At 47.5% G+C, this 60,706-nt stretch overlaps 2 protein-coding genes across 3 annotated transcripts; both read left to right on the top strand.

Moving 5' to 3' along the window:
• Positions 1 to 1,813: 1,813 nt before the first annotated feature.
• On the top strand, positions 1,814 to 15,128 carry GDF10 (growth differentiation factor 10). 2 transcript variants are annotated; one of them, XM_010383751.2, is made up of 3 exons: positions 1,814 to 2,599; positions 11,409 to 12,334; positions 14,145 to 15,128. In XM_010383751.2, exons 1-3 carry the CDS (start codon positions 2,284 to 2,286, stop codon positions 14,334 to 14,336), a joined length of 1,434 nt encoding a protein of 477 aa, XP_010382053.1. In that variant the 5' UTR covers positions 1,814 to 2,283; the 3' UTR covers positions 14,337 to 15,128. The 2 variants fall into 2 exon arrangements, with proteins under 2 accessions (XP_010382053.1, XP_010382054.1); XM_010383752.2 differs by having other exon boundaries at positions 1,967 to 2,599; positions 11,412 to 12,334.
• Positions 15,129 to 24,266: 9,138 nt separating this feature from the next.
• On the top strand, positions 24,267 to 29,432 carry GDF2 (growth differentiation factor 2). The gene is made up of 2 exons (XM_010383753.2): positions 24,267 to 24,827; positions 26,662 to 29,432. Exons 1-2 carry the CDS (start codon positions 24,482 to 24,484, stop codon positions 27,603 to 27,605), a joined length of 1,290 nt encoding a protein of 429 aa, XP_010382055.1. The 5' UTR covers positions 24,267 to 24,481; the 3' UTR covers positions 27,606 to 29,432.
• Positions 29,433 to 60,706: the final 31,274 nt, after the last annotated feature.

The following is a 60,706-nucleotide window of genomic DNA, read 5'->3' on the forward strand; positions in this document are numbered from 1 at the left end:
AGCAGAGACAAAACTACCCATGAGGAGAGGTTACCCCCAGCTGGTGCAGGTCAGAGGCATTCTGGGGGGGAAGGGGAGAAGAGGACAGAGGGGAAGTGAGGGGCACATGGCGAAGGAGGGAAGTGGGGGTGGGAGTGGGGGAAGGGACCACTGAAAGATGGTCTGATCATTTATAAGGAGAGATTCACTAAGTCCCAGGCTGAGACCCGATCATCTCACCTCCAGGCAAACCATTTTTGAAAACTGGTTCAGAACAAATGGGAGTTATCCTAATGGGAAGGTGAACACACTGTGATGTAGTTTTCAAAATAAATAAAATGCTTTTCTCTGGTTTTCCAAAAGCTACAAGTCTGAAGTTCAGAAGCTCTTAATAGGATGGCCTCTAATTTGACACTGCAAGATTTTAAAAAATTACAAATGGGTCGTGTTTTACACACCAACAGCAGCTTTTTCCAGCAATTTTTCAATTATTGCATTGTGAGCCCTCCAAGAAAAGTAACTATTTTGGCTCACAGAGCCCAAAGTTACCAAGTAGAGGGAACAGCCTGTTCACAAGTTTGCAAATAGTCCTTTGAAATGTAGCATAGACTGTATCTGGAAGCTTTCTGGAAGAACATGGGCTTGACGTGGTCCTTTCCTTCCCTCTCAAGGGTCCTTAAACTTTTTAGGTGGGTCTTGGGCCCCTTTCTAAGTCTAGGGAAGCCAGTGAACCCCTTATTAAAAGAATATTTTTAAATGTATAAAATTAAATATGCAGAGTTACAAAGGAAGAAATTACATTAGAATATAGTTATCAAAAACATTTAAAAACAGTTTTGCAACATAGTAACTATATTCCTTTTTGTTGACTAGCAGTAGGCCTACCTGAAGTCCTAATGAGTAAACATGATATGTTGATAAATCTGCAACCACTCTCACGTGATATGAAAATATCTGTGGATGGTGCCTATTGGTGAAAAAGTCACTAATACCACTGTGGTTGGTTGCTTGCATTTATAACATTAGTTAATGATAAGTTTCAGTTACAGTTAATGAAAATAAACATGTATTTTTTTTCACCATCAAGTTCATAGGAGCCCTTGAATTCTATCAATGCAGAAGTCCTGCTAGAGGCAAGACAAAGATCAGGACCTTCTGCCCCAGGGTTAAGTCGAGGGGCAGTGGGCCAGGGACTCACTACACCCTCACTTCACTGGGAACCCTTCTTAAGAAAGCCACTGCTTTCTCTCCTCCTGCTCTGATGCTTTGGAAATGTTTGTAAAGGCAAATTGAAAGCACGTCTTACCCCTGCAATCCTGAAGGCTACATGTCCAAAGATTAATAAGGGCCTTTGATGTGTTTCTTCAACAACTGGAATTACTGTTGCCAAATAAAGGGCTGGTTAATCAGCTAATTCTGAATTTTAATCAGGATCTTGTTCCAGTTCCCTTGGGTGGCATGAGCTTTGGGGTGAGGGCTTCTCTTTAGGGAGTCAGTCCAGAGAGGATATCTGTTCCCCACACTCTCACATTTTGGACATACGCTGACTCCGAGGCAACTGGGCGCACGTGTATCCCCTCTCTGGTCCTCAGAGGGGAGCTGTCATCTTGCAATCACATAGCCATCGCATGCCATTGCAGGGGCAACCCAGCAGGCAGGGCCCCTCCAACTGCTGCCCAGCCCCCCTCGCAGCCAGGCCAGGCTGCGGCGCCGACACACAGGAGCCGACTGCGGGGCTGGGTCTCGGGCTCTCGGCAGGGGAGCGGGGAGCGCGCTCGCCCACGCCCACGCCCCCCACACTCGCGGGCGCACACCCCGGCGCGCGCACGCTGCTACACACGGGCGCACGCACACCGCAGCCGGGCCGGGGACGGCAGTGTCTGCGGCAGCCCCAGAGGTCCGGGGCGCGCAGCCGGGTCCCCTCTAGGGCGCCGCCGGCCGCCCCGCCCCGCCCCGTCCCGCCCCGCCCCTCGAATCCGCCGGGTCGGGTGCGCAGTGGGCTGCAAACTTTCGCGGCGCGAGTCCGCCGAGGCAGCGCGCCGATTCGGGCTCGGTTTGGCTCTGCGCTGCTCCGGACGGCCGTGACCGTTGTCCGGGGGCTCGGGCCGCCGGTACCCACGGACCACGCGCCCGGTTGCCTGTTCCGCTAAGCCCCTCGCCCCGCGCGGAACCCGGTATCCAGCGCCCTGCTGTCAGGGCTCTCCCGGCGCGCCCTACTGCCGCGAGGTCAGTCCGCAACCTCCGGTGCGCCCGTGCTCGCCTTCCTCCTCCTGGACTTTGGCCCTTTGCTGCCCTCACCACGCCATGGCTCGTGTCCCCACTCGGACCAGCCAGGGCCCCGGACCCCAACTGCTGCCGCTGCTGCCGCTGTTTCTGCTGCTGTTCCGGGACGCGGCCGGCAGCCACAGGGCTCCCGCCTGGTCTGCACTGCCCGCGGCCGCAGACAGCCTGCAGGGGGACAGGGATCCCCAGCGGCCCCCTGGGGACGCGGCCGCCACGCTGGGCTCCGGCGCCCAGGACATGGTCGCTGTCCACATGCACAGGCTCTATGAGAAGTACAGCCGGCGGGGCGCGCGGCCGGGAGGGGGCAACACGGTCCGCAGCTTCAGGGCCAGGCTGGGTAAGTAGAGGGTGCCCCAGGACCCCTTCTCCTAATTCTCCACCTTCCTCACTTTTCTGTCTCCTCACCCGTGCACCTCTACTTTTCCTCTTCTAGTCAACGGGTGTGTGGTTCATTCATTCTTTCACTAATAATTCACTGATCTCTCCATGCCAGGCCCTGAACCTCCAGTGGGGCACCAAGAGTGGCACAGGGTGGCACAGAGGTCCTGCCCCTGGGGTGCTCCCACATTGCTGGACACCGACTACCCCATACACAAGGCTCTAAGCACAGAGTGGAAGAGGGGACATGGGCCAGGGGAGTATCCCTGTGATAGGGTCAATTATGTGGGCACTTTACAAATGAGGAGGGCACAGTCGGTGAACATAGGCAGCCCTGACAGAAGTTCCAGGCACTGGGCCCTGTTAGGAAGCAGGAGCCGCTAGCTGGTGGCAGCCATGGTTCCTGTGTCCAGGGAAGCAGAGTGGACTGAGAAGGGCCTGGGCTGCCCGGGATTGAGGACTTCCACACACTGGCATGAAGCGTTCAGACCACAGGGGTTTAAGGAAGAGCCCAGGGGCTTAGGCAGTGGGAACACTCTGCCTGTCTCCGGCCTTTGGCCCACCTTTCCACTTCCTCAGCCCCTTGGTTGGAGCTGGGCAGAGGGCACTTGCAGAGGCCCATGCTGCCCTGCTCTGAGAGCTCTTCCAGGCTCCTGCCTCAGCAACCTGCCAACCTTTGCAGGCCGTGGGTAGAGAGGGGCTGCAGAGGTGGTGAGAAGACCCTGGTTGTCATGGTGATTACTCCTGGTTGCAGAATAATGTTCCAGAAAATGTGGGTGGGGGTCTCCTGCAGCTCTGTAGAGGATGAGGCCATTCAACAGGAGAAAAATCTGCAGTCTACAGGCTCCCCTCCTGAGGGGGAGGGAAACAAGCCCAGCTGTGGGGCTAGACAGCCTGAGGTCAGATCTGTCACTGGCTGTGTGACTCAAGGTAACATCCATGGTCTCTCATAACCATGGAATGGGGAGCACCTGCCACAAAGAGGCCCCATGCCCTCCTCCTCTATTTAGCAAACTCACCAGGTCAGTGGCCCTGGGCTTCAGGCCAATTGGATCTAACTCCATCCTCACTCATAACTTTCTTGCACTATGTGGGGTCCATTTCTGGAGGAATATTATTAAATTTAGCCACTTAAGAATCATCTGTCATGAATATGACCTTGGGTAAATCACTAAAGCTATATGGACTTGAGTGTATTCATGGATAAAATGGACAAGGCTTGCCAGTATCTCTCCTGTGGGGTTGAAGGAAAGATGAAATGAGGTCATATGTATAAGCTCAGAGCCCAGCACCGGTCAGATTAACTGTTGATGTATGGGATTCCCCTGGGAGCACAAAGAATCATGCTAAGTGTTGTGTGTATTCCTGTGGGTTTAAACTTGACCTTGCCTCTCTATTACCTCAATCCTTGAAGCCTTGTAGTTGAGGAAGCAAGGCCAGCAGGGTCACTGCTGCAACACGAGTGAGCCTGCCCACTGAGCCCACCCACTTGCTGCAGCCAGGCATGGAGATGCCCGCTGTGTCATTCTGTTTTCACAGAAAGGGGGTAGTACAAGTAGCAGTGGAGTTCAGGATATTAATCTCAAAAAGGACCTGAAGACAGTGTCTCAAATCCAGCATTCCCATGTTACAGATAAGGAAACTGAGATTCAGGGGTTGTTCACAGTGGCAGGGGTTGGCACCTCCCATCTACCAAGCCATTGCTGTTCTCACCGTCACTCCCCACACCCTGTCATCTCCATCAGAGCTATGACCAGGGTCTGGGGGGGTAGGGTGAAGCAGAGAAGCCTGGGAAATCAGGATTCTGGTAGTCTGGAGTGTCTGACACATCCCTCTTCTTTGGAAGCCTGAGGCACATTTGGGTGTGAATCCCAGCTGTACCAGCTACCAGTTGTGTGCTGTGGCACAGGTTAGTTTACCTCTCTGAGCATCAGTTTCCTGTAAAGTGAAGTGAAGAAGTGAGGATTAAATGGGCTAAGTAAGTTTTGTGCCTTGCATACAGTGGGGGCCCAGGCAGGTTGCTTGATCCTCCCCTCCCTTGATTCATCTAAGTGTTTCACGCCGAGCCCCTTGCCTGCCCTCAGATGTGCCTGCTTCCTGATCCAGTGACCTGTCTGAGGAGGTATGAGTTTGGGCAGGGACCCTTCTCTCGTACATTATGCCACCCATGTGGGAAACTTCAGCTCTGGTCTGAGAACATGCCAGTCTCAGCCTGCTCCCCAGTGGTGGGTCTCTGCTGCCTCAGTGGGGCAGCACCTCTTCCTGAACAACAAATGCCTCCATCCCCACAGCCTGTGGTACATAACTATACCTCCCCTGCCACCGGACAGCGCAGCTCAGCTGCCAAGTGCTGGCTGTGAGCTGGCCTGGTGGAGTCCAAATCCCAGTTCTGCGATCTGGGCAAGGGACTGAACTTGTCCATGACTCAGTTTTTTTCACTTCTAAAATGGAGCTAGTAATGCTTCCCTCCTTATATAATTTTTTTAATGGAAACTGAGATATGTCAAGTGCTTACACCATTCCTGACACATGTAAGTGTCAATGGTGTATTAACTCTTGCTGTTATTACACCAGCCACCCCTTCATTCCCTCCCTCATTGCTCCCTGAAATGCATTTTGTTCCTTATTAAATCTGCATCGGTGGAGAAAGCCTGTGAGCCTGACCCTAAGGGTTCAGGTTAGACCACCCCTAATTCCCACTGGATGACCTGTGTTTAAATGTAAGCTTTGTCACCTAACAATGTGATACTGAGTTGGTTTTCTTGAACTCTAAAATGAGAATAATACTACATACTCACCAGTCAAAAATGCCAAAATTCAAGTTTATTTCAGTTCCCCAAGTATTTCCTAAACACTTGGTTTGGTGGCAGATGCTATAAGCTCAGGGAACACCACAGATGCCCAGAAAAGCTCGTAAACTAGCAGGGCAGATCAAAGGAAGCAGCAGAATAGGGCAGCGGGTCTAGGAGGTGCCATATAGGAAGGAAGGCAGGGGTGCTGCAGGAGCCCAAGGGCGCACTGACCTGGCAGGGACAGGGCCTCTGGGTGGGACCAGGAAAGCCTTCCCAGAGCAAGCCAGGCCCCAGCCACTTTGAAGGGCAGGTGGGGCTTAGCCAGTTACAGAAGTGAAGCTGTCCACTGTGTTCAGAGACTGCCAGGAGTTTGGTTTTAATGATAACGCAAGGAGAGAAAGGCAGGAGATGGAGGCAGACAAATAGGTTGCAAGCAGGCTGTGGAGAGCCATGAGGATTATGAATTTGTTCCCCCATAGGCAATGGGGCAATATACAATGTGCATGCATGAGGGAGAGAAGGAAGGAGCCAGGGAGAGAGAGAAGAAGGGAGGGGAGAGAGAAAGGAGAGAGGGAGAGAGAGGGAGGAAGAGGAGGGACTGCAGGGGAAAAGAGGGATAAAGGAGAAAAAGTGAGAGATTATAAATAAATGCATGCTTATTGGGGAAAATCTGGAAATTATAGAAGATCACAGTAAAGAACATAAGTCATCCCTAATCACAGCCAGATATAACCAGAATTGTTAGCATGATATTTTGGTAGAATCATTCCAGCCATTTCTGTCTGTCTGTCTATCTATCCATCTATCTATCTATCTCTGCACTATCTATCTATATCTCCACTGTTTTGCCCTTGTATGTAAGATATATATGGATATATGAATATATTTGAGATATATATGTGAGATATATATATATGTGAGATATACGTGGATATATCTTTTATGGATTATATTGTCAGCATGCAGGTAAAACTTGCAGGTATTTCCATTTGCAATTACTTTTTTTCATTACTGGTCATCTTGAGCTTTTCCCCATGCCTGCTGGCCATTTGCAGTTTTTCCTGTGGAAACTACCTCCTTGTATGGGAGTTTCTTTCTCCTACTGATATGCAAAGGTTCTTTACATAGTAAGGATCTTAACCTTTCACCTTTAATAGACAATTTGCTTTTGAGGCATGAGTGTGATGTAAGAGGCAACAAAGTTCTGGGACCACTGTTGTGGTTGAGCTGGAGCCCTGAACGCAGGGTGGAAAGTTGCTGTGTTCAGGATGATTGTGTAGAAACAGGAAGCAGAGCAAACAGGGCCTGGAGATTGGTTAAAAGCAGGAGGGGGAGAGGCAAAAGAGTTATCAGGTTCCTGCTGTAGGGGCTGGAAGGGAAGTGAGGCCTCCCACTGGGCAGGAGGTCAGAGAGCAAGGGTGTGGTGCCCTGAGGGTGGCAGTAGCTCCTGAGGCCACAACTGTTCTGAGCCTCTACTGGGTGCCAGGCACAGTGCTGTTAGTGCGCTCTGCAGAGATGATCTCACAATAACTTTTGGAGGTGCAAATACTCTCTCCAGTGTATGGGTGAGGAAACTGAGGCACAAAGTGCTTCCATGACTTGCCTGAGGCCTCACAGCTAGTAAGGAATGCAAGCAGGAGTTGAACCTCAACCCTAGAGCCTGCATGGAAACGGGCACTAAATACTAAATCCGTGTTAGTTCCCTGCTCTTCTCTGCAGCACCGTCTGGCCCACCGCCCTTTCCCACCGCCCCTTCCTCCAGCTTCTGTTGGCGCGGGCATCGAAGCCCAGCGTTCTCACTGATTGCCCTGGTGGCTGTTTGAGGGGCAATGGGTGAAGGGACAGATGTCCAAAGTGTCTTGGAATCATTTTATATAGGGCAGAGCATCTGAGGGGCTGCTCTTGGCCTGAGAGTTGACCAGCAGTGGGGCTGGACAGACCTTTGGGTGTCCCTTCCTCCAGGACCATCCCTTCCCCCAGTACCATCCCCACTGCCCTCAGGAAGGAGGCTGAGTGCCCAGCAAAGTGGACCTGGTCACACTTCTGAGAATTCCCAAGAGCCACTGAGAGATCAGCTTGTCTAAATAAAGTCAGTCTTTCCCTTCTTAGGGAGTCAGAACTCAAAAATACCAAAATAATGACCTCTGTTTGCAAAACATGCTGCAGTTCACAGCACGTGATCTTTGTCCATTAGCGCTTAGGCAGATCATGAACATATCCAGAACACATGGAGGAGCAAAAGGCATGAGCTTGGGGTCACACAGAGCTGGGTACAAGCCCTGACTCCACCCCTTGCCAGCTGTGTGACTTTAGACAAATTGCATACCCTCTCTGAAGTTTCAGCTCTTTGTCCACAGAATGAATGACCCCTCCCTACTCTCCTCATGGTGAAAATGACGAATCAAGCATGCAGAACACTCCACATAGGACCAAGCACATACACTTGGAGCTCAGAATGTCATAATTAATAAACAATTTTGTTCCAATTTAAAGATGAGAACAATGAGGCTCAAGGGGAAGTCTGGCTAAAGATCTGGCTACCCGCTGTCTCCATTTGGATTTACGTCGTCAGCTGCATCTTTGTAAAGAATTGGGATTTCTTGATTTCTTAAGGCTGTGGTTACTGCACTCTAGGGCAGCATGCCAGGAACCCCCAGTGTTAACTGAAGTTAACAGACTTTTCTCTTGTCCCCACTTGGGCAGGATTTGCACAGACAATCTCATTCAACATGCATCTCTGAGCTCCAACTGTCACCTAAGCCTTATGCTGAGGTCTAGTGGTGCAGTAGTGAATAAAACTGGCAGTGTCCCTGTCCTGTTAAGAGTTTATGTTTTAGGAAGATAAGAGCAATAAATCAGTATACAGCAGGATGCCAGGAAGTGCTCTGAAGGCCAGTGAAGCAGGGGCAGACAGAGTGATGGGGCTGTTGTCCAGCCACGGGAGCCCAGGGGACCCATTGCGGGAGGTTCCATTTGAGCAGATACCTGAAGAGGTTGAGTGGTGCTGGTGGATGGGAAACCATGAAGGTGGAAGGAAGCGTGAGGCACAGTCCTGAGACGAAAGCCACATGTTGGAAGGACAAGAAGGCCAGTGTGACAGGGGCAAAAGGGAGGGATTGGACTGGGGATTGGAGATAAAGTTGCAGAGGTAGGCAGGCCAGATCAAGTAAGGCCTTGCTAAGGTGTTTTTATTTGGGGGCAATGGAGGGCTCCGAGCTTGGGGGTGACCTGTGATGGAATGCACCCAGCACACCAGGGGCCTTGATTGGACAGTGGTCTATAAAACTGTGACATGAGGAGACACTGAAGATGGGCGTCTTTGTCATTACCAGTCTGTCTCCCCTCTAGGCTGAATTCCTCCTGTGCAACTTTGTTATGACCCTGGTCAGCCCAACTTAGCCCAGAGTAGGAGTTTTGCAAATGTTTATTAGGAAAACAAAGAGAAGAAGAGGAAGAAAGAAAGGAAAGGAGGGTGGATAGAAAAGGGGAAAGAGGGGAGGAAAACAGAGAAGGGAGGAAGACAGAGAAGAAAGCAAAGAGAAAAGACATGAATCACAGGGCACCAGCACACATCAAAGGAAATAATGACTTTCCTTTGGAGCTTCTTTGTTATGGCCTGGGCTTGGCTAAACTGAGAGATTTCTGGTTGAGGTCCCTTCTCTGAGCCACAGCCTGGAGCCCCCTGCACTGCGTACATGCAGGCACATCCAGAGAGAGGACCAGCCTGTGGCCCCTCATGCACTGGTGCTGGGGGTGACCCATCTTGTCCCCAGCAGCCCCCAGCAGGGAGGGTCTTCACGGAGCAGGCTGCCCACTGAGAGTTGAGCTCCCTCTGGCAGGAGGCATTCAAGTCACATGGAGGTAGAGCTTATACCCTTTTGCATAACCTCAAAGGTTCCTCCCCACTGTGAAGCTGCTAGCAGAGCAATGGAGGAGTTGAGACTTGAACTAGATCAAAGAAAAGCAAGGTGCTGTGTTGGCTGGGTTGCAGCTCAGGTATTTGGATCAGTGAATGCAAGGTACCCCAGTTGATGGAGGGGAGCTTGCTCTGCCAGCCTTGGTCCTTCAGACTCAAGTGGCAGAAAGCACATTTGGGGGCACCTCCTTTGTGCCTGGCACTTCACTAAGCTGTTTCTGTGATCTTCCAGACAATCCTCTATGTGAGATAGAGGCTGTTGTCCCTGTGAGGCAGATGGGGAAAGCAAGGTTCAGGGCGTGGCCCCACTGAGTCCTGGGAGCTTGGTTCCTAGGGCATTTTCTTAGCTTGGGGGTGGGGTTGCAGCATTATTGGTGAACTTTCACCCCATCCATAGGTCAACCCCAGATGCTGCAGATGCACAGCCACTAGCACCAGAGTGAGCTGTCAGCTGCCACTGACTTCCCAAACTTCCCTGATGGCCAGAGCCCCCTGGAGTGCTGATTAAAATGTGGAAGTCATTGTCATGCAGTCAAGGCTACATGCTTGGGGAAGTGAGGTTCAAATGTGCATATGGACCCTGGGCTGCTGCTTATGTGTGGAGCATGTTGAGGGGCTGCGACACTGTCCTGGCAGGTTTATTGTGAGGATTAAATAAGGTAATGGCTTCAGTGTCACCTGAGCCTTTACTGGCATTTATTTATCAGGCCCTCCATAGATGTGCTTCTCTGTTTCTTCCCGCTCATAGTCCCTTAAGAGTATGTGAACAATCCCAGTTGAATTATGCCTTCTTCCCAACAGAAACAAAGAAGAGAAAGCAGAATATTTCTGCTAAAAAAAAAAAAAAAAAAAAAAAAAATCCCTGCAGATCCTGTAGGTACAGGGGTCAGAGAGGTGTGTCCCCGATCCACGCCCCTGGAGAGCCCAGTGTCCCCCACACACACTTCCCGGGCTTGGGAGCTGTGCTCCTCTCCAGACATTCCCCAGCAGAAGGACACTTGGTTGTCAGGAAATGAAGCAGTGGGAAGGAGAAAGCCCGCCTGACCTCTCTGGTGTCCTGTTAGTGTGCAGCATCCTAGGGAGGCACCAGGAAAGACTCGCCACTCTTCAGAAGCCTAGAGCGGACTTGGCCATTTGAGAACATTAGACAATTCAAACCTGACATGATACTCATGCTGCTGCCAAGGTTGGGGCAGCTTCCTGGAACTGCTGACGCGGCTATGCTGCTCTGGTGCCCTGGGGAACACCTGCTTCCACCAGACAAATAGGAAGGAGTGGCCGGCAGCCCCAGGGAAGGCTGAGTTGGAGCATTCTTGAACCGAGTTGCAGATGTAATGGTTGAGACCTCCCGGTCTTTACCTGGACCTTGGAGATTTAGTCAAGTTGCCTTGTGTAATCCTGATATTGCTCTTTTCTTTTTAAAACAATCTTAAAAGTCCTCAGGCAAAACAAAGAGCAGATGCCTCCATGGCTGTATTTTTGATCCCAGTTTCCCTTAGGAGGTGCTCAAAAAGCATGAGCGTTTATTTCGTCTCTTTTGGAAGAATGTTTGGGTTTAATGTGATGTGTATTTAATGATTGCATTTAAAAACTGATGGCATAAATAGAGGGCTGTGCAAATACAGGAGGGGCTGCCTTGATGCAGGGCATGGACCCAACCCAAGCCGTCCTGAGCACTTAATGAAGGTGTCAGTGACATTTGTTCATTTGTGCATGCAGAGACAGTAGAGGGCAGGGGGAGCGAACAGCAGCTTTGGAGTCCAGCAGGCCTGAGGGCCTCCCTGTCTGCTCCTGTTTCTTTGTTGTTGCTTCTTTTTGTTGTTGTTTGCTATGGGATATTGACAATCTCAACCTTAATTCCTCACCTGTGCACTGAGGATTGCAAAGGGCGCCCTCATCAGTTTAATGTGAGGATTACACGAAATGAGGGAGGCAAAACGTGGGAGGAGGAGGGTCCTGAAAGTGTGGATCTGTGGGCGTTGCTCCTCCAGCCCTGGGTGGGAGACCCTCAGGAGCACTAGCGAGAACTTCACAGCCTGTGGTCTCTCCTTCCCTCACAGAAGTGGTCGACCAGAAGGCCGTGTATTTCTTCAACCTGACTTCCATGCAGGACTCGGAAGAGATCCTTATGGCCACTTTCCACTTCTACTCAGAGCCTCCTCGGTGGCCCCGAGCACTCGAGGTGCTATGCAAGCCGCGGGCCAAGAACGCTTCAGGGCGCTCGCTGCCCCTGGGCCCGCCCGCACGCCAGCACCTGCTCTTCCGCAGCCTCTCGCAGAACACGGCCACACAGGGGCTACTCCGTGGGGCCATGGCCCTGTCGCCCCCGCCGCGCGGCCTGTGGCAGGCCAAGGACATCTCCCCCATCGTCAAGGCGGCCCGCCGGGATGGCGAGCTGCTCCTCTCCGCCCAGCTGGATTCTGAGGAGAGGGACCTGGGGATGCCCCGGCCCAGCCCCTATGCGCCCTACATCCTCGTCTACGCCAACGACCTGGCCATCTCGGAGCCCAATAGCGTGGCGGTGACGTTGCAGAGATATGACCCCTTCCCTGCCGGAGACCCCGAGCCCCACGCAGCCCCCAACAGCTCAGCGGACCCCCGCGTGCGCCGAGCCGCGCAGGCCACAGGGCCCCTCCAGGACAACGAGCTGCCGGGGCTGGATGAGAGGCCGCCGCGCGCCCACGCGCAGCACTTCCACAAGCACCAGCTATGGCCCAGCCCCTTCCGGGCGCTGAAACCCCGGCCAGGACGCAAAGACCGCAGGAAGAAGGGCCAGGAGGTGTTCATGGCCTCCTCGCAGGTGCTGGACTTCGACGAGAAGACAATGCAGAAGGCCCGGAGGAAGCAGTGGGACGAGCCGAGGGTGTGCTCCCGGAGGTACCTGAAGGTGGACTTCGCAGACATCGGCTGGAATGAGTGGATAATCTCACCGAAATTTTTCGATGCTTACTACTGCGCGGGAGCCTGTGAGTTCCCCATGCCTAAGGTAGGGTTTTTTCGGCCTTTTGTCAGATTCTAAGGCTCAGCTCTGCAGTTCCTCAGCCTGCAGGACTTCTGTTTCCCCATCTGCGAAATGGGAATAACAGTACCTCCTATCTATTCCAGGCAGGAAATAGGTAGACATACCTATTTGTGAGTTTGGCTGTGTTTTTTGAAGTATTGACTTGGTTGAGTTGGGACTTTAAAATCAGAACATTCTTTTGAAAAGCAGGAGAATCCATCTCTTTAGAAACGCATCTCCACATAGCAACTATCTGCAGAGGTTGAGTAGATGCTGCTTCCTGTACACAGGGCAGGTCCCAGAAGCTCCATCCTCACCAAGGCTCTCATTTCTGTTCCCAGCCTGGACCCCAGGGTGTGGTGATCTGTGACCAGCACAGTGCTAGCCTCAGCGGCTCTCCCACTGTAGACTCCCTCCTCCTTGCAGCTCCGGGCAGGAATCCACAGGGAATAGGCCTTCACTATGCACGGGGTCTGCAGGACACACAGCACTGGGCTGTTCTGTCTGTTGCGCCAACCTAAGGCTTTCCAGTTCTCACCTTCGCTCCAGCCTGGGCTGTGACTGAGTCCATGCCTGTTCCTGCAGCCTGCCCTGCAGCAGCCTGGCTGTCTGTGATGTCAGCCCTGGGCACTCAGCACATAGTTTCTTCCTGATTAGTTACTCTGCCCAGGGCACGTCATGCCTTTCCCTCCCAGAAAAGAAAGTCAGTGCATAAATCCAATTTGAACTTAAATAAATCAGCCAGCTGGGGAAGTCCAGACCCAGACATGGGGCAGCAGTAATGTGTTTGGGAATTAAGTGGCTTCTCCTCAAAACCGTGGATGTGCAAGAGGGAGGGAGATGCCTGACAGAGAGACAGGACCTGCTTAAAGGGTCTAGCAAAGACCCAGGCAGATGCAAGCCCAGAACCCTGAAGGCTTGCAGCTGGTTGGCCATGTGCTTAACTTATCACCTGGCTTGCTGCCTCCCCACCTTCCAGGACACCAGCCAGAATGTTGCAAATGCAGGTGTCCCTACCCTGCTCCCCTCCCACTACCCCAACACAGGAGGGCTTCCTCCTCAACTGTACTACATATAAAAATCTCTGTTTGGCTGGTGATGCACTGAAGTGGATGACTTGGTTGGTTCATCTTGTCAGAGGTGGGCACAGTTTTCCAGGCCAGCTCACTTTCTAACTGGGAGTCTTGATCAAGTTACTCAGTCATTTTAAGCCTCAGTGTCTTCCCAGTAAAGTCCAGGTAATACCCCATAAAATTGCTAAGCTGACAAAAAACGGGGTGATGCAGGGAGAGCAGCCCCTAGGAAATGTGAGTGTCCAGCCTGTCACACTGCCACGCATATGCCAGGCCTTCCCTTCAGTGGCAAGAGCACGACCTCGTGGGAAGCATGCCTGCCCTCCTCAGACTGCGAGATCAGGGCTGTGCTGGCATCTCGCTGTGTTTTCCCTCTGGGAAGCTTCTGCCTGCTTCCTGGTGCTCTGCGGGGATGTGTGACACTCAGGCGCCCCCATGTGGCCCTGCCGTGTTGGGGACACAGCATGCCTCAGGGAAGCCAATGGGCAGGAAGGCCTGGGGCCTCTTGGAGACCTCAGCCTGGGACTCAGCATACATCTGATTTTAGAGGAATTGTGTGCCCCGCTTGGGATCTCGTCCATTCCTCTAGGTGGATGCCTGTTCTATGGCCTCAGCCGGGGAACAACAGCAGAGCAGTATGGCCTGGGACTGTGAGGACAGCATGGGTGGGTGGATGGGTGAGGGCAGAGCTGAGGTAACCCTACTCCTTTCCTGCCTTGCAGATCGTTCGTCCATCCAACCATGCCACCATCCAGAGCATTGTCAGGGCTGTGGGCATAGTCCCTGGCATCCCAGAGCCCTGCTGTGTTCCCGATAAGATGAACTCCCTCGGGGTCCTCTTCCTGGATGAGAACCGGAATGTGGTTCTGAAGGTGTACCCCAACATGTCCGTGGACACCTGTGCCTGCCGGTGAGACCACTCCAGGGTGGAAAGAAGCCACGCCCAGCAGAGCCGCCTTCTCAGAGCCTTCTGCAGCCAGGACTTAACTTGTGGTGCAGCTGTAGACACAGAGCAGAGCTCATGAGCAACATCACTGGTGCCCAGAGAGAGCTGTCCGCCAGTGCATCATTTGAGGGTCTTTCATTGCTAGTGACTAGCCCCTTAAATGCCAGCCTGAGTCCCTGAAGGAATCTGGGAATTAGCCCTGGCCTGAAAGTGGCCCATCATTCATACCCACTGTTCTGAAGGCTTGAAAAGAAAACATATCCACAACATTGGCTGATGTGATCATCATCTCATGACTGAGCAAGAAGACTATGCAAAGCTCAGAGCGCTCGCTCCCTGCCCACGGAAAGAACTCTATTTAAATGCTCAGTTCAGAACACTTTGGGCCACATAGTCATTTTGGAAAACAGGATAATCGTGGTGTAAATGGGTGTTTCCTTTCAAATTTCACTGCAGAGCTTTTATTCATACGGTATGCACATGTAACCAATGTTGGTTTCTTTTTCTTAATATATGTATTTTATTTTAAAACAAAAAAGGAGGGCGTTGACACCATTCCCCAGAGAGATAGTCATGCTGAGTGTGGGTTGTTTAAACATGCATATTGAAATAACACATATAGTAACGTGGGAATACTAAAAAATAACCAAGATTTTATATTTTTGTAAATTATACTTTCTATACTGTAGATTGTGTATGTTATGTGTTTTTATGGAAAGCTAATAAATTAAAGGTACAGTGGTATCTTGAAAAACTTAATGTCACCCATTTCAAAATCTCACTGACTCCCCATCTGTAAGTACACCATCTGGTGGTTGCTGGGGACTCAGCCTCTTTTAGGGTCACTAGAGTCCCCTAGGCCATCTGCATACTCTCTGGTGTCCATCCCAGGCTCCAGAAACCCAGACTTTCCCATGCCTTCCAGGGGCCTGTCCCACCACTGGTTCCTGCAAACCCAACCTAGGCTGATGTCGAGAATGGACATGGGCCCAGACAGAGACAGTGGCCTCTCGGGGTTTCCCCTCATCCCTAGCCTCAGGGACATTGATAGATTGGGAGGTACCTGGGATGTTTAAAGGAGCATCTATGGTTGCCTGGTCAGAGATCTTTTACTTCTGATAATTCATGGAGCAAGAGATTCAATATAAGTAGGGGTCTCTCCTGAGGTCCAAGGACTCATGAGGAAGTGGATGGGCCATGTGGTCTTCTGCACCTGCTTCTCCTTAGCTTGTGTGTAGAAGGGTCACCCAGCAGCCCTGTTCCCAAATAGCCACCCCAAATTGTTACCTTATGCCCTTCATTTATATTGCCTTACGATGGAGTGCCTGAAGCTGCTTAACCAGCATTTCTGAAAGAGAATCTGGGTCCAATTTGAGACAGGTGTATATATAGCAGTCCCATCAGCTGGGACCTACAGATGACACGGCCCCAAGTCTTAGAGGAGACTGCAAAGCCACAGTGGTTTTCTAAGGGGATGTCCAAGGAAAGAAGCAGCCCTGGTGTCTGTCTTGAGCCTTAGGCTGGACTCTGGACACCAGGATTCCTGTGCGAGGGACGTATCGGGGAAGTGCTCCCAGGAGACATGGGTAAGGGCGGGGTGAAGCAGAAAAGCAGGTTAGGAGCAATCCTGTGGGGAGCTTTGGAGCTTACTTACTCCTCAGGGCAGTGTGGCCTCGAGCAAGGGAGCTGGGTGTTCAGGGCCTCTTGGCTTCCAGCCGCCCTGGGAAGGGAGATGTAAAGTTCCAGTTCCCTGGCCTTCTGCACAGGCAGCCACAGTGATTCCAGGAGCCTAGGTAGCATCCAAAGAGTGGCAACTCCTGGAGGCCAAGTCACTGAAACTGGAGAATGATTAGCCAGAACTGATAGGTGGCGGGATGCGAGGGTGCCAGAGTGGAGTCCTGCAGCTTCTGCTCAGCATCTCCTATGAGGTGCTTCAGGTGTCTCTGGGACACATGCCTGAGCAGCTGCCGTGGGGATCCCCACCTGCTGGGCACATGGCCCTGCCTGCTGACAGAGGTCAGGGGAGGGCTGGGATGGTCCTCCACCCTCACCACCTTATTCTGTTACTCCCACAGGAATTGGACATGGGACCAAATTGTTCCCCTCAAGCTGCTGTAGGTTGCTGGGCTGGCGCAAACTGGCGTGCACTTAGTGCTTGGTTTGCCATGTCTAATTCTTTTTGGAACATGACAAGATATAAGTTAATAGCAAAATAAGTAAAATATTGGGGCTTGATAAAACTCCAAGTCCCTTTCTTCCAAATATTCCATCCCTCATTTTCTTCTCATTCAACTGCCCCCTTTCTATTTTTGCTAAACATGGGCTGTCCCATAGTAGTTTTATCTTACTGTTTCTGGCACTTGCAGTTTCTGGGAGACCTTCTGGATTCCCCCCAGATACCTGCAATGACTCTGAGTCCTCATGTCTGGCTTGCTGGGGTTGGGGAGGGCAGGCTGGGACACTCCCCTGGGTCCAGCCGTAGGCATGGGCTCCAGGCCTGTGCCTGGATGGAAGGTGCTCAGTAGTTGCCATCTTTCCTAGGCATGCCCTGAAGACCTTGGAATGTGAAATGGGGCAGGTCCCAAGTGGGGACATGACATGTCCCAACTCTATGGTAGGAGAAACTGGTATCATTAGTGACCCCTCCCATGTATAGAAGAAGTTATAGGATCTTACTTAGCCTCACAACAACCTTGCAACTTACTGCCCAATTGGAGCTGCAGAAAAACAAGCTCAGGAAGTATAAGTAACATGTCCACTGATGTCTTGCCAAGACCACAGAGAACATTAAGTTTGATGCTCAAGGCCGCCTGATTCAAGGCCTACATGACTGGCACTGACCCTGAACTTCCTGGCCAGTGATCCCCAGTCTACTAGGGTTGTCCCAACAACACTGAGGTTGGGACACAGTAAAGTGAGGTTAAAAAGAAATGTGTTTATGAAATAACTTGTTTTTCCCTTAAAACAAAAAATGTCAACATTACGTTGTCATAAGAGCCCATCATACAGTCTAGATATGGTTTGCTGATGTCACTCAACTGGGCCTGTTTCATTCTGGAGGGAGCGGGGTGGTGGCCCGCAGCTGGGCCCCATCTCTGAATTTACACATCCTCTAGAAGGGCAGGGCCTCTTATAGATTAGTTCATGTGACAAACATAAATAGTACCACTGACAGCTAGAAACTTGAGGGCTGGGAGAAAACTTCAGAAGGCTTCTGATACAACCTTTATACTTGAGAAATGGAGAGACTTGAGTCCTGGTACTACCAGGTGTTTGGCCTGGGGTGTCCCAATAGGTGTCTCTCTATGACTTCATAAAATGTCATCAGAGCAGAAGCTTATAACTCATGCTTTCTCTGTGGCCAGGATGGAGACAAAACTGTGCTGAGGAACTTATGGATGTCTGAGGTGGGAAGGGGAGGGTGAGAGGAGGAGACTCTGGAGGAGGAGGAGGAATGGAGATGACTCCACAGAGGCTGACTTTGAGACCAAGCGGGACGAAAGAGCTGGGCTTGGCTGGTGGAATAAGGACATCACAAAGAGCGTCTGCAGGAGCACATGCCAGGGAGGGCTGAAAGGTAGTTTCAGTGAGAAACTAGGAAGGCAGGCCAGCTGGCCAGCTCTGGCTATGACTTGTGCGCCAAAACACGGACATTAGAGTTCAAAACTATTTCGCTTTACCAAAACCTGGAAACATAAGATCCTTAACAGGTGCTTCTGGGATTTCCATTCCCCTTCTCTCTGCTCCCTGAGATAGTGATGTCCATGCACCCTCTATCTACCCTGCCTCCAGTCCACCTCACTCACGCTCAGCCCAACTCCAAGCCACACTCCTTCAGCATCTCCCAGCAGGTTGTTTGTATGAGCTGGGGATAGGTGGGTCGGATGTAGAAGACACATGTTTATCCAATTACATAGCATTTACTGTGTGCCAAATACCATGCTAGGCGATGTATTCATGTGTTTTCTCTTGGAAGGGTCTTATGAGTTCCCTCTTTTGTCAAAACCACTGTGCAAAATGCCTATCAGAGTTGCCTGGAGAAGTTGACATAGTTGGGCCCCCTAGCATTGTCTCTGATTCAGGTTGAGGCTTTATTTCCATCCAGTTCCCAGGCACTGCTGCTGCTGGCTCCAGGGCCACGCTTTGAGAACAGGATTTTTAGTGATGTCTCCGGGGAGGGAAGGGGTCCCTGATGCTCTGGAGCCATGGTATAACAGAAACTCAGGTGAATCCTTTCTCCCTCCATGAAGGAACGCTGAAGTCAATGTCACCTTTTTGGAGGAATGGGCTTTAAGGATGCTTGAAATAAATGGATGAGTCAAATTTACTTCTCTTGTTCATTGAATTATGCTTCTTCCATAGCAATTGCAGTGATGCCATGATTTCTGTAATCTAAAAGTCCTGAGATTTGTGACCGGAGATTTTGGTTAAAAATAACAACAGCACAGTCATGTGAAACTGTCTGGGTATTGAGAAGAGACAGGAGGACAGGGCCGAGGTGGCAGAACTGGCACCTGACCAGCACCCACCACAGAGCACACCGAGGTGTTCAAAGACATATGCAGAGACAAGCATGGGAGGCCTGCCCTGGAGGAGCCTTGGCTGGCTGTGAAGGCCAGGCAGACTCACTGGGCTGTCAAATTGCTGACAGCAGAGGAGCAGCCCTGGGGCCCTTTAGTGGTTGTTAGATGAATCCAACTGTTTCTTAGAACACAGAGGTTGTGTGGTGTGGGATTCCTAGGCAGGTACTAAAGGGCAGTCAGAACTGACCCTGGTGGAGGACAGTGGGGAGGGACATGAGGTAGTCCTGGTGGAAGAGCACAGCTCACTCTGCAGCTCCACAGAAAGGAAGGGCAGAGCTGTCCCAGGGGTGGGGGAGAGAGAAACAGTCACAGAAAGATCATATACTGACAGGAGCAATACTAATGACTAGTTATTGCATGCTTACCCTGGGCCATATTCCTGTGGAACACCCAGGAATCTGTGGTGCCCTCTGGCCCTCTCCTTAGACTCACAGCACAGTAACAAATGTGATTCTTGAGTATGGCCCTGGACCAGCACCGGTGAGACCTGGCCACTGCTATAACTCCTTGGAGGCTGAAGCCCAGATCCTGTGGTTTGTCTCCTGAAAAAGTGGGGGAAAATATAGTCCAGCCTAAGGAGCAATGCAAATTAGCATTTTTGTTGCTGCTGTTCATTAATTTGCCAAGGATTAGAAAGAAGTATTGGTAACAGTGTGGTAAGATGAGTTCTTAGGCTCAGCTGAGAGTGAATATTTAAAAAGCATTTCTGGAAAGCCGCTTAGCAATGCTTACCAAGAGCTTTGCAAATGTTACGTGTACCTTGACCTAGATATTCCACTTCCAATGACCTGTCCAATAAAATAATACAAAATATACACTATAACAATGTAAGATAATGTGTCTTGCAACATTATCTTAGTAGTCTTAATTGTCCTACCATCGGAAAATATTTGAATAAATTAAGATATGTCCATACCATTGGAAAATGTTTAGTCATTAAAAAATGAAGTTCATGGGCTGGACGCAGTGGCTCATGCCTGTAATCCCAGCACTTTGTGTAGTGGAGGCTGGCAGATCACTTGAGTCCAGGAGTTTGAGACCAAACTGAGCAACGTGACGGAACCCCGTCTCTACAAAAAATATAAAAATTAGGCTGGCGTGGTGGCTCATGCCTGTGGTCCCAGCTACTCAGGAAGCTGAAGTGGAAGGATCACCTGGGACCAGACAGGTCGAGGCTACAGTGAGCCATGATCACGCCACTGCACTCCAGCCTGGGTGACAGAGTGAGATCTCATCTCAAAAAAAAAAAAAAAAATGAAGTTCATGAAAAGTTTTTCATGATGTGGGAAGGTATTTATACAGTCCTTCCCCAGTACCTCCCCCTAGTGCCCAGACCTAGACCCTTCTGGGGTTCATGCCAACCTGACTCTCTCCTTGTGCTGTCTGCGCCACTCCCATCCCAGGGTCCTAAGCCAATCAGGACATTCAGGACATTGCATTCCCCCAGCCACAGTGACTGGCTGGAGTGTTTGCAGATTATCCAATCAGGGTCAGAGAGACACCATGAGACTCCCTAGGACTTCCCGGAAAAGAGGCTTTTGCTCCTCCTTGACCCCACCCAGCCCCCCATGGGAAAGGGATACAGGCCAGCTGCAGTGACTGGCCACCTTGCCAAGACACAGAGAGATGGAGCATGAAGCCAACACAGTGGAAGGCAGGACTGAGAGAGGAGAAAGCATGGCTAGAACTTTGCCTGTCCTGTAGCTCAAGCCATGCTAAAACCAAACCGTTGCCAACCGAGGTTTCATTAGTCAGGTGCAATCCACTTTGCTTAGGCCTGTTTGGATTCTGCTTTTCTGCAGCCTGTGACAAAAGGAATCCAAATGACAACATTTTAAATTTTTTTAATTAAAAATTTTTTTTTCAAAGAGAAGCAAGCCTATATATATCAAACCTTGTATACCTCAAGTGGCTTCGAAAGTAAACCTAAGGCAGAGATTGAAGACACTTTAGTGTACATTTTCTTAAATTTTATGCCAGCCTTTGCTTTATTTAGGTACAGACACATAAGACTACCATAATTCAGATCTTTAGTCTTTGAATAATCATGTGGATGGACCTCCCTGGGAAGTCGGAGAAGAATTAGAAAGTACACAATTTGGAGCACGAGGGGGCAAAGGAGAGATAAATAAGATCTTCTGTGATTCAAGTGAGGCAGCTCCTTCCTGAGACCCAACAATGCAAAGCTATTGATAGCAGAGGGAGGGGTCCTTCTTCAGGAGGGAACACCCAGGGTCTGTTTCCTCCTGGGAAAATCAGAACGAGTTTGAGCCTGGTTCCCTAAGACTCAGAGTTAGGGGGATTTTCTCAGATGGACCAAGGTCCATTTGTATGAAAAGGTAACCAAGTCCCTGAAATCACCACCTGATGAAAGTGGGAGTCCCTCTGGTGACCTAGGCCACCTGTAAGAGCCTAGAAATTTGAGAAAGGGCAGGTTAGAATTGGTGTGTGACCATAGCTGGCCTCTTCTCTCCACCCAGCCACTGGCCACAGAGGCATGCGTGCTGGAGGTGGGTAAGCCCGGCATATGTCTAAGAACACTGTTACCTTGTTGCTTCATGGGGCCCACCCCACAGACCTGGGCTAGAGGGCATCCCAGCAGCTAAGAACAAGCAGTCGTTTAGACATGTAGGACCAGTGCCCAACAGCAAAGCCAGTGTTGTTGAGAAGCAACACCAGGTGGGACCCCTCTCTCCTCCCGCTTCCCAGCGTGAAGAAGCTGGACTAACACCTTCACACCCCATCTCCTTTGGACTGAATTGACACATGGGGCACTTGGACAATTCAGGAAAGGAGAAGACCAGACTTCCTGATAATATGGATCAGGAAACCTCAAGCAATCCATTTAAAACAATAAAAGAGATGTGAACATATTGATCCCTTGAGTTTGTGAGGCAAATCATTTCAGACATACACTGGCGTGTTGCATTGCACAGCTCCAGGGAAAGCCATCCATGTCAGAGTTTGTGTGACCAGCACCCACAGGCAGCTGTGATGACCCTGGATGTAGTCAGATCCATAGTCCTTCATCTGAGACCCCCAAATAAAAAACCATCTGAGAACCTAAAGTTTCTTTTAATTCCTTTTCTGGGAAAACTTGACCTGAATGGACATTTGTGTCTTTATTTGTTTCACTGCAGAAATATTCATGTGTGTCATTATAAGGTGTCGTCTCTGACCCCTTTGGGAATGTTATTGCATATACACAATACAAAATCCCCCAAATCTGAAACTATCGAAGTCGCAACACACTCTTGGCCACAAGGGTTTCAGATATAGGATTGTGGAGCGGATGTGTCTCAAAATGCTAACCATGAGCATCACTGGATAATTAAACTGTAGTTGGCCGGGCGCGGTGGCTCAAGCCTGTAATCCCAGCACTTTGGGAGGCCGAGACGGGTGGATCACGAGGTCAGGAGATCGAGACCATCCTGGCTAACACGGTGAAACCCCGTCTCTACTAAAAAAAATACAAAAAATCTAGCCGGGCGAAGTGGCGGGCGCCTGTAGTCCCAGCTACTCCGGAGGCTGAGGCAGGAGAATGGCGTAAACCCGGGAGGCGGAGCTTGCAGTGAGCTGAGATCTGGCCACTGCACTCCAGCCCAGGCGACAGAGCGAGACTCCGTCTAAAAAAAAAAAAAAAAAAAAAAAAAATTAAACTGTAGGTTATTTATTTTCTCTTTAATAATGTTTTCCATTTCCCAAGTTTTCTGCACTATAGACTACTGTTATAATCGGGAAAAAATGTCACATTTGAAAAATAACATCAGGTAGCAGCCCCTTGCTCCTACCGGAGCACATCCAGGCCCCTAGGCTATCCCTCTGCTCAGCCTCTCGTGTGTGAAAAGCTCCTGGTCAGACCATAATGCAGGCGTCTGCCGTGTCCTTACTCCTTCCGGACCACACCCCACTCTGCATTTGCAGCTCCATTTCTTGGGCATGGCACCCATTTATTCATCTTTTCTCTGCCCCATGGAATTCTTGCACTGAGCTGGATCAAAGCCCAGTACACTTCCAGTCCTCTTCCCAAGCAGCATTTCTGAAGCAGCACGCTTCCCATCTTCCCCTGGTCCATGTCATCGAAGGACGGAGATAGCAAGTTCTATCCAGGCCCAGCCATTCAGGGGCTCCTAATTTCACCCATCCCCCTCTGCAATCTGACCACAGCATGCTGTGGCCCCTCCTGCACCCCCCTGAACCTGCTCAGCTCTCTGCAACCTCTCCCCGACAGCCTCACCAGCGTGGAGCATCTTCCCTAGAGTAAACCACCAGGCACAGCATACCCTGGAGTATTTCTAACCATGCTCCTTCTTTGCTGTACTCAAAGCCACACATGATGGAAATGGACAGAGTCTAAGTGTGGACACACTGCTCTTAACACAGTCCCTAGGGCCCTTTCCTGGGCCACAGCTTGTCAGCCTCCAAAGGCCAGGGGATCATCTTCTTGGCATGTACCAGTCTCAGAACAACCCACCTACTCCCCTGTCTACCAGATTGCGTGGTTCTCCCTGCTGATGAGTGTGGGCCAGATGGCTGCCAGGTCAATGTGAACTAAGACCACTCCACAACAGGCCAGTGACAGAGCTGGGATGCAGGGATGTGGGGAGCTCCCCGCAGGCTGCAGTGTGTTGTGGAGCTCTGACAGAGCAGGCTGGGGGAACCCGGGGCTCCAACTCAATCACGTGTGGGCTGGAGAAGAGGCATCCAGAATGCTGCCACCAAGCCAGCCTGGGGCACAGCATCCTCTTAACCCCTACAACTACCTTCTGAATGGGAGGCTCCAAGAGCGCAGTGACTTGTTCCAGGTGACATTTGCAGGGAATCGGTAAGGGAGCTGAGATCCCAGCCTCTGTCTAGTCTGACTCATCACCACACTAAGTTGCACGAGAGCCATATTCACTCATGATCTCTACTGCTCAGCAATGCATCCCACCAACAGAGCAGGGAGCTTTGCTGGCAGGTTCCGACTCTGCAATGAGCAGGCCTCTTCTGAGCCTTGATGTGGTCCCCACACTACCCCCATCTCCCCAGCCCCCACAGTTCACTGTGCTCTTGCGCTGTCCTTTCTATATTTGGAGGACTTCTTGGTCTTGTTTCCTGGATTCTTCACTACTGTGGCCCAGGAGATGAAGCATATGTCATCCTGCCTGGAGATTCTTCTGAAGAGCCCTGGCAAGGAAATGAGAAAGGATCCTAATTAGGGGGCAATAACCCCCTGGAGAAGCACAGATTCCTTACAGTAGGCCGTGTCCTTCCCACATGCCTTGTGTGTTTGTCAGATGTTTATAGAGCCTTCATTAACGGAAGGCTCCCTCAGATAAGACGTCGGAGCACGGCATCGAGGACCAGATAAGCACAAGTGCAGGACAATCCAGCCCGGCAGCGGGCGAAAGTGGGTGCTGGCCAGGACGGTTCCTTCAGAGCAAACAGCAGGGAGATGCTGGCCCGCTCCTTCCCGGCTCCTCCCCGTGCCCGCTAACACAGCACGGCCACCTGCAGTCTCCTCTCTGGGTGATTGCGTGGGCCCAAGATGTGTCCTGGGGCACTATGGGTGGCCCTGCCCCTGCTGTCCCTGCTGGCCGGCTCCCTGCAGGGGAAGCCACTGCAGAGCTGGGGGCGAGGGTCTGCTGGGGGAAACGCCCACAACCCACTGGGGGTGCCTGGAGGTGAGCTGCCGGAGCACACTTTCAACCTGAAGATGTTTCTGGAGAACATGAAGGTGGATTTCTTGCGCAGCCTTAACCTGAGCGGGGTCCCTTCGCAGGACAAAACCAGGGTGGAGCCACCGCAGTACATGATCGACCTATACAACAGGTACACGTCTGATAAGTCGACTACGCCAGCGTCCAACATCGTGCGGAGCTTCAGCATGGAAGGTAGGGTCTCTGCTTGCACCGGGCGCACTGGGGTGGGACTCACAGGTCCACAGCTGCTTTCCCCAGGGTAGAGGCCGCTGGTCATAGGAGGCTCTTCAAGCTTCCATTTAAATTAGTTACAATGAAATAAAAGTAAAACTTAGTTCTTTAGCCTCACCAGCTTCCTTTCAAATGTGTGGCTAATGAATTCCCTATCAGGCAGTGCAGACTGCAGAACATTTCCATGGTCACTGAGAGTTCTACTCGGCGCTTCTGCTCTGAAGGATTTACCTTCCCCAGGCTGTGTGCCACATTTCACACACAGGTGCACAGGGATGCCAACTCCCTTTTTTCCACCCCTTCTCTGTACTCTCCTCTTCTTTCGGTCTCTCCCCTCTGATTCACTTCTCTTCCTTTCCCCCTTCCCTTCCTGTCCCCTTCCTACTTCAAAACAGAACAGACAACCTATTTCACCTCCAACTAACTGGTATATTTTTAAACTTTGAAAGCACAGCTATTCCTTTCTTGTGAAAAGGTTTTAAAAATCAGATAAAATTCTTTGACAGAGAAGTGTTGAAAGAGAACCTAATTGTTTTTAAATAGAAATGTATCTGATTAAGAAGGACTAGAAGATAACAAACACGGACCTAGGACCTACGTCCTAACTCAGTCAAGCTCACATGATGCAGGGGAAATAAGTTTCTGAACAGCGAAACTGTTCAGTCAAAGCTTGCAGCCACAAGGGTACCCACCCATGTCACCTAGGAAGTGTTAAACCGCTGGATTCTGACCCAGGCCTGTCCGTCTGCACAGCTGGCTTTTCCGGCTGCTGCCGTCTCCCTCTGAATGTCCAGGAGCACAGGGCCTCTCCCCTCCTGGGTCTGAGACTTGCAAATGGCTTAGGGGCCTGGCTCCATACCACATCCAGGCCAGACCTAACCGGTCTGCAGAGGCAGGACTGGCACTTCAAAACCTGCCAGCTAGGTTTCCCTATAGCACCGGGTCTCCACACATGTGGGCGCATAGCAAGTGCCCAGAAAATGCAACCTCTTTTCCCTGTCTGTGAACCAGCCGTGGTATAGCAGGAGTGTGCTAATGACAAAGTGTCAGCCCAGGATAAATGGGATATTGAGATAACTATGTGGCTAAAAGGCAAGCCCCATTTTTGCTTGACATGACAAAGCAATTGAAGCTAATAGATTTTTTTCCTGAAACACTAAAACCAATTATCCACTTTCGCTTTGTTCAGAAATTACAATTTCAAACAATGCATACACTGTTTAGAGGCTGAGATTTTTGATATTGTCTTAATATTGGGATTTCACTGTCTCCACCCAGGATCTCACCTTTAAATTCATGTACTCAGGATCTTCACTCAGGATCTGACAGTGAGTTTTGCTGTTTTCTTTATGTATTCACTAGCTGTGTGCTAGTAAGTCCCAGGATACTTAACTAGCTGTGTGCATTTTGGCAATTAACTGCCTTGAATCCCAGTCTCCACATCTGCAAACGTGGAATAATAATTAGATCCTCCCAGGGTGAGTGCGAGGATTAAGGTGAAATTTACACTGCAAAGCTCCCAGTGTAATGCCTGGCACACAGTAGATGCTCAATAAACAGTAGGAACTGTCAATCCCAATTGGAGGCATCTCCTGCCTTTGCTTTTCTTTGGAAGATCTTAAGTGTACCTTTGAAAATACTCTTATACCTTAAGGGCTTGGGTGAAACCAAATAGAGATAATACAGACCAAAACTGTTATCCCAGATGCTCTTCTGTCTAAACCCTGAGACTCAGCTTCAGTGTCATGGAAACAGACCCTTCGGCAGATGCCCATCAGGTGTGTTTGCATTTCAGATGCCATCTCCATAACTGCCACGGAGGACTTCCCCTTCCAGAAGCACATCTTGCTCTTCAACATCTCCATTCCCAGGCACGAGCAGATCACCAGAGCTGAGCTCCGACTCTATGTCTCCTGTCAAAATCACATGGACCACTCTCATGACCTGAAAGGAAGCATGGCCATTTACGATGTTCTGGATGGAACAGATGCCTGGGATAGTGCTGCGGAGACCAAGACCTTCCTGGTGTCCCAGGACATTCGGGATGAGGGCTGGGAGACCTTGGAAGTGTCCAGCGCCGTGAAGCGCTGGGTCCGGTCTGACTCCACCAAGAGCAAAAATAAGCTGGAAGTGACTGTGGAGAGCCACAGGAAGGGCTGTGACAAGCTGGACATCAGTGTCCCCTCAGGTTCCAGAAACCAGCCCTTCTTTGTCGTCTTCTCCAATGACCACAGCAGTGGGACCAAGGAGACCAGGCTGGAGCTGAGGGAGATGATCAGCCATGAGCAAGAGAGCGTGCTCAAGAAGCTGTCCAAGGAGGGCTCCACAGAGGCAGGTGAGAGCAGCCACGAGGAGGACACAGATGGCCACGTGGCTGCGGGGTCGACTTTAGCCAGGCGGAAAAGGAGCACCGGGGCTGGCAGCCACTGTCAGAAGACCTCCCTGCGGGTAAACTTCGAGGACATTGGCTGGGACAGCTGGATCATTGCGCCCAAGGAGTACGAAGCCTACGAGTGTAAGGGTGGCTGCTTCTTCCCCTTGGCTGATGATGTGACGCCTACGAAACATGCTATCGTGCAGACCCTGGTGCATCTCAAGTTCCCCACAAAGGTGGGCAAAGCCTGCTGTGTGCCCACCAAACTGAGCCCCATCTCCATCCTCTACAAGGATGACATGGGAGTGCCCACCCTCAAGTACCACTATGAGGGCATGAGCGTGGCAGAGTGTGGGTGCAGGTAGTACCTGCCTGTGGGGCTGGGGAGGCAGGCCAAAGGGGCTCCACATGAGAGGTCCTGCATCCCCGTGGGCACAACAAGGACTGATTCTATCTGCATGCCAGCCTGGAGGAGGAAAGGGAGCCTGCTCTCCCTCCCCACCCCCCAACCAAAGCATACACCACTGAGCTCAACTGCCAGGGAAGGCTAAGGAAGTGGGGATTTGAGCACAACGGGAAAGCCTGGGAGGGTTGTTGGGGTGCAAGGAGGTGATGAAAAGGAGACAAGGGGAAAAGTAATCCAGAGTCAACAGAAAACAACAGCAGTGAGCCAGAGGAGCACAGGCGGGAAGGTGACTGCAGAGATTGATGGAGAGTTAGAGAGATGGAGGAGGCCGGCTTATTCCAAAACCTTTGGGGAGTAGAGGGAAGGAGCAGGCTGCGCGCCACACCCATCATTGCATGTTATTTCCTACAATCCAGTTAGAGGGGCATGGCTTCCAATTTAGAGACAGAGAGACAGAAACACAGGCAGATCAAGTAGCATTGGTCAATGGCATGATTCCAACCCAGAGTTGTGGGATACCAAAGCCCAGGATCTTTCCAAGTGCCCCGCTGCAGTTAAGCAGGTCCTCTCCAGCTAAAGAGCAATGAGACATTGGGAGCCCAAGAGTGTTGAGGCCGGGTCAGGCTGAGGCCCATCAGTCACAAGTGTGACTGGGCTGCTTGTCACATACAGGGCATGATCTGGCCACTGTTGCCAGTGCTCACTTAGCGGCCAAATGCTTTTTAATATCACCCCTGAGGCACTGAAAAACTAACCCCAGGCCAACTACAGGACAGAGAGAGAGGTCAGGACAGCAGCCCTGTGGGCTGCATGATACACTGTGGCCAGAGCTATTGTGACCCCCTGGTGCAGTGCTCCCACGGTCAATGGTGCACACAGGGCCACTCACTGTCCATGGACTGAAACCATGTGACCGTTTGAGAGGGCCGGGCACACTTTCTCCTGAGGAAGGGGGTAGCCTGTGGCCAGCACTTCTGCAGTTACTCAGCATAGCCAAACCACCAGGATGCGGTGCCCAGGGTGCCCCCCAGCGACAACTCAGGGGAGACGGGCCTGGATTTGAATTTGTTGGAATTAAATGTGCTCTTGCTTTGGTCTTTGAAACATACCTATTTTTAATCCTTGGTGACATGTCCTCAAGTGACAAGACTCCAGACTTCCTGGGCGAGGCCTCCCCAGCCTCGGAAGAGCTGCAGTCCTTATCGGCGATCACTGGCTCTGCCTGCATTTGCCGGCTCTCTTGAGTCACGTGCATCCCAGCGCCCCGCCTGGGCTTGGATTGTGAGACCAGATTCAGCCTCCCCAAACCCAAGGGATGATAAGGCTTCCATTTGCTCTGTGTTTCACCCTCTCCTCTGACTCTCCTGGACACACATGGAATGGGGCAGTATGAGGAAGAGTCTGAAAGTGATGAAGAGTGCACCTATGGCCTTCTGACCTCCAGCCAGAGCAGGGCCTAGGGGAGGCCTAGAGAGGCCAGTGCCTCTCCCCATGGTTGAAGCTCCCATTTATTTAAAAAAAAAAAAAAAAAGTGGGAGGTGGGAAAAGCGTTATGTTAAATGTTTACATGGAACCAATGAACAACTTTAACACAAATATACAACACAACATTCTTGTTTAATTAGTGGTGTTAGAGAAAATATGAATTCCTGCTACATGCCGGACAGTGTGGTGTTACAATGCTATTCCATGTTGGGTGTTGAGCATCTTCTTTCAGTCCTGGTGCTGTGCTTCTGTGCCTGCTTGAAAGTTTCACTTGGAAATAAAGTCAAATGTCTAATTTGCAGCCCCTCCTGAATGTGAGACCTGATCTTGAGGACCCTGTAGACTCACACCCTGCCTACCCCACCCTCTGACCCCACTGCGATGGGCCTCCTTTTCCTAAGGAGGCAGAGGGGAGGGGACAGGCAGCCGCCTCAGGGCTGGGTGGATGCAGGTGGGTGGTGTCTGCAAACTGGGTGAGTGATGTGGTGCGTGCACACGGGGGTGAGTGATGTGGTGCGTGCACACTGGGGTGGAGTGATGTGGTGCGTGCACACCGGGGTGAGTGATGTGGTGCGTGCACACTGGGGTGAGTGATGTGTGTGCACACTGGGGTGAGTGATGTGGTATGTGCACACTGGGGTGAGTGATGTGTGCACACTGGGGTGAGTGATGTGGTGTGTGCACACTGGGGTGAGTGATGCGTGTGCACTCTGGGGTGAGTGATGTGTGTGCACTCTAGGGTGAGTGATGCATGTGCACACTGGGGTGAGTGATGTGTGTGCACTCTAGGGTGAGTGATGCGTGTGCACTCTGGGGTGAGTGATGTGTGTGCACTCTAGGGTGAGTGATGTGTGTGCACACTGGGGTGAGTGATGTGTGTGCACACTGGGGTGAGTGATGTGGTGTGTGCACAATGGGGTGAGTGATGTGGTGTGTGCACACTGGGGTGAGTGATGTGTGTACACTCTGGGGTGAGTGATGTGGTGTGTGCACAATGGGGTGAGTGGAGTGCTCATGTATGGGCTTCTGTGTGTGAGGGGGTGGGATGTCTGTGTGTAGGGGTTTGCAAGTCAAAGATGACACTTACTTCCCTGCCTTCCTCTACCTCCCCACATGTCAGGAGAAGGGGGCCCTGAATTGCCCTAAAAGACAATCCTTAAGTCCTCCCCTCCTCTACAGCCTAACACCACCTTCTTGTTCTCTCCCCACCAAGGGGGCTGCCCTGCTGGCCCCACTCCCAGCCCCATAGCTCCAGGCAATCTTCTGGGTGGCTCATCTATAGTGCCACCACCCCAACCCCCTCCTAATGCTCCTGATGGACCTCTCTGGCTTTGAGGAGGGCCACAATGTTCCTCCTACAAGGTCATCATTGGCCTGGCTCTGAGAACTGCTGACATCTTGTCTTGAGTCCCCTGGGGAAAAGGCCGTGTGCTTCTCACCTTGGTCACTCGTGGAGGGCCAGCATGATTGGAAGAGATGTGCAGTGACAGGATGTGCAAGGAAACACCCAAAGCATGTTCCCTGGCCTCCGTGTCACTGGGTGATTCTTTTGATCACATTTCCTCGGCCTGATGACTGCCATGTTCAGGCTGCAATTATAATGTTTCCTGAAGTATTTCCCTTGCATTCCATCAGGATGGTGATCTTATCAATGTCACATGGATGAAGAAGTGGAAGTCCAGCAAATCCAGGGGCCTGTCCCCAGCCATGCACTGAGTTGGCAGGATGGCCAGGCTGTCCTCTGCCCCTCATTGTGACCTGACCTCTGTACCACAGCAAGTGGAGAGAGGCTGGGGAATGCCATGTAGAAAGCAGCAGCGAGACACATGGAGAGACAGAGGCAGTGAGACAATGGGGATGCAGAGAGGCTGCCAGGAGCACCTCTGAGCACCAGCCCTGGCCCAGCACTGCCTCCAGTGCCTCTAAATAACCAGGAGATGAGCAGGAGTCTTTATCCTACCTTTTGCAAACACATAGGAGACAGAAGCACTTGGAGCCCTCACACTTTGCTAGAGCCATAAGCCAGCAACTGCTGGAGCCAGAATTTGAGCTCCAGTCTGTGACACCAAGCCCATATTCTCTCTACTGTATGGACTACTGTCCTGGTGCTTTCCTCAGTGTCAAGGTTAAAGTCACACTCAAAGGAAAGATCAAAACGAGGGCATAAAAAGATAAAACAAGCACAATCTATGCTCTCCTGGGCAATGCTGCCCTACCAGCGTGCGGCCCCGTCTTGGGCTCCGCCCACCCTGGGTTCCGCCCTCTCTGGACTCTGCCCTCTCTGGGATCATTCCTCCCTGGGCATTGCTGTCCCTGGGCACTACCCTTCCTGGGTTCTCTCTGCCCTTGATTCTTCCCTCCCTGGACTCTCACCTCCCTGGGCTCTTCCCTACCTGGGGACCACTCTCCCTAGGCATTGCCTTTCTTGCCCCGCCAGTGTGAGAATCTCTGGTCAGCCTGGCACCTGTAGGGCACTACTCACTTAAGAACGAGAGGTGCTGTTAGCAGGGTCACTAAACACTGGGGCTGTCCCGCTTTCAGAATTCTACCAGAATTGGAAGAGAAGAATCCCTGGTCAGTACTTTTGGGAGTGTGCAGCCTTCTGTTTTTCAAGCCTAGCTTAACTCCACAGCGCAGGTGGAAGTGGGAGGCCCTGCCCCACTGAACTCAGAAGCTCTTTTTCCCTGTGGAGCACCAAGGCTTTTGCTCCATATCTGGTTCTTCTGATCTGCTCTCTCTCCCCTGGACATCAGCTCCTCCTGAGAATCTTCCTTAGATTGCTGCCATGCCTACCCCTGGGGCCTCTTATTCTGGGCCCGTAAGATAGGCCCACTTGGACCTGGAAGGCTCCACACCATCATCTCTGGTGGTCCTCATAGCAGCCCTCAGAGAGGTGGGTTTGCTCCTCTGCAGATGAGGAAGGGAGGTGGAGGAGGCAGTGCTGGGCACACAGCAGTGGAGCCCGGACCACTGTCACCTCTGGAGGTGCACTCCCTTCCCTGACAGCCCTGCAGCAGGCCTGGCCTCCAGTTGTGACGGTGCAGAGATGGAGGAGAGGCCAGTAGGACCATGCTGGCCTTTCACCCACAAGGGGCCTGGCTCCGAGAACGCTACAGTGCTCACAGGCTCAGGTGTGTGGCCCACTAGGCGCTCAGGCTCTGTGCTTGGTTTAATGGTCTGCTGTTGCCATCTTGAAATGTGTAATTAGTTTAGAAGAAGGGGCCCATGTTTTCATTCTGCGCTCAGCTCCACCAACGATACAACCGATACTAAATGCATGTAGGGGGTGGCATCTTGGTTTCTCAAGTCCCAGACATACTTGGGAGCTGTTTCAGGCCTCAGGGGTGACTTGGTCCTGGGAAGACAGGAGTCTGAACGTTGCTGCTCAGAGTTTGCCCAGGAGTCCAACAGCCCTGCCTGCCTCCTCAGAAGCAGGGTGAGGAAGCCCTGAGGCTTCTCCAATGTGTCAGCCAAGGTCAGAGAAACTGCTTATCTCTCAAAGGCCAGCCTGTGACATCCGTGCAGCAGCGCCTTGGGGGAGGGGTCAGAACTGCTGCCACTTCTTCCCTGGCCTTCTCCCGAAGCACCAAGGAAACCATGCCCAAGGCAGGCCATATCTCAAGCCAGCGGGGAACACAGGTGGTTTATGCAGGGTCATACTGAGCAAATCTTTAGAACATTTTTCTTTTCCTTTACAAATCATAGAATCTGAGCCTTGGAAAAAAGCACCTACTCCAGGCAGAAACCTGCACAGCAGTGGCCTCAGCTTGCCTGGAACACTTCTGGCTCAGCCGCTCACCACTTTCCCAGAAAGTCCAGTTCATGTGAACATGCCCATTTATCTGGAGATGTTCTCGAGCTTGAGCCAAAGCCTGTCTCTCCACAGCACCCTCCCATGAGCTTCTGCTCTGACTCCAGAGTCCCCTTGGTCCTGGAGAGCCGTGACATATAAGCCATCTCCCTGGAGGGCAGAGGGGGTTAGGCTTGGGCAGAAAAGGACAGGGTTCTAGCCAACCAGGGGCCAGGGGCTGGGTCACTTTCTGGATCAAAGTGAGAAAAATGAAGACGATGAAATATTGCTTGTAAAAGCCAAATACAGTTTCGGGAGTGTTCAAATATCTTCCTACATTTTATGAAATAATTGAGACAGTAGGTAATAGGTTTGTGGGGTTTGTTTTAATAATGTTCAGACTTGGCAAAATAAAATTGTAACAACTTTGCATTTTTTTTCAAAATGATTATTTGAGACATTATTTCAAAATGATTATCTGTTGCCCAGCCTGGAGTGCAGTGATCTTAGCTCACTACAACCTCTAATTCTTGGGCTCAAGCAATCCTCCCTCCTCAGTCTCCCAAGTAGCTGGGACTACTACTACTACACAAGTTCTGACCGAATCCCAGAGGTGGGAAGATGAGGTGAACACAGATGCTAGTCCCACACAGGTATCGGCACTGGCATGCTCTGAGCCCTTAGTGAAAGACAGCTGCTCTACTAACCAAAGGAATGAAGATCAGATCAACAAGAATTTTCTATTAAAGAGACCCCAATACTCACACTCGCTGAAAGAGAAATCTTGACTCCAAGTATGTATCTTAAATATCAATATTTAATATGGAAAGATTCAGTATATTAATTTTAATTAAATTAATTTAAAAATAAGTTTAGCTTTAATTTAGTATAATTTGACATTAATTGAGCATTGCTTTTCGTAGTGAAAAACAGGAAACTATCTAAAATGACCCACAATAGGAGTATAATTTAATGAACTGTGCTTAGTTCCCTTCCTCTTTCTTCCTGGACCTGATTTGGGGTGAGGTTAGAGAGCATCCAGTTTTTCTCCAGAAGTCACTGGGGCACACGGCTGAGGGGCAGCAGGAGATAGAAAGATAACAAGACTGTGTGTGTCTTCAGTTATCCCAGAGACCAGCCTCTTTTTAAGCCTCAAACAACACAGGTTTGAATTGAAGCAGAGCCTGACCAGGAATGACTAGCTCCCTCACCCACACCCGCCCTAGACACATAACTGGATACACATGTCCACATGGACACACCACACACCACATGTGGACATGTCCACACATATCCACACCATATATGATTTAATATATTACATTATAACTTAATATATTCAATCTTTCCATATTTCATATATTTTTTAAGATAGAGGCTCTGAGTCAAGATTCCTGTTTCAAAGAGTATGAGCATTGCAAGACTCTTTAACAGAAACTTCTCATTGATTACATACACATCACCTGTGTGCATACATGGACACATCACACATTAATACATGCCTGTATGCATGTGTGTGCATGTATACACATGTGCACCACACATGTGCACACCCGCACAGGCTCACACATACATGCAACAGGAATTTCTGATGCATTAGGCAACTTCTGAAACTACTAAAAGGCTCAGAGGAAACACCCTCTTCTTGGGCAAACTGAGGCAGAAAGAAAGGAAGAGAAGAAAGGGTGTCTGAGGATGCTGTGGTTTACAATCAGGGCCAAAGTCAGATGTAGAAGAGAGAATTTGCATCAAAGTGTTGTCTGTGTGTATGCTTAGCCTTATTTATCATTATGGAAAAGCAAATGGAAATAATAGCAAGATTCCATTCTATATTCATTAGATTTGCAAAAATGAAAGCATGTGACAATACAGCATATTGGCACCGGTAAGGGGAGGAATGAGCACTATCATCAGTGGCTGGTAGGAGTGTCATGGCTTCAGTCGTCCTGGAGAACAATTCGGCAGCATCAAATAGAGATGAAACACCTAGTAACTCCATTTACTTATGCCCATTCTGGAGACACGCTTGCACGTGAGCAAACAGGCACTGCAGAGAGAAGATTGGAGCATTACTTGTAATCATGAAAGGCTGGCTATGGCCTCATAGTGGGTGCCGAACACCTGCCCCGATCAGGACCCCTTCACCTGGAATTGCCCTCAATAGCCTAGAGGGAGCAATTTGCCCAGGTCCCATTCCGTCCCTGCGGACAACCTCCATCCAAGAATGGCATGATAGGCATGAAGGCTTGGCTCTGGCTTCAATTTGGGGTGATTTTGAAGAGACAACCCCACTCCCCTTGGAACTGGCTGAGGTCTGTGGCAGCTGCATCACTCTCAAACTTTCCTTTTCTCTGCGCAGTCCAAGGCCCTCCCCTCCTGACAAGTGCAGCTCCCTAGGGTGCCACCTTCATGCTTCCTGCAGCCAGTCCCATCTCAGTCTGCTTCACTGGAAACCAGAACTGTGACAGACCAAATACCCATCAGTCACTGAAGAGCTGACTAAAGAGCGATACATGGCTATGGTGACATAACGTAGAGCCTTTAAAAATCATCCTAGTTGACGCACACCCACATGGCTACATGTCAAAAATATAGTGCTGAGCAAAATGAGCAGGTTGCAGAATGGCATGTGATATCTGGCACATACATAAAAACCCACAGAGTGTCTGTGTTCCAAGGATATGCTTATATATAAAGAAGTAGTTCATACAAGGACCAGAAAGACACACAGCAAATGGCAGGAAGGAGAAGAATGTCAAAAAGACATGTCACTTAATTGGTAATGGTCTTTTTTACTTCTGTGATTTTGTAAAATCCATACATGGAAACAAGAATGGAAGTGAATGAGCTGGTGTTGAGAGTAGGTGGTTCTGGGTGATTTTGTCCTCCCATTGCACTGACACCTTCATGCCTGATGTCTCTTACTGACCTGTCAGCTCTTAGGAGAGTGTGTAGGCAGAAAGCTAGGGAAGAGAGGTCTCAAAGTCCATCCGCACTCCCAGTCTCCTGGTGTTCTGAACTTGCACATTGACATTTCGCCTCGGTTGGTGGGGGGTGACATCCCTAGTACTAAGGGCATTAGGAGGTCTCAGCGTAAGTAAAATGAAGCTGACCCTGGAAATGACTCTTGGAAGCAACAGGTTGTCCCCAGGCCACACCGGACCGGGCACTCCGAGGCTCAGCAGTGGACACAAAACAAAGGAAGATCCAGCTCAAAAGGCACAAAGCTGCAAACCTTTCTCAAATCGCCGACAATGTCTGAGGTGCGACCACCTCATGTGAGCCAGGTGGTGAGTGTGTGAGTGGTCAGGCCCCCACATCACACTCAAATCCTGGAGGTCATGCTGCACCCCAACATCTGGCACCTTTTGTGGTCATCCATGTGAGTGTTGGACCATTCTTCTTCCCTTCTCTGGACAATGCTTTTACCAGGCAGTACTTGGGCCACCTCTTCCTCTGGCTCAGTGACCATCGTCCTGGTTTGCCTGGCGTGGTTCTGGTTAATGCCACTGTTCCTGTGTAACTAGTACTAGGGTACTGGATGATGTTATGCAGTATCCCCAGTCAGGGGCAGCTCAGGAGCCAATAGCAGAGGCCAGCTGGAAGCAGTAGGGTGGCTGGCAGGGCACGGAGAGACAGTTGGCCCCACCTGTGTTCAAATCCTGACCAGGTCACATGCTGGCTGCATGCTCACAGCCAGGGGACATGGCTTACTGGGTCCTTGCTCATCACCCACAAAGTGCCACATACACAAATGTTTCCCGGGCTCTTGCATTTCTGTCCTTGCCTGCTTCTCTTTGTGTGTAATGCTCAGGAAAACATTTGAACCACCACGTTCTCTGTCACCTGAAACTTTCATTTTATTCCTCATTCTTTTTTTTCCTTCCTCCTCTTCATTGTCTTTCCCTTGCTCTCCTAGTGCCGTCGGCCCTTCTAGTCATACCTGAGTTGGAAGTTGCCGCACGCAAAACCCCAGGCCCTCTGTCTGCCGGGCAGCCACAGCCTCCTGGAGGCTAGCCAAGTGCCTCCGGCTCTCAGGAAAAAGATCCTAACGCCTGTTCATAGCCGGGGTTCAGGCACATGCACATGTCTGATGGGCTTAGGAGAAACAGCAGGAAGAAATGCAAAGAGAGAGGCCACACACATCATGAAAGAACTTTCCTAAATGAGGATGGCACCCCACATTGCTGTGACTGAGAGGAGGAATGTATGCTTTAGAGAAACTCTAGTCATTTACACAATGTGTATGTCTGCCATCAGTGAAATGGTACTTTTTTCTGGAACCTACTTGGAGTTCTGAGAACTCAAGTGCTCCCTAAGCCTGGACTGTTCTCAGAACAGAAAGGCTTAGTATGGGCATAAGAATGGAGTGCCCTAAGGAGTCAGCTTCCGGTCCAAGTGTCGTTTTTATCCGTGAGCTTTATGAGATGTCATTGACAAATAAAATTGCATATATTTACGGTATACAATGTGATGTTTGTGTACACATTACAAAATGATTGAATCAAGCTAATTGACATATACATCACCTTACACTTTTTGTGGCGAAAATATTTAAAATCTACTCTCATAATTTTCAAGCATACAATACAGCGTTATTAACCATAGTCACTAGGCTACACAGAAGATTTCTGGAATTTATGTATCCTTTGTACCCTTTGACCAACATTTTCCCATTTCCCTTTCCTGACTCCTCACCCAGCACCTGATAATCCAGTTTATGTTTAGACTCTGCTACTGACTGTGCTTCTGGAGAAATCTTTTAACTTCTCCAAGCCTCAGATTCTTCTCCTAAGAAATGGCAACCACACTACCTGTGATGACTGATTTGATGTCAACTTGGCTATCCTATGGTGCCAAGCTGTTTGGTGCAGCACTAGTTTAGATGCTGCTGGGAAGGTATTTAGTGGGTGTGATATACTTTTGCTACCAGTAGCCTGTACATGAAGCAGATCACCCGCCATAATGCGGGTGGATCTCATCTAATCAGGTGAAGTCCTTATGACCAGTTTCCTGAGGAAGAAGCAATTCAGCCTCAAGACTACAACAGAGAAACCCTGTCTGAGTTACCAGCCAGCTGCCTGCCCTTTCAAATTTGGTCTCAAGGCTACAGCATTGACTCTTGCCTGAATTTGCAGTCTGCTGGGGTTTGCACAACAGATTTCAGACTTTCCAGCTCCTACAATCACATGAACCTATTCTTTAAAATAAACATCTCCATTTTACATATCCCCATAAGACTCCTTAAAGGGGGGATGTAAAAGGGAGATGTTTATTTTAAAGAATAGGCTCATGATATCTCCGGGTTGTAATGATTAAATGAGAACATGGTGAGACAACTGGATCTCCATATGCAAAAGAATAAATTTGCTTCCTCACCTCATAACATATACAAAACTTAACTTAAAATGGATCAAGGACCTAAAAATAAGACCTAAAACTATGAAACCCTTAGAAGAAAACATAAGGGTAAATCTTCATGAGCCTGGCTTTGGAAAAAGATTCCTAGATATGACATCAAAAGCAAGAGCGATGAAGGCAAAATTAGATAAACTGGACTTCATCAAAATGAAAAACTTTTGTGCTTCAAAGGACATCATCAAGAAAGTTAAAGATTAATCCACAGAGTGAGAGAGAATACTTGCTGATTTCACATATGATAGGGGACTTGAATCTAGCATATATAAAAAACTCTTATAACTCAATAATAAAATGATAAACAACCCAATTTTTAAAATAAGCAAATCATCTAAATAGGCATTTCTGCAAGGAAGACACACAAATGGCCAATAAGCACATGAAAAGATGCCCAATATCATTAGTCATCAGGCAGTGCAGATCAATGCTGTAATGAGATACCGCTCCACATCCACTGGGATGGCTATGATCAAAAAGTTGGATAATAATTGTTTGCAAGGTTGTGGAGAAATCAGAACTCACACATTGCTGGTGGGAGTGCAAAATTATACAGTCTCTTTGGAAAACTGGCAGTTCCTCAAAAAGTTAAACATAGAGTTACCATATGACCCAACAATCCCATGTCTAGGCATGTATCCAAGAGAAATGAAAATGTATGTTCACACAAAAACTTATACAGACATCTTTATAGCAGAATTATTCATAATAGCCAAAAGGTGGAAAAAACCCAAATTTGTATCAATTAATGAATGAATAACAAAATGTGGCAATATGCATAGAACGGAATATTATTCAACCATAAAAAGGAGTGAGCTGGGGCGGAGCAAGATGGCCGAATAGGAACAGCTCCAGTCTCCAACTCCCAGCACGAGCGACACAGAAGACCGGTGATTTCTGCATTTTCAACTGAGACTCCACCTCTGGGGACAGCGCACAGCTGAAGACCAACAGGGGAAGCAGCGAGGGCCGGTGCAGACGCGAACGACTCTGTCTGACAGCTTTGGGGAGAGCCGTGGATCTCCCAACGCGGAGGTTGAGATCTGAGAACAGACAGACTGCCTGCTCAGGTGGGTCCCTGACCCCTGAGTAGCCTAGCTGGGAGACATCCCCCACTAGGGGCAGTCTGACACCCCACACCTCACAGGGTGGAGTACACCCCTGAGAGGAAACTTCCAAAGGAAGAATCAGACAGGTACACTCGCTGTTCAGCAATATTCTATCCTCAGCAACCTCTGCTGCTGATACCCAGGCAAACAGGGTCTGGAGTGGACCTCAAGCAATCTCCAACAGACCTACAGACAGTCCTTCTGACTGTCAGAAGGAAAACTATCAAACAGGAAGGACACCTATACCAAAACCCCATCAGTACGTCACCATCATCAAAGACCAGAGACAGATAAAACCACAAAGATGGGGAAGAAGCAGGGCAGAAAAGCTGGAAATTCAAAAAATAGGAGCGCATCTCCCCCTGCAAAGAAGCGCAGCCCATCGCCAGCAACGGATCAAAGCTGGTCAGAGAATGACTTTGACGAGATGAGAGAAGAAGGCTTCAGTCCATCAAACTTCTCAGAGCTAAAGGAGGAATTACGTACCCAGCGCAAAGAAACTAAAAATCTTGAAAAAAGAGTGGAAGAATTGACAGCTAGACTAATTAATGCAGAGAAGATCATAAACGAAATGACAGAGATGAAAACCATGACACGAGAAATACGTGACAAATGCACAAGCTTCAGTAACCGACTCGATCAACTGGAAGAAAGAGTATCAGCGATTGAAGATCAAATGAATGAAATGAAGCGAGAAGAGAAACCAAAAGAAAAAAGAAGAAAAAGAAATGAACAAAGCCTGCAAGAAGCATGGGATTACGTAAAAAGACCAAATCTACGTTTGATTGAGGTGCCTGAAAGTGAGGGGGAAAATGGAACCAAGTTGGAAAACACTCTTCAGGATATCATCCAGGAGAACTTCCCCAACCTAGTAGGGCAGGCCAACATTCAAATTCAGGAAATACAGAGAACGCCACAAAGATACTCCTCCAGAAGAGCAACTCCAAGACACATAATTGCCAGATTCACCAAAGTTGAAATGAAGGAAAAAATCATAAGGGCAGCCAGAGAGAAAGGTCGGGTTACCCACAAAGGGAAGCCCATCAGACTAACAGCAGATCTCTCAGCAGAAACTCTACAAGCCAGAAGAGAGTGGGGGCCAATATTCAACGTTCTTAAAGAAAAGAATTTTCAACCCAGAATTTCATATCCAGCCAAACTAAGTTTCATAAGTGAAGGAGAAATAAAATCCTTTACAGATAAGCAAATGCTTAGAGATTTTGTCACCACCAGTCCTGCCTTACAAGACACCCTGAAGGAAGCCCTAAACATGGAAAGGAACAACCGGTACCAGCCATTGCAAAAACATGCCAAAATGTAAAGACCATCGAGGCTAGGAAGAAACTGCATCAACTAACGAGCAAAATAACCAGTTAATATCATAATGGCAGGATCAAGTTCACACATAACAATATTAACCTTAAATGTTAATGGACTAAATGCTCCAATTAAAAGACACAGACTGGCAAACTGGATAAAGAGTCAAGACCCATCAGTCTGCTGTATTCAGGAGACCCATCTCACATGCAGAGACATACATAGGCTCAAAATAAAGGGATGGAGGAAGATCTACCAAGCAAATGGAGAACAAAAAAAAGCAGGGGTTGCAATCCTAGTCTCTGATAAAATAGACTTTAAACCATCAAAGATCAAAAGAGACAAAGAAGGCCATTACATAATGGTAAAGGGATCAATTCAACAGGAAGAGCTAACTATCCTAAATATATATGCACCCAATAAAGGAGCACCCAGATTCATAAAGCAAGTCCTTAGAGACTTACAAAGAGACTTAGACTCCCATACAATAATAATGGGAGACTTCAACGCTCCACTGTCAACATTAGACAGATCAACGAGACAGAAAGTTAACAAGGATATCCAGGAATTGAACTCATCTCTGCACCAAGCGGACCTAATAGACATCTATAGAACTCTCCACCCCAAATCAACAGAATATACATTCTTCTCAGCACCACATCATACTTATTCCAAAATTGACCACATAATTGGAAGTAAAGCACTCCTCAGCAAATGTAAAAGAACAGAAATTATAACAAACTGTCTCTCAGACCACAGTGCAATCAAACTAGAACTCAGGACTAAGAAACTCAATCAAAACCGCTCAACTACATGGAAACTGAACAACCTGCTCCTGAATGACTCCTGGGTACATAACGAAATGAAAGCGGAAATAAAGATGTTCTTTGAAACCAATGAGAACAAAGATACAACATACCAGAATCTCTGGGACACATTTAAAGCAGTGTGTAGAGGGAAATTTATAGCACTAAATGCCCACAAGAGAAAGCAGGAAAGATCTAAAATTGACACTCTAACATCACAATTAAAAGAACTAGAGAGGCAAGAGCAAACACATTCAAAAGCTAGCAGAAGGCAAGAAATAACTAAGATCAGAGCCGAACTGAAGGAGATAGAGACACAAAAAAACCCTCCAAAGAATCAATGAATCCAGGAGTTGGTTTTTTGAAAAGATCAACAAAATTGACAGACCGCTAGCAAGGCTAATAAAGAAGAAAAGAGAGAGGAATCAAATAGACGCAATAAAAAATGATAAAGGGGATATCACCACTGACCCCACAGAAATACAAACTACCATCAGAGAATACTATAAACACCTCTACGCAAATCAACTAGAAAATCTAGAAGAAATGGATAATTTCCTGGACACTTACACTCTCCCAAGGCTAAACCAGGAAGAAGTGGAATCCCTGAATAGACCAATAGCAGGCTCTGAAATTCAGGCAACAATCAATAGCCTACCCACCAAAAAAAGTCCAGGACCAGATGGATTCACAGCTGAATTCTACCAGAGGTACAAGGAGGAGCTGGTACCATTCCTTCTGAAACTATTCCAATCAACAGAAAAAGAGGGAATCCTCCCTAACTCATTTTATGAGGCCAACATCATCCTGATACCAAAGCCTGGCAGAGACACAACAAAAAATGAGAATTTTAGACCAATATCCCTGATGAACATCGATGCAAAAATTCTCAATAAAATACTGGCAAACCGGATTCAGCAGCACATCAAAAAGCTTATCCACCATGATCAAGTGGGCTTCATCCCTGGGATGCAAGGCTGGTTCAACATTCGCAAATTAATAAACGTAATCCAGCATATAAACAGAACCAAAGACAAGAACCACATGATTATCTCAATAGATGCAGAAAAGGCTTTTGACAAAATTCAACAGCCCTTCATGCTAAAAACGCTCAATAAATTCGGTATCAATGGAACATACCTCAAAATAATAAGAGCTATTTATGACAAACCCACAGCTAATATCATACTGAATGGGCAAAAACTGGAAAAATTCCCTTTGAAAACTGGCACAAGACAGGGATGCCCTCTCTCACCACTCCTATTCAACATAGTGTTGGAAGTTCTGGCTAGGGCAATCAGGCAAGAGAAAGAAATCAAGGGTATCCAGTTAGGAAAAGAAGAAGTCAAATTGTCCCTGTTTGCAGATGACATGATTGTATATTTAGAAAACCCCATTGTCTCAGCCCAGAATCTCCTTAAGCTGATAAGCAACTTCAGCAAAGTCTCAGGATACAAAATCAATGTGCAAAAATCACAAGCATTCTTATACACCAGTAACAGACAAACAGAGAGCCAAATCATGAATGAACTTCCATTCACAATTGCTTCAAAGAGAATAAAATACCTAGGAATCCAGCTTACAAGGGATGTAAAGGACCTCTTCAAGGAGAACTACAAACCACTGCTCAGTGAAATCAAAGAGGACACAAACAAATGGAAGAACATACCATGCTCATGGATAGGAAGAATCAATATCGTGAAAATGGCCATATTGCCCAAGGTTATTTATAGATTCAATGCCATCCCCATCAAGCTACCAATGAGTTCCTTCACAGAGTTGGAAAAAACTGCTTTAAAGTTCATATGGAACCAAAAAAGAGCCCGCATTGCCAAGACAATCCTAAGTCAAAAGGACAAAGCTGGAGGTGTCACGCTACCTGACTTCAAACTATACTACAAGTCTACAGTAACCAAAACAGCATGGTACTGGTACCAAAACAGAGATATAGACCAATGGAACAGAACAGAGTCCTCAGAAATAATACCGCACATCTACAGCCATCTGATCTTTGACAAACCTGAGAGAAACAAGAAATGGGGAAAGGATTCCCTATTTAATAAATGGTGCTGGGAAAATTGGCTAGCCATAAGTAGAAAGCTGAAACTGGATCCTTTCCTTACTCCTTATACGAAGATTAATTCAAGATGGATTAGAGATTTAAATGTTAGACCTAATACCATAAAAACCCTAGAAGAAAATCTAGGTAGTACCATTCAGGACATAGGCATGGGCAAGGACTTCATGTCTAAAACACCAAAAGCAACGGCAGCAAAAGCCAAAATTGACAAATGGGATCTAATTAAACTAAAGAGCTTTTGCACAGCAAAAGAAACTACCATCAGAGTGAACAGGCAACCTACAGAATGGGAGAAAATTTTTGCAACCTACTCATCTGACAAAGGGCTAATATCCAGAATCTACAAAGAACTCAAACAAATATACAAGAAAAAAGCAAACAACCCCATCAAAAAGTGGGCAAAGGATATGAACAGATATTTCTCAAAAGAAGACATTCATACAGCCAACAGACACATGAAAAAATGCTCATCATCACTCGCCATCAGAGAAATGCAAATCAAAACCACAATGAGATACCATCTCACACCAGTTAGAATGGCAATCATTAAGAAGTCAGGAAACAACAGTTGTTGGAGAGGATGTGGAGAAATAGGAACACTTTTACACTGTTGGTGGGATTGTAAACTAGTTCAACCATTATGGAAAACAGTATGGCAATTCCTCAAGGATCTAGAACTAGATGTACCATACAACCATCCCACTACTGGGTATATACCCAAAGGATTATAAATTATTCTACTACAAAGACACATGCACACGTATGTTTATTGCGGCACTATTCACAATAGCAAAGACTTGGAATCAACCCAAATGTCCATCTGTGACAGACTGGATTAAGAAAATGTGGCACATATACACCATGGAATACTATGCAGCCATAAAAAAGGATGAGTTTGTGTCCTTTGTAGGGACATGGATGCAGCTGGAAACCATCATTTTTAGCAAACTATCACAAGAAGAGAAAACCAAACACCGCATGTTCTCACTCATAGGTGGGAACTGAACAATGAGATCACTTGGACTCGGGAAGGGGAACATCACACACTGGGGCCTATCATGGGGAGGGGGGAGGAGGGAGGGATTGCCTTGGGGAGTTATACATGATATAAATGATGAATTGATGGGTGCTGACGAGTTGATGGGTGCAGCACACCAACATGGCATAAGTATACATATGTAACAAACCTGCACGTTATGCACATGTACCCTAGAATTTAAAGTATAATAAAAAAAAAAAAAAAAAAAAAAAAAAAAAAGGAGTGAGCTTGAGCCCAGGGGGCCGAGACTATAGTGAGCCATGATCGTGTCACTGTACTGTAGCCTGGGTGACAGGGCAAGAGGAAGACCTTACAAAAAAAAAAAAAAGGAACGAAGTACTGAAACATGCTACAACACGGATGAACCTTGAATACATTTTGCTAAATGAAATAAGCCAGTCACAAAAGAACACATATTATATGATCCTATTCACATGAAAAATTCCAGAACAGGAAAATCTATAGAAATCACAGTAGATGAGTGGTTTCTTAGAGCTGGGAGGCAGGGATGTGCATGTGGATAGTGAGTAAGAGCTGAAGGTTACAGGGTTTTATTCTGAGGTGATGAAAATGTTCTAATATTATTGATTGTGGTAATGGTCGTACATTTCTGTGAATACTAAAAAACATTGAATCATATACTTTAAATGGGTGAATTGTATCTCAAGAAAATCATTTTTTAAGAAAAGATTAAACGAGACAATCTTCATGACAGGGTACAAACAGAAGCGGTAAGTATTTTCCAAAGCCATTCTGCCTTTGTCCCAGCTACTCCTTCCTTTTTATGAGTCAGAGCATCTCCTCCAATCCCTCATGGTTAGGCTGTCCTCAGATGCCAGACTCCAGGCTTTTCTTCTCAGAGACAGACCCACCAGCGGGGAGCCAGATGCCCCTGTAGACCAAGTCCTCCCTGCAGCAAGGCTCAGTACACACAAGCCCAGGTTTCCAAAGCACAGGACTGTCAGGGGAGCGCCCGGCACAGGGCTTCGTGGATGTGGTGCTCTGGTGAGATACCTACCTCAGCATCCCTGCTCAGCTTCTAGAAAGTGCCTAGGGTGCTGATGAAGGAGGACACTCAGGGAGGATGACTCCTACGAGTGCCTGCTAGGGACCTCCTCGCCTTAGACCACCCTGAGCCCCTGGACCAACATCCCCACTTCCTTGAATCAGTTCCACATCAGACACCTTAGGCAAGAGAGAGAGAAGGCTGCCTCCTGTTGCCTGGCCACGCTTTGCACGCCCTGCTCCCTACGTACTCTGCCTTGCCCAGAATTCGGTCCTCATGTTGAGCCCACATCCTGATGAGTGGACCCAGCCTCGCTCCCTTGACTTTAAGCCAGTCCTGGGCCCTGAGCCTTCTGGAGTCTGCTCCACTCTCTGCTCTCAGCCCTCCCCGGTGAACCCTGCTTCCCAAACCCTGCAATGTCCTGCTCTCAGATTCCCAAGGCTGTGTTCCACTAACGACTCCCAAGCCCCCTGTGTCATCCCACCTAATGGCCCGGATTCCTGAAGGGCACCCGGGGTTCTCTGCCTGTTGGATTCAGGCTTCACCCCTGCTTCTGTCAGCGCGGGGTCCATCTCCTTCATCTCCTCTAGACTATTGCCCTGCAGTTACTGGAGACACAGCCTTGCCACAGCCACAGGGGTCCTAGTCCCTGCTGGAGCCTCTCTCCCCACCCCACCTCCTGCCACAAGTCCGTGCCTGGGATTATGACACCAACAGTAACCAAAGCTCACGGGAGAGTGTATGGAATCCTCTCTCCCTTCAGCAGGTCCATGGCTCCTTAGCTCTGTGCTCTTGAGAAAGTTCTGTGCTCTCCCTGAGCCCCAGCTTCCTCATCCCCAAAGTAGAAGGAGCAGTAGCTTAGGAGAAATGGCCTGGGTGGGGAGTGATTAAGGCATCATCCATAAACACGGCACGTTCCCTGCAGATGCAGGCAGCAGGGACCCGACTCCGATCTGGGTCACTAGCCTTGTGGCCTTACTTTCCTGTTAAACAATGTCATTCATGCATTCTCTCCAGATGCAAATTGCTTCCTCATTGCTTTGTGCAAATCAAGTCTTCCAAACAGCCTAAGGCCCCGCCCTCCTGTGTTCAGTCTCTAGGATATCTCTGGCCGAAATTTACTCTAATTGTCTGAAAACTTGAGTTTCTGTCCTCACTGCACAGAAAAGGTGTTGCGCAGGGAGGGCAGGACAGCCATGTGCTTCCGAGGGGCTCCCATCCTGCAGAGAATGGGCGTCCATCCTTCTACCCAACCACTGTGTGGGTGATGGGCCCCTGGCTGTTGGGACCTTGGTCACTATTCTGAGCCCCTTACACACCTCAGAACTCATCCAGGTTCAAAGGCCCTGGGCTCCGTTGCCTGACACACAGCACCCCCTGGAGGCGGCAGTGGGTAATGCGCCCTCACGACTCCAGCTCCTGCCTTTAATCAGGCAAGTGATGTCATCTTTGAGGCTGTGAATACTTTCTAATATAGATCATTAACAACCGGAATAATCTATGTTCTGATACTTCAGTTATCTTTTCCTCTGATGGCACAAAACTGTGAAATGCTCAGTTGAAAAGTAGGAATAAGGTATAAGCACAACCAGCCCTCCTTACATGCTTAGCACAATACTTCTCAGGCCCTCAAGTACTTGAAACAATATCAATTCCATAAAAACTTTTCCCAGCAAATAGAAAGAGGAAGGAATAGGAAGAGAAAAAATTACTTTCCAACATTTTTATGAGATAGACGTTACCTTGATACCAAAATCAAAAGAAAAGAAAACTTGAGAGCGATATTCCTTATAACCATGCAAAAGCCCTCAACAGAATACCAGCACATTAAATCCAGGAACATATTCAAAGGCTAATACATCATGAACAAGTGAGATTTAACCCATTAATGAGTGGCTGGTTCGAGATTAGATAACCAGTCAATATGATTAACTATGTTAACAAACTAAAGAAGAAAAAACATCATGTTAGTAGATGCATCTGACTATATTCAAAACTCATTCATGATTTTTTAAAAATTCTCAAAATACTAGCAACAGAAAAGAATTTTTTAACTGATAAAGAGCATCTACAAAAAAATCTACAGCTAACTTTATACTTAATGGTAAACCGGATGTTTTCCTGCTAAGATCATGAACAAGGCACTAGAGACCCTAGCAAGGGCAATAAGACAAGAATAAAAAATAGCATCCATAAGTTGTCAATCAAGAAATGCAACATGAACAGCCTTTTAGAAAATTCCAAGGATTTTTCCAAACGTATACTAGAATAAATAAAGGAGTTTAGCAAGTTGCAAAATATATGATCAAAACAGAATGAATAACTGGACATTAAAATGTAAAGAAAAAAGTGCCATTTACAATAGCACCAAAAAAATTCCCACAAAATACGTGGGTATAAACCTAGCAAAATATTTGCATGATCTATATAGTGAAACCACACAACACTGATAAATAAATCAAAGAAGCCCTAAGTAAGTAAAGTGATATAACATATGCATGGGTTGGAAGACTCAGTATTGTTAAGAGATAAATTGTCTGCTAAACTCATTTGTACATTCAACTCAATCCCAATCAATAATATGATTGTAAAGTCAATGACTTGAATCAAAAATTTATATGGATAATCAAAGGAGCTAGAATAACCAAAACGATTTTGATAAAGAAAAACAAAGTTGGTAGACTCAGATTACATAATTTCAAGACATATTATAAACTGTAGTAAACAAGAGAGTGTTATGTGGGTAGAAAACAGACAAATAGATGAACGCAGTGGAATAGACTGTAGAAATCGGCCCACACAGATGCGATCAATCACTTTTTTATCAAGATGCCAATACAATTCACTAGAACAAGGAAAGTCTTTTCAACAACTAGCGTGGGGTCAACTGGATATCTAATTAACTGAAAACAGATCATAGACTCATGTGAAACCTAACGCTATGGAAATTCTAGAACAAAATACTAAAGGAAAGATTTTGTGGCCTTGAGATCAGCAAATATTTCTTAGCTGTGTCACTAAAAGCATGAATCATAAAGGGAAAAAATGATAAATTTTGATTCATCATTTTAATCTTCAAAAGATACTGTTGACAGCATGAAAAGACAGGGCATGGACTGGAAGAAAATATTTGCAACACATATATCAGGTAAAAGACTTACATCCAGAATATAAAAATAACTTTTGCTCTATCAATAATAAGACTAACAACTGCCTCCCTTCCCCAACAAATGGGCAAAAGATTTGAACAGCGAATTCACCATAGAAGACATACAAGTGGCAAATGAATACATAATAAGATGCTCAACGCCATTGCAAATTAAAATCACAATGAGATGCTACAACATACTTATTTGAATGCTAAAATGTAAATGTCTCCCCTTACCAGTTGTTGCCATTGATGTGGAGGAATTGGCAGTCTCTTGCTGCTGGTAGAAATTTAAATTTTGGGCGGAGCAAGATGGCCGATTAGGAACAGCTCCAGTCTCCAACTCCCAGCACCAGCGACACAGAAGTCGGGTGATTTCTGCATTTTCAACTGAGGTACTGGGGTCATCTCACTAGGGAGGGCCGGACAATCGGTGCTGGTCAGCTGCTGCAGCCCGACCAGTGAGAGCTGAAGCATGGCGAGGCATCGCCTCACCTGGGAAGCGCAAGGGGGAAGGGAATCCCTTTTCCTAGTCAGGGGAACTGAGACACACAACACCTGGAAAATCGGGTAACTCCCACCCCAATACTGCGCTTTAAGCAAATGGGCACACCAGGAGAATATATCCCACACCTGGCCGGGAGGGTCCGACGCCCACGGAGCCTCCCTCATTGCTAACACAGCAGTCTGCGATCTAACTGCAAGGCAGCAGCGAGGCTGGGGGAGGGGCGCCCGCCATTGCTGAGGCTTAAGTAGGTAAACAAACCCGCTGGGAAGCTCGAACTGGGTGGAGCTCACAGCAGCTCAAGGAAACCTGCCTGTCTCTGTAGACTCCACCTCTGCGGACAGGGCACAGCTAAAAAACAACAGGGGAAGCAGCAGAGGCCTGTGCAGATGCAAACGACTCTGTCTGACAGCTTTGAAGAGAGCAGTGGATCTCCCAACACAGAGGTTGAGATCTGAGAACGGACAGACTGCCTGCTCAAGTGGGTCCCTGACCCCTGAGTAGCCTAACTGGGAGACATCCCCCACTAGGGGCAGTCTGACACCCCACACCTCACAGGGTGGAGTACACCCCTGAGAGGAAGCTTCCAAAGTAAGAATCAGACAGGTACACTCACTGTTCAGCAATATTCTATCTTCTGCAACCTCTGTTGCTGATACCCAGGCAAACAGGGTCTGGAGTGGACCTCAAGCAATCTCCAACAGACCTATAGCTGAGGGTCCTGACTGTCAGAAGGAAAACTATCAAACAGGAAGGACACCTATACCAAAACTCCATCAGTACGTCACCATCATCAAAGACCAGAGACAGATAAAACCACAAAGATGGGGAAAAAGCGGGCAGAAAAGCTGGAAATTCAAAAAATAAGAACGCATCTCCCCTTGGAAAGGAACGCAGCCCATCGCCAGCAACGGATCAAAGCTGGTCAGAGAATGACTTTGACGAGATGAGAGAAGAAGGCTTCAGTCCATCAAACTTCTCAGAGCTAAAGGAGGAATTACGTACCCAGTGCAAAGAAACTAAAAATCTTGAAAAAAGAGTGGAAGAATTGACAGCTAGACTAATTAATGCAGAGAAGATCATAAACGAAATGACAGAGATGAAAACCATGACACGAGAAATACGTGACAAATGCACAAGCTTCAGTAACCGACTTGATCAACTGGAAGAAAGAGTATCAGCGATTGAGGATCAAATGAATGAAATGAAGCGAGAAGAGAAACCAAAAGAAAAAAGAAGAAAAAGAAATGAACAAAGCCTGCAAGAAGCATGGGATTACGTAAAAAGACCAAATCTACGTCTGACTGGGGTGGCTGAAAGTGAGGGGGAAAATGGAACCAAGTTGGAAAACACTCTTCAGGATATCATCCAGGAGAACTTCCCCAACCTAGTAGGGCAGGCCAACATTCAAATTCAGGAAATACAGAGAACGCCACAAAGATACTCCTCCAGAAGAGCAACTCCAAGACACATAATTGCCAGATTCACCAAAGTTGAAATGAAGGAAAAAATCATAAGGGCAGCCAGAGAGAAAGGTCGGGTTACCCACAAAGGGAAGCCCATCAGACTAACAGCAGATCTCTCAGCAGAAACTCTACAAGCCAGAAGAGAGTGGGGGCCAATATTCAACGTTCTTAAAGAAAAGAATTTTCAACCCAGAATTTCATATCCAGCCAAACTAAGTTTCATAAGTGAAGGAGAAATAAAATCCTTTACAGATAAGCAAATGCTTAGAGATTTTGTCACCACCAGGCCTGCCTTACAAGAGACCCCGAAGGAAGCCCTAAACATGGAAAGGAATAACTGGTACCAGCCATTGCAAAAACATGCCAAAATGTAAAGCCCATCGAGGCTAGGAAGAAACTGCATCAACTAACGAGCAAAATAACCAGTTAATATCATAATGGCAGGATCAAGTTCACACATAACAATATTAACCTTAAATGTTAATGGACTAAATGCTCCAATTAAAAGACACAGACTGGCAAACTGGATAAAGAGTCAAGACCCATCAGTCTGCTGTATTCAGGAGACCCATCTCACATGCAGAGACATACATAGGCTCAAAATAAAGGGATGGAGGAAGATCTACCAAGCAAATGGAGAACAAAAAAAAGCAGGGGTTGCAATCCTAGTCTCTGATAAAACAGACTTTAAACCATCAAAGATCAAAAGAGACAAAGAAGGCCATTACATAATGGTAAAGGGATCAATTCAACAGGAAGAGCTAACTATCCTAAATATATATGCACCCAATACAGGAGCACCCAGATTCATAAAGCAAGTCCTTAGAGACTTACAAAGAGACTTAGACTCCCATACAATAATAATGGGAGACTTCAACGCTCCACTGTCAACATTAGACAGATCAAAGAGACAGAAAGTTAACAAGGATATCCAGGAATTGAACTCATCTCTGCACTAAGCGGACCTAATAGACATCTATAGAACTCTCCACCCCAAATCAACAGAATATACATTCTTCTCAGCACCACATCATACTTATTCCAAAATTGACCACATAATTGGAAGTAAAGCACTCCTCAGCAAATGTAAAAGAACAGAAATTATAACAAACTGTCTCTCAGACCACAGTGCAATCAAACTAGAACTCAGGACTAAGAAACTCAAACAAAACCACTCAACTACATGGAAACTGAACAACCTGCTCCTGAATGACTACTGGGTACATGACGAAATGAAAGCAGAAATAAAGATGTTCTTTGAAACCAATGAGAACAAAGATACAACATACCAGAATCTCTGGGACACATTTAAAGCAGTGTGTAGAGGGAAATTTATAGCACTAAATGCCCACAAGAGAAAGCAGGAAAGATCTAAAATTGACACTCTAACATCACAATTAAAAGAACTAGAGAGGCAAGAGCAAACACATTCAAAAGCTAGCAGAAGGCAAGAAATAACTAAGATCAGAGCCGAACTGAAGGAGATAGAGACACAAAAAACCCTCCAAAGAATCAATGAATCCAGGAGTTGGTTTTTTGAAAAGATCAACAAAATTGACAGACCGCTAGAAAGGCTAATAAAGAAGAAAAGAGAGAGGAATCAAATAAACGCAATAAAAAATGATAAAGGGGATATCACCACTGACCCCACAGAAATACAAACTACCATCAGAGAATACTATAAACACCTCTACGCAAATCAACTAGAAAATCTAGAAGAAATGGATAATTTCCTGGACACTTACACTCTCCCAAGACTAAACCAGGAAGAAGTTGAATCCCTGAATAGACCAATAGCAGGCTCTGAAATTCAGGCAACAATCAATAGCCTACCCACCAAAAGAAGTCCAGGACCAGATGGATTCACAGCTGAATTCTACCAGAGGTACAAGGAGGAGCTGGTACCATTCCTTCTGAAACTATTCCAATCAATAGAAAAAGAGGGAATCCTCCCTAACTCATTTTATGAGGCCAACATCATCCTGATACCAAAGCCTGGCAGAGACACAACAAAAAAAATGACAATTTTAGACCAATATCCCTTATGAACATCGATGCAAAAATCCTCAATAAAATACTGGCAAACCAGATTCAGCAGCACATCAAAAAGCTTATCCACCATGATCAAGTGGGCTTCATCCCTGGGATGCAAGGCTGGTTCAACATTTGCAAATTAATAAACGTAATCCAGCATATAAACAGAACCAAAGACAAGAACCACATGATTATCTCAATAGATGCAGAAAAGGCTTTTGACAAAATTCAACAGCCCTTCATGCTAAAAACGCTCAATAAATTTGGTATCAATGGAACGTACCTCAAAATAATAAGAGCTATTTATGACAAACCCACAGCTAATATCATACTGAATGGGCAAAAACTGGAAAAATTCCCTTTGAAAACTGGCACAAGACAGGGATGCCCTCTCTCACCACTCCTATTCAACATAGTGTTGGAAGTTCTGGCTAGGGCAATCAGGCAAGAGAAAGAAATCAAGGGTATTCAGTTAGGAAAAGAAGAAGTCAAATTGTCCTTGTTTGCAGATGACATGATTGTATATTTAGAAAACCCCATTGTCTCAGCCCAGAATCTCCTTAAGCTGATAAGCAACTTCAGCAAAGTCTCAGGATACAAAATCAATGTGCAAAAATCACAAGCATTCTTATACACCAGTAACAGACAAACAGAGAGCCAAATCATGAATGAACTTCCATTCACAATTGCTTCAAAGAGAATAAAATACCTAGGAATCCAGCTTACAAGGGATGTAAAGGACCTCTTCAAGGAGAACTACAAACCACTGCTCAGTGAAATCAAAGAGGACACAAACAAATGGAAGAACATACCATGCTCATGGATAGGAAGAATCAATATCGTGAAAATGGCCATATTGCCCAAGGTTATTTATAGATTCAATGCCATCCCCATCAAGCTACCAACGAGTTTCTTCACAGAATTGGAAAAAACTGCTTTAAAGTTCATATGGAACCAAAAAAGAGCCCGCATTGCCAAGACAATCCTAAGTCAAAAGGACAAAGCTAGAGGTGTCACGCTACCTGACTTCAAACTATACTACAAGGCTACAGTAACCAAAACAGCATGGTACTGGTACCAAAACAGAGATATAGACCAATGGAACAGAACAGAGTCCTCAGAAATAATACCGCACATCTATAGCCATCTGATCTTTGACAAACCTGAGAGAAACAAGAAATGGGGAAAGGATTCCCTATTTAATAAATGGTGCTGGGAAAATTGGCTAGCCATAAGTAGAAAGCTGAAACTGGATCCTTTCCTTACTCCTTATATGAAGATTAATTCAAGATGGATTAGAGACATAAATGTTAGACCTAATACCATAAAAACCCTAGAAGAAAATCTAGGTAGTACCATTCAGGACATAGGCATGGGCAAGGACTTCATGTCTAAAACACCAAAAGCAACGGCAGCAAAAGCCAAAATTGACAAATGGGATCTAATTAAACTAAAGAGCTTCTGCACAGCAAAAGAAACTACCATCAGAGTGAACAGGCAACCTACAGAATGGGAGAAAATTTTTGCAACCTACTCATCTGACAAAGGGCTAATATCCAGAATCTACAAAGAACTCAAACAAATATACAAGAAAAAAGCAAACAACCCCATCAAAAAGTGGGCAAAGGATATGAACAGACATTTCTCAAAAGAAGACATTCATACAGCCAACAGACACATGAAAAAATGCTCATCATCACTCGCCATCAGAGAAATGCAAATCAAAACCACAATGAGTTACCATCTCACACCAGTTAGAACGGCAATCATTAAAAAATCAGGAAACAGGCCGGGCGCGGTGGCTCAAGCCTGTAATCCCAGCACTTTGGGAGGCCAAGACGGGCGGATCACGAGGTCAGGAGATCGAGACCATCCTGGCTAACACGGTGAAACCCTGTCTCTACTAAAAATACAAAAAAACTAGCCGGGCGAGGTGGCGGGCGCCTGTAGTCCCAGCTACTCGGGAGGCTGAGGCAGGAGAATGGCATAAAACCCGGGAGGCGGAGCTTGCAGTGAGCTGAGATCTGGCCACTGCACTCCAGTCTGGGAGACAGAGCGAGACTCCGCCTCAAAAAAAAAAAAAAAATCAAGAAACAACAGGTGTTGGAGAGGATGTGGAGAAATAGGAACACTTTTACACTGTTGGTGGGATTGTAAACTAGTTCAACCATTATGGAAAACAGTATGGCAATTCCTCAAGGATCTAGAACTAGATGTACCATACAACCATCCCACTACTGGGTATATACCCAAAGGATTATAAATTATTCTACTACAAAGACACATGCACACGTATGTTTATTGCAGCACTATTCACAATAGCAAAGACTTGGAATCAACCCAAATGTCCATCTGTGACAGACTGGATTAAGAAAATGTGGCACATATACACCGTGGAATACTATGCAGCCATAAAAAAGGATGAGTTTGCGTCCTTTGTAGGGACATGGATGCAGCTGGAAACCATCATTCTTAGCAAACTATCACAAGAAGAGAAAACCAAACACCGCATGTTCTCACTCATAGGTGGGAACTGAACAATGAGATCACTTGGACTCGGGAAGGGGAACATCACACACTGGGGCCTATCATGGGGAGGGGGGAGGAGGGAGGGATTGCCTTGGGGAGTTATACATGATATAAATGATGAATTGATGGGTGCTGACGAGTTGATGGGTGCAGCACACCAACATGGCACAAGTATACATATGTAACAAACCTGCACGTTATGCACATGTACCCTAGAACTTGAAGTATACTAAAAATAAATAAATAAATAAATAAAAGAAATTTAAATTTTGGAAAACAGTTGAGTTGTTTCTTAAAATGTTAAATATACATTCCTATCCTAGGTATTGCATTACTCCAGCCAAAAAAAGACATACATCCACACGAAGACTCGCACTCAAATATTCGTATCAGCTTTCTTTCTTTTTTTATTTTTTTAAACAGAGTCTTGCTCTGTAGTACAGGCTAGAGTGCAGTGGCACAATCTTGGCTCACTGCAACCTCTGCCTCCTGGGTTCAAGCAATTCTCCTGCTTCAGCCTCTCAAGTAGCTGGGATTACAAGCATCCGCCCCTAAGCCCAGCTAATTTTTGTATTTTTAGTAGAGACTAGATTTCACCATGTCAACTAGGCTGGTCTCGAACTCCGGAACTCAGGTGATTGGCCCACTTCAGCCTCCCAAAGTGCTGGGATTACAGCTGTGAGCCACCATGCCCGGCTCATATCAACTTTCTTTGTAATATTCATACACTGGAAGCAACCTGAAGGGCTCTTGACAGGTGCATGGATAACAAATTGTGGTCCATCTGTGCAATGGAAGCCTACTCAGCAAACAAATGAACTATTGGTACATTCAGCAATCTGGGTGAATCCCACAATCATTATGTTGGGCAAAATAAAACAGATAGAAAAGCAATACGCATGGTATCATTTCATTTATAGCAAATTCTAGAAGCTGCAAGCTGATCTATAGTGTTGGCAGCAAGTAAATCCATGTTTGTCTGTATACGGGAATGCAGAGGGGACTGGGGAGCAAAGGGGCACCAGGAAGACTTGAGGGGGACAGCAATATAAGTCACCCAGGTGATGGTGAGAGTTTCTGGGGGGTACGCACATGTCAAAACTGACTAAATGATATACTTCAAATAGGTTCATTATATGTTAACTATACATCGATTAAGTTGTGAAAAAAAAAAGGACATACTTATTAGATAATTTAAAAGGTACCGAAAAAACGCAATAAAGAAAACAAACAAATGTGTATGCCCTTTGGCTCAGCAAGACCAGGATTGGGAATTTATCCACAAACCAAAAAGCACCTTAGGCCCTTAAGAACATGTGTTCAAAAACATTCATCACAATATCGCTGAAACAATATTGAAGCAAAAACAAAGACAACTTAAAATATGCCTCACAAAGGGAACAGATCAGTAAATCATCAAGAACTACTACTATAGGATGAGTATCCCTTATCTGAAAGTTTTGGAGCAAGAAGTGTTTTAGATTTCAGATTCTCTTTGGATTTTGGAATATCTGTATGTACATAATGAGATATCTTGGGAGTGGGACCCTAGTCTAAACACAGTATTTATGCCTCTTGTATGCCTTACATGCACAGCCTAAAGGTAATTATATCAATATTTTAAATAATTTTTTGCATGAAACAAAGTTGGTGTTAAGTACTTATGTGTGAAGTTTTCCACTTGTGGTGTTGTGTTGGTGCTTAAAAAGTTTCAGGTTTTGGAGCATTTCAGATTTCAGATTTTTGGATTAGGAATCCCCAGACTATATGTAGCCATTAAAAGGATGAATTTAATGAGTATACTTCAACTGGGAAGGATGTTTATGTTGTATGTTTAAGTGAGTAAAATAAAATGCAAATTACCATCTATGCTAATAAAGGGCTGACAATAGAATGGACAAATGGATGGTCTGCCTATAGATGTGTGGATGGATCTCTCCTATGCGTGCACCTCCCTGTGTGTATGCAGAGACAGGTGACAATGGTTAGACATTCAATGCTGATTATTTGTTACTAAAGGAGGCTGGATTTTAAAAGATTTGGGAAAGGTTTGTTTGCACATTTCTACAAAATGAGTATGTTTTACTCCTCTGATTTAAGAAAAAAGTAAAATGAAAATAAAATAAAATAAATAAAAAGTCAAGGTTCAATTTGCTTTGAAGTGCATTAAAAAATGTGTTGGCTTGCAGGGGAGAGGAGGCTTGCAGGTTAGAGGAAGCTGGTAAGGCAGAGCTGAGATGAGAAAAGGGTAATAAAAATGTCAGTGGTAGAATCTATGGAGGCAGCCATTAAACTAAGGTAGCTCTAATGCCCTGATTTTCTACAAGAACAAATTGAAACCTAACTCAGACTCATTTCCTATAAACAGCGAATTTAAAAGAACCCGAAGCTTAAGCCCAGTCAATCACTGATGGCCAACTGGACATCAGTTACATGGTCTCGAACTTTCCACCAGGATGTTCCAAATCATGCAAGGGCCGAAACGCTAAGCAACCAAAGTATTTGTAATATTTATTCCACTTTCGCCTTCACCCTGTGGAAGCCTCCCCTTGTGCTCCCTTGCAGAGCCCCAAACCACCTCTTGTGGGGAGCTACCGGATTCATGAATCAGTGTCTGCTCAGATAAGTTCTTTAAAATGTGAACATGTCAAAGCATTTCTTTAAATGATAGTATATAGATATTTGCTGTACCACTTGAACCATTTCCATTATAAAACATTGAGGGGAAAACTAACATAAAACAATAGACAGACATAAAACAACAATACACTGAAAAGACAACATCTGTGATGCAATAGGCAAGTCGCTCCTTCCTGTACTGCCCAGCTCCGCATGCTCCCTGACCATCCCTGCAGCAGCCCTGATGTGTCGTTGTCCCCCTCTTAACCTGCACTGTGGATGCTGCAGGGCTGGTCTCTGGAGCCTGGGTCTGGGCATTTCTCCTTAGATATGTAGAGGCCCAGGAAAGGTTTGGAACCTAAGAAGCCCTAGGACTCCAGGTCTCCAGGGCAGCCCCAGCCTCTTGGAATGACTTTCCCTAATACCACAGGGGTGTTCTAATGCCAGGCAGAGCCAAGCTGCCCCTCACCAACTCCTGTGTCCTCAACTTCCTTTCGAAACTTCTAGGATGGTAACACCTAATCCTCCAGCAATACTGAGGCTTTTCTCCTTGTTCTATTTTTCCCTGTTGAAGAAGCCAAGGCTCAGAGCAGTCGAGTCACCTAATCATGGTCTCATGTCACCTTATCAAGGTCTCTCCCACTCACCTATTCAGTTCTCACCAGTTCAGTTCAGGGTGGCTTCTAAGCTGCCCTCCACAGCTCTGCCCACAGGACATTTGTATAAGTGAGGGGGTGCAGGGCCTTCCAGCCCCCTCCAACTCCGAAACTCAGCCCCCAAGATCAAATGGACTCTCTGAACCCACCGTGGGCCTACAGTTGTCGGGGACTGGATGGGAAGACGTAGAGCTCTCGGCTTTCACTCTGGGGACTTACCCAGAACATGCTCTCCTCATGAGCTAAGGAGGCCGGCCACCATCGGCTTACATACCCCCACAACCCCTGGAGCTCAGAGAACTCTGAGGACAGAACTTGCCCTTCCACCTGCTTGGGCCTTACCCACAGGAGATGCACTGCCTCCCTACCCATGCCCCTCCAACTCAGGCACCCCAGGGACTTGCAACAGACTGATTTTTTCTCATGTCCCTCTTAAGGCTCCGGGCTAGCCAAACAAATCAAATCCCAGTGATAGGTCCTGACATCCTATCCTGAAACTACATCTAGTAAGACTACAGTGAATCCTTTCCCCAAAGACAGTCTTACTCCTGTTCTCCCCCAAGCCCTTTCTGGTCCAGAAGCTTTGCCTGGACTCAAGCAATGGCAGACAAGTGCCCTCTGAGGACACGGAAGTGCATGCTCAGAGCTGTGATTCTCCAAGTGGAGGCAGAGAAGACTCAGCCTTCCCAGCAGGGCTAAGGGTATGCAAGGAGTGCATTCATCCGGAGGTGTTGGCAGCATCCCAGCCCCGCCCCATTCTCATAGTAAATTAGGCTCACTTCCATTGGCTGCATACGGTGGAGTGATGTGACCATATGTCACTTGAGCATTACACAAATCCTAATGAGCTAAAAGTATGTTTGTTTTAGCTAATTGACCTCTTTGGCCTTCATAAAGCAGTTGGTAAACATCCTCAGATAATGATTTCCAAAGAGCAGACTGTGGGTCTCAGCTGTGCAGAGAAAGCCCACGTCCCTGAGACCACCTTCTCCAGCTGCCTGCTGAGGCACACAGGCGTGCCTGCCTGCTGCCCGCTCAGCCAAGGCGGTGTTACCGGAGCTAGCTTGGGACAGCTCTCCCGACACTCTGCCCTGGCCTTGCGACCACTGTCTGGGCAGTAGTTGTCTGTCTGTTAAGTAAGGGAAGTGCCCATTTCCAGGGGCATTCAGTGGCAAAGCAGGGCTTCCAGGTTCCGACCCCATAGCAGGACTTCTTGGATTTCTACAGCCAGTTAGTTGCCAGCAGCACCCACATTATTTCTATAAGAAGTGGCAGGAGCTGGGATCTGAAGAGTCCAGCAGTCTACCTTTCCCTGTTTCTTGTGCTCTATGCATTCGGAAGGAATGATCTGGATTCCACGTGAAGCCTGGGACCACAGAGACCCAAGACTTCCTGCTTGATTCTCCCTGCAAACTGTGGGCTGTGGGCTGAGCCTTCAAGAATCAGGAGTCACCTCTAGCCATTAACTCTCAGAGCTAACCTCATCTGAATGGGAATACTAGTCCTGTGATATCTGGAAGGTGGGTGCCTCTACACTCCACACCCTACGTGATGGTCCAGACACATCATTCTTAGCATTAGAAAGCTGTAGGGGGACCCCTTCTGTTCCCTGGAGGCATTAATAGGACACAGAAATAAATCTCAGGCTCTGAGGCTGATGCCAGCCTCAGACTCAGCCTCTGCACTGTATGGGCCAACTGTAGCCCCAAGGGCTTCTTCTTGCTGCACCCCCTATCTGTCCCCACCTAAAACGATGGGCTTCTATTAGTTGCAAAACTCTCTGGCCTGTTTTTTTGTTTTGTTTTGTTTTTTTTGTTTTTTTTTTTTTAGCTATGAAACAGAGATAATATCTAATACAGACAACTTACCAGTAATGAGTGCTTCCTACTTGCTGGGTACTGGGAAGAAGTGCTTTACACATATTTTCTCACTTAATCTACACAAAAAGTAATTAAGACACTTCCCTGAGGCCATGGGAGAGACAGTGGCAGAACCAGTTCTCCAAGGAGGACTTGCAAGTTAATAACTGGACTTTGCAAGGCTCTGGTGGAAACTG

This window comes from Rhinopithecus roxellana, chromosome 11 (genome assembly GCF_007565055.1).
Source record: "Rhinopithecus roxellana isolate Shanxi Qingling chromosome 11, ASM756505v1, whole genome shotgun sequence".
Lineage (NCBI taxonomy): Eukaryota > Metazoa > Chordata > Mammalia > Primates > Cercopithecidae > Rhinopithecus > Rhinopithecus roxellana.

Bases quoted from the DNA above. Each gene is read 5' to 3' on its own strand.
- GDF10 (XM_010383751.2), top strand. From the start codon at position 2,284: ATGGCTCGTGTCCCCACTCGGACCAGCCAGGGCCCCGGACCCCAACTG. The intron at 2,600-11,408 runs GTAAGTAGAGGG...CTTCCCTCACAG, and splicing joins CAGCTTCAGGGCCAGGCTGG to AAGTGGTCGACCAGAAGGCC. The intron at 12,335-14,144 runs GTAGGGTTTTTT...CCTGCCTTGCAG, and splicing joins GTGAGTTCCCCATGCCTAAG to ATCGTTCGTCCATCCAACCA.
- GDF2 (XM_010383753.2), top strand. From the start codon at position 24,482: ATGTGTCCTGGGGCACTATGGGTGGCCCTGCCCCTGCTGTCCCTGCTG. The intron at 24,828-26,661 runs GTAGGGTCTCTG...TTTGCATTTCAG, and splicing joins GCGGAGCTTCAGCATGGAAG to ATGCCATCTCCATAACTGCC.